The sequence below is a fragment of the Hyperoodon ampullatus genome, assembly GCF_949752795.1.
Source record: "Hyperoodon ampullatus genome assembly, chromosome: 14".
NCBI lineage: Eukaryota > Metazoa > Chordata > Mammalia > Artiodactyla > Ziphiidae > Hyperoodon > Hyperoodon ampullatus.
The window spans coordinates 67,847,869-67,908,816 of record NC_136927.1 but is presented as its reverse complement, the minus strand read 5'-3'; the positions used below and the strand labels follow the sequence as shown (position 1 = coordinate 67,908,816).

Genomic DNA, 60,948 nt, shown 5'->3' with positions numbered 1-60,948 from the left:
ATAATTAGCTTCATTTGTTTTACTTTGCTTCTGATTTTTAAGGCTTGTGCTTTTATCTCGATTGAAATTGGTTTGTTTCATAATTGTGTATAACATATACATGATTACAGAGCCAAATATAGAAAGCATGCACTGTTAATTTAAAATCATAGTCATAGGAGAAAGAAGGAAATTGCAAAGCTCTTCTAGCCAATACAGACAACTTAAAAACAGCTGTACCTTCATTTTTAAAAACAGGGCTGTCAAATAAAATGTTATTACTAGGGAAACATATAATTAAGCAAGGCTGTCAATCTTTCTTACAATTTAAAAAATTTTTATAGATATCAATTTTTTTAGGATTTTTTAAAAACAGTACATGGTTACATTTCTCTAAAACCCAAGTGACTTAAAAGAATCCTTTGTTACATTTAACATTTGCAACCAAATTCGGAACAGGATGAGAGCCCATATTTTATCAGAACAGGCTCTTTGGGCCAGTTTTCTACGGCTCTCAGGAGACTGTTTTTCCAAGCTGGCAGGGGAAGAGGGAACATCTTTCTTATCTGAGATACTCTTCACTAGGAATTGTCAATAAGGAGGACCTGCAGTCTCAAGGCCAAGCCCTGGAATCCCATTAAATAGCAGGAAGTGAAAAGAGCAAACTCAAACTCAGAATATGTGAAAGAAAAAGGCAATGAGAAGTTATAAGATTCTGCCTCCAGAATTCACAAAGAGCTAAAACCAAGTTATTTCAGGTTCCCAAGATACACCTCTGCTCTTTCTTCATCCAACCAGATTTTTCTGGAAACTTTTAAAAATGTGGTCCTTCTCCAAAATCAGCCCCAATTCAGAAAAGGACCTTTGGGAAATTTTGCATCTGTGTCATCATTGATGCTCCCCAGAAAGCTGCTAGGTGGTACCAAAGAATCTGTTCCATAACCCATGCCTTGGCACACACAGAGGGGATGCTAGGATTAACTGGGTGTAGGTGGTAGGTTCCCAAATTTCCCAGTGTATCTCAGTAATCTTGTAAGAGATTTCTACTGTCAGATCCAGAATGTGGGAAAAGCTGCCAAGAAAAGGGGAAGATCATCCTCCCCCGCACCCCGCCTGTTTTAGCGTTTGGGCGTACCTTCTCACAATGGCTAAAGGACTATGACAAAAGCTGACAGGATCGCTATCAACAAAAGGATTAGTTCATACTCTTGGAATGCCCTTTACTATGAATAATGATCAGGGCAGGATACTGCTGGACTATAAAGCCTTCCAGGTTTAAAACAATGATGAAATCCAATCCAAATTACTGCTGAAGTGTCCCAAGCTGGGGAATGATCCAGCACGTAAAGAGGAGCTTTACCTCCCTCCACCATTAAAAGTAAAGAGTTTCCAGAAGTCTGTCCAGGCTGGGGAATGCCCATCAATCCGACTCCCAGGCAATCCCCAGATGGTTGTCCCGGATGGGAAAGGTCTGGCATGATAAGGTAAAGCCCACCCTCAGTCAGATGTTTATCAAAACGTTATGCAGGCTGGAGAGTGCCAAGCAGCTGAATTCATCCCCCAGTTCTTGCTGTCCAGGTCGAGGAATGGCTGTCAGGAGAATCCCACTGCATTTCCTCTGGAACAGCTAGGCACCAGCCAGAGGGGAAGCCCCCTCCCCCATCCTGTTCCGCATTCCTGAGAAGAATGTGCAGACTGAGATTAGTGGCCAAGGAAATGTCCTCCTCCTGTCCCCACTTTCCTGTCCCAGGAAGAGCTGACGAGGAGGTAAACGTAAAAGACCATCTTTTTAGATTTCTCCAAGACTATTGACTAAATAAAACAATATTAACAATGTAATGTGGAACATAAGTAATAGTAAGTAATATAAGTAATAGTAATAAGAACATAATAGTAAAATATAAGTAGAACATAAGTAATAGTAAAACACATGATACCAAAGGCAAATTCCCAAAGCGGCAAAAGGAGTTATACATGGTAACATTCTTACATTGTATGTGAAGTGTTACAGATTAATTCATGGCAGACTGTAACAAATTAAGGATGTAGACTGTAATCTTTGGAACAACTACCAAAAAAATAATATAGAGAGGCACAATTAGATAGAGATGAAATGGAATACTGAGAAATTACACGTGGTTAAATGATGTGCCTTGGTCAATGAAAGTTGAGTAGGTGTGACATGTGTTACTTCTGGGTGGAAGCATTTCGGAGCTGGTACTTGACTCTGGATGTTCTCTTTTCTTGCTTTGTGTTGAGATGGCAGGATCCAAAGATGGTGTGCAGTGACTGTGAGCAACAATTCCCCCCAACCTACACACACGCTGACATTCACTGAACACACAACATAGGAAATAAACCTTGTGTTAAGCCTCTGAGATTTTTGATATTTGATGGATACACTTGCATTCCTGGAATAAAATCTATTTGGTCACCATATAGTATTTTTTTAAATGTGCTGGTAGATTCTGTTTGTAAATAATTTACTTGTGTTTACTTCATTGATATCTTTAAGTGAGATTGGGCTATGATTTTGTGTGTGTGTGGAACGGGGGGGGCGGGGGTGGTGGTAATCTATCAGATTTTGATAACAATGTTATACTCACTACATAAAAATAATTTAGATGGTTTCTTCTGTTTCCTGCATTCTGAAAAAGTTTAAGGAACATTGGAAATATCTAGTCTTTAAAGGTTAATAGAATTCTGTGAACTTAATTGGACTTGGATTTTTCTTTCAGGGGGTAGCTCTGGGGTACCTTTCTTTAGTTCATCTATGGAAATAGGTCTGTTTGGACTTTATGTATCTCTATTAGGACCAATTACATTTTTCTAAAAAATTAACTATCTCACCTAGATTTTCAAATGTATTTGCTGAGACTTTTTTTCCTATTTTGATAATTGTTTCTTTTTTATTTTGTGTATTTGTGCTTTCTCTATTCTTTCTAGTAGTTTTAAAATTTTGTTGGTCTTTTCCTAGTAGGTTTTCTAGTAGTTCTTAAACTGTGTTGAATTAAAAAAAAAATAACAGCTGATTTATTTTACCATTTTTGTTTTTAAATTATTCAGTTTCTTTTATCAACTTTCTGGTTTTAGACATCTCTGTTAGAGTTGGATGCCATTTAATTTTTCTTTATTGTGTAAGTCATCTTGTCTTTTTTTTCCTGGAGGCCAGAGGATTTCTTTTTTTACCAGCACTTAGAGTTTGACATAATAATTTTGCTAGGATTTTTCTTAGAGTTAACACTTCTGAGTCAGTTTTCCCAACCATACACATGGTATGTCTTTACAGTATTTACATTCAGGGAGTTTTCCTTTCAGAGGGAGGAAAGTTTTATTGAATTACCATTTTATTTATTTTAATTTATTTAATTTATTTTTGGCTGCGTTGGGTCTTTGTTGCTGCACGCGGGCTTTCTCTAGTTGTGGCGAAGAAGGGGCTGCTTTTCGTTGCGGTGCACGGGCTTCTCATTCCGGTGGCTTCTCTTTTTGCGGATCACGGGCTCTAGGTGCACAGGCTTCGGTAGTTGTGGCAGGCGGGCTCAGTAGTTGTGGCTCACGGGCTTAGGTGCTCTACAGCATGTGGGATCTTCCTGGACCAGGGATCGAACCTGTGTCCCCTGCATTGGAAGGTGGAATCTTAACCACTGCGCCACCAGGAAAGTCCCTGAATTACCATTTTAAATGTTAATTTTGTTCCTCTTCAATACAGGTCAATATAGTTGAATTTTCTTCTTCGACTATATTGTTTGATTCGATTTCCATTGCTTCTTTTCCTTACCTATAACTTTCTCTAATTTTCTTTTTTTCCTTTCTTTTCAGTTGGATATCTTCACCCTTGTGCATCTTGAATTTAGGTTTATGAGATAATTTTTCCTTTTTATTCAGTTTCTTTGCTGAGTCCTTCCAGTTCCCGTTTCACATCTACCTCTGCTCAAGGTTTTTCATTTGCTTTGTGACTTCATTTGCATTGGCTTGTCTAATTTTTTTTAAGATTTTTTTGATGTGGACCATTTTTAAAGTTTTTATTGAATTTATTACAATATTGCCTCTTTTCTTTGTTTTGGTTTTTATGGCCGTGAGGCATGTGGGATCTTAGCTCCCTGACCAGGGATCAAACCCACGTCCCCTGCATTGGAAGGCAAAGCCTTAACCACTGAACCACCAAGGAATTCCCTGGCTTGTCTAACTTTAATTCATGCTGGAATGCTGCATTACAGTTTTCTTTTGCCTGTAGTGGCTATTTCTTTTTTTCTTTCTTTTTTTTTTTTTGGTTCTATCTGCTAAAAAGTTTTGGTCTTTTCTTACTGTATCCCCATAAGAGTGCTGCAGTTTTATTAATGTTCATATTTGGGCATGTTAAATTTACTTAAACGGCTATCAGCAGGAGGATGCAGACCAGGAGAGGGGCAGGGAGAGGGTTTGGGTTTCCTCGAGGGCTCCCCCTCCTGGTGCTATAGGGAGAGACAAATTCTTTACTACTTGGTACCATTTTGTGGTCAGCCTTCCTCTGATCCAAACTTGCCTTATTAAGTCTCGAATTGCCAGCCCCGTCTGTGCTTCCCTTCACGCCACCTCTGGCTTCCACAGTGCCTCCCTCACCCCCAGAAGGGATACATTTCCAAGACTGTCTGCTCTGGTCCTGTGTACTTTCCAAGCCCCTCCCTTTCTTCTCCATCATTGCCAGGGCTAACCGGGGAATAAACCTTTGTTGTTATCCAGATTCTGATAGTGTTAGGACTCCTCCCTCTTATGGGCAACTTATTTGCTTCTTTATGGCTTAACAACTTCCCATCCATACTCAGATTCATTCCCAGACTCAACCTGGCCATCTCTGTTAGTTTCCCAGGGAGGCCATAACAAATTATCACAAGCTTGGTACCTAAAACAACAGAGACTTATTCTCTCACAGTTCTGGATACCAGATCAGGTGTCATCGGGCCACACTCTATAAAGGCTCTAGGGAAGAAGCCATCCTCACCTCTCCCAGCTTCTAGTGGCTTCTGGTATTCTTTGACTTGTGACGGCGTAACTCCCATCTCTGCCTCTGTCTCCACATGGCCTTTGTCCCTTTGTTGTCAAATCTCCCTCTCCTTCCTCTTATAAGGACACCATTCATTGGTTCTGGGGCCCACCCTATATCCAGGATATCGTTATCAAGATCCTTAACTTAATTACATTTGCAAAGAGTCTATTTCCAAATAAGCTCACATTCACAGGCTTAGGGCCTGGACATATCATTTGGGGGAAAAGGGGACACAATTCAAACGACTACATACATCACCCTGACTTTCCCTATAGCACAGACTCATCTTGTACTCATGGTGACTTTGGTCAACGAAAATGTGGGAGATGTCTCCTGAGTCACCAGGACGATTGGATTCCACGGGGCTCCCTGGGCCCGAAAGGAAAAGGAGCAGATGGGCGAGGGGCAGAGAGAAGAGGGCCTGGGCCACGGTGGGTGCTCAGAAACAGAAGCTGAATTGGAGAAGAGAGGACTTTGTGGAAGCAAGGGAACAGAAGGGAAAACACCAGAGTCTGTCTGTGTGACTTCCCAGGGCTCAGCTGTCTTAGTCGAGTTCTGATGCTCACCTGGCCTCCCTGACCTTGGCTGCTCTCCAAGGTGAGGCTCCTAGCCACCAAGCAGAGGAGTGACAAGAGGACAGAGGTTTGCTGGGCAAGGGGAAATCCTGGGACTGCCCTGGTTGCCAAGGGCTGCAGGAGGCTGAATGAGGGGAAGCAATGGAAAGAATGAAGTGGGGGGAAGGGGAAGGCTCAAGTCCCAGAAATCCCCAAGTTACCAGAATGCACTTGAGGGAATTATTTGCCTGTTTTTCCTATTGGGTTTTATCCAGCAGCCTCTGCATATGCCTGCTTCTATAGGAATGACCCACAGGGGTTTGAGGGCCAGAGGGGCCAGCAGAGAGGCCAGAAGGAGGAGGTAAACCTGTTGCTAGAAGATGAAAGGATGTGGCTTCCAGCTCAGGGTCCTCCCTTCCTCCTGAGCATAGCCACTCCGAAGACCATCAACCCCCATCCCAGCCTTTCAGTGAGCCCAGTCCTTGGGAGGGCCCTAGGGAGAGGCTAGGAGTCCAGATACAGCTGCCTAGCCTAACGTTCTCCTTTGCTCTGCCAAGGTACTGGACTTAGCCCAGAGGCTAGAAGTACCAGACCCACCCCATTCCTGGATCTCATCTTCATCACAGCTCCTAAATAATGATCTCCCAAAAGCCAGGCACTCTTTGTCAATTTCACTTTATGATTCTGTCGATTTGTGCTTTATACACTTTGAGGCTATTTTATCAGGGGCATATAGGTTAGGTTCAGGCTCGTTCTTTTTGCGAATTGTTTATTACTAAGTAAAGTTTCTCTTTCTAATAATACTTTTTGCTCTAAAGACTATTTTCCTGATGTTACTATTGCTATAGCAGATAAGTTGCTCAGTGTTCATTTGCCTGGTTTACCTTCCATCCCTTTACCTTTTATCTTTTTTTTTTTTAACTTTTTTTTTTTTTTTGCGGTATACAGGCCTCTCACTGTTGTGGCCTCTCCCATCGCGGAGCACAGGCTCCGGACGTGCAGGCCCAGCGGCCACGGCCCACAGGCCCAGCCGCTCCGCGGCATGTGGGATCCTCCCAGACCGGGGCACGAACCCGTGTCCCCTGCATCGGCAGGCAGACCCTCAACCACTGCGCCACCAGGGAAGCCCTACCTTTTATCTTTGTATCAAGTTTTCAAAGCACCTTTTGCAAACAGCTTACAACTATATGTGTATTTTAAAACCAATCTATTTCTTTTGTTTCTCTTTTGATAGGCCCATTTACTTTATGAGTAATACTTGAACTCATTTATACCATTTTATTTTGTACTTCTTATTAACTAGGCTACCTCTTCTCCCCACCCCACCCACTCCCAAACTTTCCTTCTACTACTGGATTTGGCTTTCCCTAATGTTTATATTTACATGCTCTATTTCTAGTCTCTCTGAGGTTACCCTTGCTGCATTAGTATTATTTATTCAGGGAGTTTATCCCAGGTTCCTCATTTCATGAGGGCCCAGGCTACGTATCTGATCCCTGGTTAGGCATTTCAAAACTTGTAGTCCCTACCTGCCCTTAGGGCTTATTTCTCAAATAATCCCTGAAACCTCAGGCTTGCCTCAGTGCCAACTTTTGGTTATCAATCTGGCTATGATTTTTTATATTCATTTCTGATTTCCAAGGTTTTCTGTGATATCTATGATTCCAAGTTCAGCATTACAACTTTTTAAGTTCTACTTTATCCCCACTTTTTGCATAGCTTTGTAGCAGGTGCAAGGGGGTCTTTCTGAGTGAGCTTTGTCTGCCACTTCCCTGAAATCCTTAGGTGATTTCATTATCTCATTTAATTTTACTACAGGAAAAAAGGAATTATTCCCATTTCCTAAATGAGGGGATAATTATGTCACACTGTTCTCTTTGTTTCATATTATTTAAAAAATTTTCCTCCTTAACAAATCCCCAATTAACAAGAAGTTAATGGGTTTTATTTTTAACCTACACTTTTAGTTAGAATAATGCTAGCTGCTGTAATAGATTAGGCCAAAGCTCTCAGTGGCTTAACACAGTAAGGTTACTTCTCACGTACTGAAGAATCTGCAGGGTCTCTGCTCCAAGCAGTCATTTAAGGATTCGGCTCCCTCCATCTTGTGGCCTCGTGCTCCTCTTGGGCCTTAGACGGCTCTCTATTCAGCCAGACGATGTGGAAAGAGAGGCTCTTGTGGGAGGTTCATGGAAGCCAGCCCTGGAAATGGTGTATATCTCTTCTGTCCATATCCTACTAGCCGTAAGTCAAGTGGCTACCTGAGATCTTAGCTGGGGAGAGAGGCCCTAATTGCCCTAGGTGGCCACCCAACCTTCAGGGATGCTCTGACTCAAACCCAGAGCCGGGCTGACCCCCCATGCCAGACTCTCCCTCCCCTGGGCTATCTCTCCCTCCCACAACCCAGACAGAAGCCCGAAGCTGGGCTATGGGAATCTATTCCTTCACGGCTGCCCTCAGATCACTCAGCTACAGTCACACCCACCTTCTCCCCACGAACAGTCCTGGCAGGGTCACAGGGAAGACTTGAGATGTCTCAATGAGTAGGGCTCCCCAGCTAAGGGGAAGCCCTCAGTGTGGACCCCTGATTTGTTCCTCTCAACAGAGTGGACGAGTTAGTCTCAAATCGTCTTTGTTCACAGATTTAGTCATTCACTTATCTACAAAACCAGTTGTTCATTCATTCAAAATCCTGTGAGCCACAGCACCCTGCAGGCCCAGCACTGGGCTGTGGATACTCCAAGCTGAATGAAACCCTCTTCCTGCTCTTGGGGAACGCTTTACAGTCTATAAGAGACCATCTGGGGGCAGAGAAAAAGCTCTCGGTACCGTGATGAGTGCTGCTGGTGGTCTGCGTGAGGAAGGGCCGAGAGGTGTCGGCAGAGGCCACGGCAAGCTCAGTGTGAGGGCTTCGAGATAAAGCAGGAGAGCTCAAGGTCCAGCCTCACCGCAGCCCCAAACCTCCTCAGTTCTAGGCTATGGGCACCCCGACTAGGCCCGGCTTCACACTTGTTGTTGGACTACGCTGCAGCCCAGCTTACCTGGCCACCCATGGTCCTTCCTCACTAAGGCTGGACTTCCAGGGCAATCCTTCCACCTCACCACTGCTGTTCCAGCTGTTTAAAATGTTGACTGTGGGAGAAAGACCCCTGTCTCCCCAGGCCTACGGCAGTCAGCACAACTCCTCTTCCCAGAAACGTGATATGGAAACCTCTCCCAGGAGGCGGGGCCTGCCTTCTTCATATCTGTCCTTTCTCAGCAGCTCCCGTTTGCTCTCACCATCTCACCCGGCCTCAGGCGCAGCTGTGGACGGCCTGGGGCTCCCCGGCAGGGCCCTGGGGGGCCCTGAGTCGGCCTGGATCTTGTGCTTCCTCCTCCACCACCACTGGCCCTTCCCAGTCTTCAGTTTCGAAGCCCTGGAGAGCTGGAGATGCTGGTGACCATCTTTGGTGAACTGCAGCAGCAGACTGGTTCTGAAGTGGCCTCCTCAGAGGGCTGGGCCAGACATCCCCTGGGATTTAAACGTACGGATTCTGTGACAAGGACGCTGGCAGCTCTGGAGCCTTCTGGGCTCAAGCACTGGGTGTGTTTGAGGGTTAAAATTCTCACCAAGCAATCTCCGTATAAGAGAGGGGTTATCTGTCTGTGTACAATGAGGCGGCAAAGGTCCAGGGAATGTGAGGTTGTGGCTAAACTGAAAAGGCTCCACAGCTCACCTTTTCCAGTCTGTTTCTCTCTTCGGAAAGAGCTGAAAAGTTAAGCAGCCAACACAGTCACAGGAAGAGAAGTTTTAAGAACTGTAGGAAGGCCTCACATCGTGGAAAAGTTTCCAGCAAAGAAAGTACGAAGAGTCGGGCCACTAGCCCCACACCTGCCCATTCAGAAGTGGGCACCGGGCAGGCCCTAACGGAGTGACTTCGTACTATCCGGCTCCCCTCTTTGGGCCCCCTTTTCCTTATTTCTAAGCAGAAACAGAAGAAGGAGGGAAATATTTCTAGCCCCTGAGAGTTCGTGGTTGATTGTTCTTAGGATACAAATGTTACCTTTTTACCTGTATGTGAAAGAACTCCACCTGCTGGGCATTCACACAATCTTGGAATAAGTTTAGAAGACTATCTACACTGACAATATAAAATTTAAAGGATTTTTTTTAAAAAACAAGAAAGGCTTTAAAATGTGGTAAGGAAGCCTGTGCAGACTGTACACCTCCGTCCCCCATCCTGTCTTCATTCACTGCTGGGGGATGTAAAGGCCACGGCTCATCCATGGCTCAGCAAAGACAGCAGGCCACCTAAAGTCCCTTCACCGCCAACGCCCCCAAAAGAACACAGCTGCAGAGGGTAACTCCCAGTGGCGCTAAGCTGTTCTCCCCAGGAGAAATCCATCTTGCAGCCAAATGTTCCCAGCAGACTCGGGCTGGACACAGCTGGCAGAGTCACCGTCCTGTCACACTGGCCGACGTGGCCCAAGGTCCCTGGAGGGGCCCGTCTGCTACGCCTGCTCGCCGGCCCCGCCTCCGCTGGCCCCCGAGCCCTTGCCGGATGCCTGGGCTTCTGTGGAGCGCGAAGCCTGCTTGGGCAGGCGGATGGGGACATACACGTTGGAAGCACAGTGCTCCTTGAGGTAGCCTCCTCCCTTCTCTTCATATTCCTTCCTGGTGATCCAGACGTCCTCGTTGTCCAGGTGGTCCAAGGCCCAGTCGCGAGCACCATACCAGGCATCCAGCACAGGGTTCGAGGCCAGCTGAACCTGAAACATGAGCAGAGCAGTCACTGGACGGGCATCTCCCATCAGGGTCCGAGGACTGAATGTTCAGCAAGGCCAGCTACAGCCCCTACATTTTATCCCCAGAAATACACACGCAGGAGGGCCGCCTTTAATTCCAAGACGGGGCAGGACTACCTCTGCACCCTCCAAGGAGAGCTGAGTGAAATGCTCCAGACTCTTCAAGAAATCACGCAAACACGCAGAGCCCACCGGACACGACCTCACCGGATACGTGGTTATGAGCTACTTTACCAACGTCAGACCTGCCACTCTGGGTGGGAGAGGGACCAGCTGCCCTGCCTCCTGCCCCGTGCTGTAGACCACAAGCCGTCAGGTGGAGAGACCTGGAGGGAAGGCCTTCCTGGACCTGATCCCCTCTCTGCCAGCAGAGGGAAGCAGAGGCTGATGCGAGGTGGCTCTGGCCACGAGGGCAAAGGAGCCTCAGGAGAAATGAGAGCAGAGAGGCTGACCTGGGCTCTCCATGATGCTGCCAGCGCTCGGTTTCCACGGCTTATTAGGGGAGCAAGGCCGGGGTCAGCAGCCCTGTGAGTGCCCCTCAACTAGGCTGAGCTGAGCACTGGGTGGACCGCTTTCCAACTCAGACCGGGCCTCCTCTTCTCTGGAGTCGCCTGTCTGACCTCCCACCTCCCGCTTCCCTGCCCCACCCATAGAAGTCCCAGGATGGAATGGTGGTTTTGGAACTTTCTGAAGTAAAGGGCAGGTGGAATCAGCACAGATGGAGGAGGATGAGGTGAGACTTGCGAGAAGGGACCATCAACAAAATCAGGGTCACAAAAGCCCCGACCGCTCTGGCTTAGAAAGTGTAGGTGACAGAAGGAGTGTAAGGCGCTCACTCTGCTCCTTGCACCGGGGAAGTGCTCACTGTGATAAATCATGAGGACTACGTGTTGAATCCTGTGCGTCCTTCGAGAGAACTGTGGAACCTGGAGTGTTCTGAGGGACCCTCAGCACAGCAGCTGATGTCTGTTTATCACACGCAGGCTCTGTGCTGAGCACCTGACAGGCAAGGCGCTCTGAATGCTGGTAACAGACACCAGGACGAAGCCCTTCGTACTGCGGAGAAAACCGAGGCCTGGCAGAATTCAGCGACGGCGGGGCCGGAGTCAGGACCGAAGCCCAGAGACCACACCCTGAACGCACAACACATCGTGCGGCACAGGGGGCCACAGCCAAGCCCCCAGCAGGACACGGAAGCTCTGCACCGCGTGTGCCCTGCACACTCCCCTCCCCAACCCCTCTTCACAGCCATGAGCCCCAGCCACACCCAGCTGCTCACCACTCAACAAGTTCGCGGCCCCCGAGCCCTTGCTCCTGCTAGGCCCTGTCCGGAGTGCTCCCTCCACCCCACAGCCCTCCACACTCTCTACCTGGCAAACACCTCCTCATCCTCAGAAGACTCACCTCCAAGAAGCCTTCCCTAGGTGCCTACGTCTGCATGCCCCTCACGCTGTGGGTTACCCCGGCCTATTCATCTGACTGCTGCCCCCTCGGACAGCAAGCTCCTTGGGGCCAGGGCATCTGGTGTCTAGGACATCTCAGCATCCCAAGGTGCCTGGTCCGCAACAGGAGCTCAGACCATGTTTCTTGGTGATCGGGAATTTGGTAGATAAATTGTGGGGCATCCACACCATACAGTCATTTTTTAAAGTATTTTAGAAGAATAATGACATGGGAGAAAATGTTCACGACAGGTTAAGAAATTCAGGTTACAAAGTAGTATACACTCAAATGTGCAGAAAATATGTGAAAGAAAGAAAAACCTCCCCAGCCAGTCTCCTAAAGAATGCCTTGTTCTCAACGTACACTCTTGTACTCTCTGAATTTTTACTATATGCAGGCCTTCCTTTGTCAATTAAAACAAAGAAATACGTAAAATACGATTTCCATTCTGCTTTAAAAATTAAACATAGGGCTTCCCTGCTGGCTCAGTGGTTAAGAATCTGCCTGCCAATGCAGGGGACACGGTTTCGATCCCTGGTCCGGGAAGATCCCACATGTCGCGGAGCAACTAAGCCCATCGCCACAACTACTGAAGCCCGTGCGCCTAGAGCCCGTGCTCCACAACAAGAGAAGCCACCGCAATGAGAAGCCCACTCACCGCAACGAAGAGCAACCCCCGCTCACCACAACTAGAGAAAGCCCGCAAACAGCAACGAAGACCCAGCGCAGCCAAAATTAAATAAATAAATACATAAATAAAAGTAAAAAATAAATAAATAAATAAACATAGGGCTTCCCTGGTGGCGCAGTGGTTGAGAGTCCGCCTGCCGATGCAGGGGATACGGGTTCGTGCCCCAGTCCGGGAAGATCCCACATGCCACGAAGCAGCTGGGCCTGTGAGCCATGGCCGCTGAGCCTGCGTGTCCGGAGCCTGTGCTCCGCAACGGGAGAGGCCGCAACAGTGAGAGGCCCGCGTACCGCAAAAAAAAAAAAAAAAACATAGATTGAAGACCAGAAGGAAAGCCACAAACGTGTTAATAGTGGCTATCTCTGGATGATGGGATTATCAAGTAATTTTTCTCATTTACACTTTACTACTTTTGTAACCAGAAAACAAATAAGGCTATTTTCGAAACAGCTGGTTACACGGATAATTGGTACCTGAAAGGAAGACTGAAAGGGTCTCATCTCCAACAGCTCCTTCTCGATTCTGACCTTCATCCCAGGATACATCATGTTCCCACCAGTGAGGAAAACGTTCTGAACCAGCAACTCCTGAACATCCTTTGGGTACCTGGGGACAAGACGATTCCTCTGCCCTAGTCCCTCCAACTTGAATATTGGAAGAGAATATGGATGTGGAAATGCAAGCTCTCAGTACAAAACAGAAAATGTCTACACAAAAAGTTAAAAAAAAAGCCTTCCATTTTTCATTTGTGTCTTTACAGAATGCCAAATAGCTAGCCAAAACCTTAATCTGAATGGTCAATCCATTTCCTTAGCATGATTAAAATATTATGTCTTTCTAATACACGTTTTTCTAAAAAATTGACTTTATTGAGGATTACTTTAAATACATTTGGATGAAGTCTGACAAATTTATATACCCATCAACAGCAGTAACCATTACACAGTAACCATCACCACAACCAAGATACAGAACATTTCTATCACCCCCAGAAGTTCTGCCTCTCCTTTTGAGGACCCATCTCTCCACCTGTGGTTTTTTTTTTTTTTAACTACTAGTTTTATCTTATTTGTGTTTGCTCACTTTCCCACCCACTGCTAGACAAAACTGAAAGCCACTCAAACTAAGTAGCTGCAATGGCTTTTCTTCCTTGCTAGGTGTAAGTTTCCACCCTGTTTTAACCAATAGCAACCAGAGTACCACAAAATCGTGTTCCCTACCTGTCCAACTTGTATTAGGAAAACTCACACTGCAGGAAAATACCTGTATAAACGGGTGTGGGGGAGGCATGTTCTTGTAGAAATGCAAACTCTTAAATAAATAAAATGCAAGGTGGGGAAAAAAACTAAGTTCTGCACGTTTTTAGGGTGATTTAGAATCACTAGTCTGCAATAATGTGAAGATTTATAGGAAAGCCAATGCACATATATCACGTTGCCCAAATTTTTGAAAGAAACTCTTAAAGCTCCTCAAATCAAGCATTTACGCGTTGAGCATTTACACGTTCAGAAATGAATTAGAGAGCCCTAACTCGGTGCCACGCTTGGTGAGAGAGAAAGAATACCATCTGAGTGCAGCAAGTCAATGAAAAGGAGATGCCCGGCCAACAAATCCACTGTTCAATTCAAAATTCAAGGAAATGGTTCAGGAAAATAGAAGTAACAGAAAGAAGTGTCAGTCTCACCTGTCCAGAATGTACTGGAGGGTCTCGGCTATGCCAGCCTGCTCCTCTCCGATGAGAGACGGCTGGAAGATAATTTCTGGAGCTCGAATTCTTTCTGTCCCAACAAACAGCTGATGATATGCTGCCAAGTTAAACACGGGCTTTAAAAACCCAAGGTTTAGAAGATATTTTTAGGCCATGAGAACAAACATCCCAGTTGCCAGTTTCTTCTAACTGCATTTCTTAGTCCAACATAGCTTCTGTCCTTTGTGACAGAATAACCTCTCCCCAACTCTCTTGATTTGATCATTCAATTTTCTACCTTCTTCAACCTCTGGATTATAAACCGCTACACATCTGCTTCATGAAATGGTCCCTGAGATGCAGGGAAAGAGACTTGGTGAAGAGCAGCTGAGAAAGGCTGGTACTGGAAGACCAAGTGCCTGGCTCAGTCCCCAGTGCCCACAGAGCCGAGAAGGCCTTCTCCCAGGTGTGTCTCAGCCTCACGCCAGTCTACCTGGCTGCCATTGTAATGACAGAAAGATAGACCCAAACGAGGATGAAGCATTATGACACTGGCTTAAATGTAAATAAAATCATTAAAAGCTGGTCTTCGGGTCTAAAGTCCCCAGTTAGTTGCCCAAATGCTTCCACCGAGGAGACTGTTTCTCACAGATTCATGGAGCTTAGTGCTGGAACCCCAAACAATCACCAAGGCGGGGAGAAAAAACCCTGACTCTGGAAGTTTTCGGTACTGGGACTCTCCCTTCTAGAAAATACAACTGGTATTTTGGGGAAAAGTATTCCTAAAGAAGCAGACTAAACCTGACTGGTCATTTATGTTAAGCTTCAAAGCATAAGCAAGGTGGAGGCTACGGGAGGCCAACCTGGACCGTGGCCACCGGCTTCTCCACTTCGGGCGTTTCCTCCGAAAACAAGGGCTCGAAATCGTTGATGTTTTCCACGTCTTCCAGAGATGGTTCGAGCTGCCCCAGGTCAGGGGTCTGAGAAGAGAAGAAACACAAGTGGACAGAACCTGTAATTCAGCGAGCCTTAGTTCTCTGAGTTCACTGTCACCAAAAAGAACTGGGATCTTGCCTAATGTCCTAAAAGTACATCCACACATAAAAACTATGAAAAAGTTTCTCAACTGTTAAAAAAAGGAACACATGTGAACACAAGATTAAAAGACTAAAAAGCCAGGGATGAGCTTCGCTCTTATCCCCTACCCTTCCCACTGAGACAAGCCTCATCAACTCCCACCTTCTCTGAAGGCTTCTGAGGGGCAGCTCCAGCCTGGCGCCCCGGGGAGGACTGGCTGCCTGCACCTGTCACACCACCACACACAGAGCTCTCGGGGAGAGGGCGTGAGAGCTGGTGTCCTACAAAGCAGCTTGGACTACGGGCAAAATCAAGTCAATCTCTCAATAATTAATAAACATATGTGCCAACACTAACAGGCTTAGCAATCAGTCCCCTTGAGGGCAGGCCCACTGGGCTGGGGATGTGACTAAAGGCTCCAAGGCGGCCCAATGCCTCCCATCTGTGGAGGCCTGCAGAACAGGCTTTCCTCTTCCATGACAATGACCCTGGGCGGGGCCTAGACATGCCAGCACGGTTCCCAATTGAGGGTTTAGGACACCTTTAATTTTGACCTGAACAAATGAAAAATGAAGTTGGGAGGGTGGGGGGATAGTTCTGGATGATGTCCTCGGGCATCTGTCACCTTCCCACATGAAAGGCAGATCAGTTGTACCTTCCGGACTCAAAGGGGAGAAGTTTCAGGAAGGAACTCTGTTGCATTCCCTGGAAGGAGGCTCTAACAGTGACAGCTATTGTAGAAAGGACTATCTGATGAGACGGCGTCCTGGGAGGGTTCGAGCAGATTCAACACCAACCGCCAAGGTTGCCTGAGAGGAGAGCCCTCCTCACTCTCAGAATATATGACGAACGTAAATTACCGACACAATTCAGAGTACTTAACTACACTTCCCTAGAACCTACTCATATCAGCTGCAAAGGTAAAATGCAAAATCACTTTTTTTTTTTTTTTTGCGGTATGTGGGCCTCTCACTGTTGTGGCCTCTCCCGCTGCGGAGCACAGGCTCCGGACGCGCAGGCTCAGCGGCCATGGCTCACAGGCCAAGCCACTCCGCGGCATGTGGAATTTTCCCGGACCGGGGCACGAACCCATGTCCCCCGCATTAGCAGGCAGACTCTCAACCACTGCGCCACCAGGGAAGCCCAAACGCAAAGTCACTCTTAAATAAGGCAAAGCCCCTTGACATAAGCTCTCCGGCTCCTCCCTCCCGGGAGCTCCCTCCTGGAAGTCAGCGGCCGCGCTGAGAAGCCCCAAGCGCGCGGGGAGGCCGCATGTGGGTGCTCAGGTCTGTGGAGTCCAGCCTCTGAGTCATCCCAGCCCAGATGCCAGGGAAGTGAAAAAACCCTCCAGAGAGTTCAGTTCCCAATTGTCCAAGTCCTCCCAGCTGAGGTCCCAGAGTCCCCTGCTCCACTCTGTCTGAACTCCTGATGCATCACATTCGTGAGCACAATAACACGGTTGTTGCCTCACACTGCTAAGTGTGGAGTGTTTTCTGTGTAGCAGCAGATACGTGAAACAGGCTTCTGGTGAGGCAGGAACAGAAAGAGCCCCAGACCTACCAGGCCAGCCCTCTGTCACAGGTCAGCAGGTGTCTTAAACCTCTCATACACTCTTCCCTTCGGCTCCACCCACCCCCTCAGCAGTGGCCTTCCCCAGGCATTCTTCTCTTCCCACTCCCTGTGTGAGTCTAGGTCCTTCCACAGCTGGGTCCTGGACAGTCCTGCCTGGTGTCCCAAAGAGACTCCAGAGATGGGGGGCTCAGAACCCAGCTCATCGTCGCCCTAAGCTCGGTCCCCAGCGCCACCTCCCCCTGCTGCCTTTCAACCCAGCCTCAGTGACCGGAGACAATCTAGACCCGGACTGCTCGGGTCTCTCAGCTGCGCCGCTCCTAGCTGTGCAACCTTGGGCACGTTTCTTTCCTCGCCTCAATGACAGTTTCCTTATTCATAAAATGGGAATGAAGACGGTACTCACAGAATTGTGAAAATCAATCAAGATGATACTTGCACAAGTGCCCAGCACAGGGTCTGGCACATGTTCTGTTATCATCAGCAACTGCCACTCCTGAACGACACCAGGATCTTTGGCTCCGACCTTGGAAGTGTGTCCTCCTCCACCTTCCACCCCAACAGCCACTGACAAACTTCAGGCCACTGACAAAAATCAGCTCTCTTCTGGATGACTACACACATTTTAATCCTGTCTTCCCACCTCCAGCCTTGCCTCTCCCTAAAGCCATCATCCTAACTGCGCCAGTTATTTTCCTAAAATAAAATCTCATCGGATTATTGCCTTGCTCGGCACACTTTGAAGGCTCTGTCTGAAGGATAATATCCGGGCCGATGGATAAAGACCTTAATAGGCGGCCATGGCCTCCCTTCCAGCTTCATCCCCCCCCGCCCCCCGCTCTCTGTGCCCGATGTGCCCTGCTCCCCGCACGTGTGCTTCTTCCCGTCTAAAATGTCCTTCCTTCCTCGTTTGCTATCTGCTGAAATCAAATAATCTTCCAGGGCCCAGATCAAACACCGCAATCCTTTCTCAAAACTGCTTCTGGGGCCTCCCTGGTGGCGCAGTGGTTGAGAGTCCGCCTGCTGATGCAGGGGATACGGGTTCGTGCCCCGGTCTGGGAGGATCCCATATGCCGCGGAGCGGCTGGGCCCGTGAGCCGTGGCCGCTGAGCCTGCGCGTCCGGAGCCTGTGCTCCGCAACGGGAGAGGCCACGACGGTGAGAGGCCCGCGTACCGAAAAAAAAAAAAAAAAAAAACTGCTTCTGTATTCCCACACACATCTACCACCACACTTGATAAGTTTTATTACAGCCTGAGTACGGTTCTGTAGCCCTATTTTTTGAGGTACCAAGGAGGACAGGGATTGCGTCTTAGTCACCTCTGTACCCCTAGTCCCTGGCAACCCTCTCAAATTTCTCTAGAATAAAGAGGATTGCAGAATGTCTGGGCTTCAAAAGGCTTCTTCAGGGCTTCCCTGGTGGCGCAGTGGTTGAGAGTCCGCCTGCCGATGCAGGGGACGTGGGTTCGTGCCCCGGTCCGGGAAGATCCCACATGCCGCGGAGCGACTGGGCCCGTGAGCCATGGCCGCTGAGCCTGCGCATCCGGAGCCTGTGCTCCGCAATGCGAGAGGCCACAGCAGCGAGAGGCCTGTGTACCGCCAAAAAAAAAAGGCTTCTTCAGCTGTGACAAAACTATCATTATCCACCTTCATATCTAGCTATATTCAAAAGCATCTCGCCTTAAAAATAAGATAACTTCTAGCTTCACTAAAAATGATAAAAAGATATTTTCCTTATCCCAATTCATATGATTCACAGAGAGGAACAAAGCTGGTAATTTCAATGCCGACAATACACATCTAAGACAGAACGTATTTCTCTACCATGGCTGGTTTCTCTCCCCCTAGGGTTTGCCAGGGTCTCCACGTTTACTGGGTGGCATGCGGGAACGTAAATACGACTGTTCTCTTGGAACTGAACAGAGCAACAGTTTGCCAAAGTCCCTCAGAGAAGATGCAGCATGGTACCCTGAACAGCCTGGAGCAGCATAAAAACAAGCAAAGGGCCGCTCTGATCTTGGCTCGTCAGGCCAGAGCACTTTCTGTATTTGGCCCATTGTCTTTTCCAACAAACAAGGGTGCTCGCAAGCTGTGCTCCCGCCTCCCATCCCCTTACGCTGCGCTCGTAGCGATGCAAAATCAGCATCTTTTAGTTTAAATACTTCATTAGGAGGTATTTTAAAGTATATTAAAAGTATTTAAAATTTTTAAAGTGTTTAAAATATTTTAAAAGTATATTAAAAGTATTCAACTGATTCACTGTTATAAAGCAGAAACTAACACACCATTGTAAAGCAATTGTACTCCAATAAAGATGCAAAAAAAAAGAAAAAAAAAAGTATTCAAAAGGAAGCCTACTCCTTTACAACATCCTGTCGAATACCTGCAGAATACCGAGGGCTGGCATGGATTGGTCTGTAGGAAAAGATGGATTTTATTTTTATTTATTTATGTTTTTGGCCATGCCACGCATCATCTGGGATCTTAGTTCCCCAACCAGGGAACGAACCAATGCCTCTTGCATTGGAAGCACGGCGTCTTAACCACTGGACCGCCAGCGAAGTCCCGAAAAAATGGATTTTAGAAAACACTGGAAGTTAAAAAATGTAGCTGTATTAATCCAGTGCAGCCATTACTGCTCAGATTGCATTTCAATATGAACTGTGGTCCACATAAATCTGTTCTCTCCATTCTAAAAGAATTATATTGTTGGAAAATATAACAAATACTTTTTGAAAGGTAGAACTGGCTGGCCAGTGTCGAGGCCAAATTTATTCCATGAATGTTACTGTAATCGATCTAATCTCTAACAATCACCCTGACCATTAAACCTTTGGGGACAGATCGATTCATCAAATTTGTTGTACGTAGGGAAACCTTTTAAAGTACAACATGTCAAAATCACCCCAAGCCCAGAGAAATTTGAATATGCACCCTTAGAGCACAGAACAAAGTAGGGACTTAATAAGTATCTGCTGAATGAATAAACAGAGTGATTGAATCAGGGCATGTAACAAATGCAGAAAAATGAAAAAAGAAAAGGAAAAACTGGTTCCCCGACTGTTTGGGAATCACATCTTCACAGCTGCTTGTTTTTTTCTTTTTAAATCTGAACTCCCCCACGTGCATGTGGCTTAGTGGTCCATCTCTGATATAAAGATGCTGACATCCTGTGGACATGTTGATAAGCATGATAAAACTGAGTACAGATGAAGAAACAACAAAGGCAATGTGGATCTGGATCCTAGGAAACAACAGCTCAAATCTGAAACACAGACCTGAAAAGGAGCAAACTAGAAAAGGCACATTAGTTCTCTAAAAGCTGATCTGGGATGCTGTGCGAGAATAAGATGGTGGTCAAGGCACTTCTACCCCGGATCTCAGTGATCCGGTACGCTGTGCCGAGGAAGCCTGACTCAGGATCTGCTTCATCAGTCACGCATGCTCATGGCCAGTCACTATCCTCACGTGGCCTACAGCCTGTGGCCTACAGCCTGTCGGAGAGGTGGGGAAGGTGAGGCTGAGAGCAGAAACCGAGAGTCAGCCTCCAGCTGAGACACAGTCACTGCAAAGCAGGCTGCCTGCCGAGCCAAGGACGGGCCTGAGGTCCCTGGTAAGCACCACACTACACCCAGCAGCGAACTGGAGTTTTTCACAAGACTGTTTCTTTCTAAAAGCATAGGTAAAGTTGATTTAAAAACAAAAATCAACAGTTGGACTGGCTAATCTTGCCCCACAAGTGTCATAAGGCAATGAACAAGTTCCTTTGTTTTAGCACTCTAGAGATGACAGATTCAGCAACAATGTGTCCACTTATTAATACTTTCGTCCAGTTCTAGAGACAGGAGAGCCAACCAGTGACTTGGGGCCGAGGTGTGACCTGCAGGCAGCCCCTTCACCATGCGGGGCCCAGTGCTACGGTATGAATTACCCAGAATCCTATCTCAGCCCCGCCACCTGCCCTTTTGGCCACATCAACACTAACAGCCCACTGGCAGGGAAACAAAAAGGAGAGAGAAGATCAAAGAGTTAGTGTTTAGTAACTAACAAAAGGCTGATCTTAAATCAACCCACAAATATCTTATTGAGCATGTCTATTAGCGGCTGTAAAAAATTCCTAAACTATACATGAAGCACGATCCCTGTCCTTAGGGAGCATGGCGATGGAAAGGAGGTGAATGAAAGAGCAACCATGATATATTTAATAGAAGATGAGAAGACAGTTAAGGGGGCATATGACTATAACTGCCCAGGAACCATCAGAGGGGCAGGTTCAGGTTCAAGATGGGCCACACGATAGGCGTGTGTATGTTCTTCCTACTCTACTCGCACACATCCCCTTCCCGGGGGCCAGAGCTCTACCGGCTGAAACCCCTTGGGTCAGAACTTCAGTTGGTACAAGGTCAGTGCCATCCCTGCCCCCACCCGTGTCCCCGTAGATATCACACACCACGCTGCTCTCTTTCCCCCGAGTCTGGTCACAACCCCTTTGATGTCAGCCTTCTCTGGACACTCCTCCCGCCCTCAGAAAGGGCTGTTCTCTCTACACCAGCGGTCCCCAACCTTTCTGGCACCAGGGACCGGTTTCATGGAAGACAATTTTTCCGCGGACGGTGGGGGATGGTTCCAGTGGTAACGCGAGCTACGGGGAGCGGCAGATGAAGCTTCACACTCTCGCCCACCGCTCACCTCCTGCTCTGCGGCCCGGGGCTTGGGGACCCCTGCTCTACAACCACCCCGCGGGACCTCCCTCCTGAGGCCCACAGTACCTCTGGCTTGCTGTCCACCACGTCCACCTCGAGGCTGACTTCTGCTTGAAGGATCTTCTGCTTCGCCTGCTCCACTGCGGCACTGAGCTTCTGTATGTAGGACTGCAGCTCTTCCGGGGAGTCCATGTTCAGCTCTATCAGGGCCTTGTGAAACTGATCCATCTGACCATCCTCTAGGAGCTCCTGCAAGCCGAGCAGTCACAATCCATCCTCAAAGATGTGCATCGGGGCAATCACGCACGGGAAGGGGACGTGGAACTTAGAAACTGGACAGAGAACGATGGTGGGAGAGGGCTCCCCGAGCCCCCTGGGCCTGCCCCCACCATGGAACCCCCAACCCCGCCACCAAAGCTTCGCAACGAAGCCACCTCTGGGCCCCCACGCATCACCAGCTCAGCACCACCGGAGCAGGCAAAACTCATCTATGGGGACAGACGTCAGAAATGTTAGCTTCCTGGTGAGAAGAGATGCAAAAGTTACTAAGAGGAGGCTGAGGGAGGCTTCTGGGCTGCTGGTAATGCTCGATTTCTTGACCTGGATACATCATGTGTTTCAGTGGTGAAAATTCATTGAGCTGGACACTTAAGATTTGTGCGCTTTGCATCATGTGTGCTACACTTAAACCAAAAGTTAAAAATCAAACAAAGGGGACCACAAGGATAAAATAAATCAATGAGGCCAGGCCCACAGCTCTCAGGTCCTGCTGCTACACCGTCCTCTACACGCACGATCTCTACATGGATGACCCCCACTCAGACCCTTTCTTGACCCCAGGTCAAAAAGACGCACGATGCATTTTATGGAGCAAGGCTGAGGTCCCGCCCTGGGGGGTACGCTGTCACCTGCACGTAGAGCAGCCGGTCCAGCCGCTCCTGATCCAGCTGCAGCTTCTCCTCCCGCCGCCGCGCGTTGAGCTCCTGCAGCCGCCGCAGTTGCTGCTGCCGCCTCTCCTGTTTCTCCTCGGAGGTCAGGGTGCTGCCCAGGAGCTTGGTGGAGAACGGGAGCTGCATCTTGTGGACATGGTTCTCATAGTAATCGGGGCACCGCCATTTCTGCAATTCTTCAACAGAATGATTTTGGAAGTTAGGAAACGGAAACACTATTAGCACTGAGATTAGAAAGTCGGCACCAGGGTTCCAGGTGCGGGTAAGATGGAGGAAGCACACTCCATCCCATCTCTGAAGCCACCCAATTGGCGAAATGCAGCTATAAGACCTGGACACGATGCCAACACACCTGCTCTGAGCGAATTGCTAAATAAAGTTCTTCAGACAGAAAGGATACCATCTAGAGCACCAGAAATGAAGGGAAAGCAACAGAAATGATGAAAATCTGATTAAACATAGTAGATTAACCTCCTCTTGAGCTCCTTAAAATACAATGACAATTGGAAGTAAAAACCATGACGACGTCTGATGGGTTTCCAATGTATGTAGATGCGACACAGAAGACAAGTCCGACATAAAGGAGGAAGGATAAAGGGGCCTCTGGGGACTTCCCTGGTGGCGCAGTGGTTAAGAATCCGCCTGCCAGTGCAGGGGACATGGGTTTGAGCCCTGGTCCGGGAAGATCCCACATGCCGCAGAGCAACTGAGCCCATGCGCCACAACAACTGAGCCTGTGCTCTGGAGCCCGCGAGCCACAACTACTGAGCCTGCGCACCACAACTACTGAAGCCCGCGCACCTAGAGCCCGTGCTCCGCAACAAGAGAAGCCATCGCAATGAGAAGCCCGTGCACCGCAATGAAGATTAGCCCCCGCTCGCCACAACTAGAGAAAGCCTGCAAGCAGCAACGAAGACCCAACACAGCCAAAAATAAATAAAATAAACAAATTTTAAAAAAGGGGGGGCCTCTGGAGTGCTGACACCTCCACGTTCCACTTGAACTGGTAAAACAGAGATTCTAAGAAGACTGTGAAAAGCGTGTATACTGTCATCTCTAGAGCTACAGCTAAAAAAAACCTACACAACAAATATACAGTGAAAAACACAGTAGACAAATTAAAATGGAATACCAAAAAAATTTTCAAACGTTCAAGTAACCCAAAGAAGGCAAGAGAGAGCAATAAGAACAACAAAGAGAAGGAATAACAGAAAACAAAAAAATCAAATGGTAGGGGCTTCCCTGGTGGCGCAGTGGTTGAGAGTCCGCCTGCCGATGCAGGGGACACGGGTTCATGTCCCGGTCCGGGAAGATCCTACATGCCATGGAGCGGCTGAGCCCGTGAGCCATGGCCACTGAGCCCGCGCATCCGGAGCCTGTGCTCCGCAATGGGAGAGGCCACAACAGTGAGAGGCCCGCGTACCACCAAAAAAAAAAAAAAAAAAAAAAAAATCAAACGGTGGACCTAAACCCAAACGTAAGAAGAATTAAATTAATTGAAAATGGTCTTAACATATTGATTAAAAGATAGAGACTGACAGAAGGGATTTTTTTTTTTTAAAAAAAGGACCCAACTATTAAGAAACTTACTTTGAATATAATGATACAGGTAGATTAAAAGGCCAGAAAGACACACTAATCAAAAGAAAGTTGGAGTGGCTATGTTAATGTCCAAGCAGACTTCAAAGCAAAGAAAATTTGCTTTGATAAAAGGATAAAAAGGGACACTATGTAATGGTCAAAGATCAACCGCCAAGAAGACGTAAGAATCCTAAATGTTTACCTAACAAAAGAGCTTCAGACACTTGAAAGCAAAAACTGACAGAACTGAGAGGAGAAATGGGAAAATTCACAATTATCCCTGGAGATTTCAACACCCTTAATAATCAATATGGTTTGATGGAAAATGAAGAGGGGTATAGAACTGAACAACACCATCAACCAATAGAACCTAAATGGCATCACAGAATACTCCACCCAACAGCAGCAGGATACACATTCTTTTCAAGTGTATATGGAATATTCGCCAAAACAGATCGTGCCTGGCTCCTAAAACAAATCTTCACAAGTTTAACTGATACCAGACAACATAAGTTCTTTGACCATAATGAAATTAAACTAGAAATCAACCACAGAAAGATAACAAGGAAGTCTCCAAGCACTTGGATATAAAATAATATATTTCTAAATAATCAATGGTTCCAAATAAAAAAGGCTTAGAGAAATTGGAAAATATGTGAACTTAGTAAAAAAGAAAACATAACATACCAAAATCTGTGAAATGTAGATAAAGCACTGCTGAGAGGGAAATTCAAGCTTTAAATGCCTATATTAAAAAGAAGTTATCATAATAATCTAAGCTTCTACCTTAAGAAACTAGAAAAAAAGAGCAAAAGAAACCTAAAGCAAAAAAGAAGACACCAATGCAATCACCTAAATAGTCCTACTTCTATTAAAGAAACTGAATTCATTCAGAAAAAGAAATCCCCAGGCTCAAATGGTTCTACTGGAGAATTCTATCAAACATTTAAAGAAAAAAATAATATCAATTATTTACACAGTCTTCCAGAAAGTAGACGAGAACACTTTCTAGCTCATTTAATAAGACCATTATTGCCATGATACCAAAACAAGACAAAGACAGTACAAGAAAAGTATAGATTAATATTCCTCATGAGTATACACAAAAACCTTATAAAATTTACCAAATTGAATCCAGCAATATATTAAAAAATAATATACATGAATAAGTGGGGTTTATCCCCCCAAATCAAGGCTAGTTCAATATTTGAAAAGCAATCATGATACTCTCCTATATGAACAGTCCAAAGCACCAACACCATAGGATCATATCAGATGCAGAAAAAGCATTTCACAAAATTCAAAATCCATTCATGATAAAAATGATCAGCAAAACTAGGCACAGAAAGGAATTTCCTCAATTTGATAAAGGATATCTGTAAAAAAAACCTAGAGGTTAAAAAAAAAAAAACTAGAGGTAACATCATATAATTAATAGGGAAAGACTAAAGGCTTTCCCCACCACAAGATCAGCGATTAGGAACAAGGCAAAAATGTCCACTCTTACCACTCCTAAAGAAACAAAGGCAAACAGATTGGAAAGGAAGAAATAAAAATGTCCCTATTCCCAGATGACATGTCTACCTAGAAATTCCCAAGGAATCTACAAAAAACTAGAACTAGTAAATCTCACAAGGTCACAGGATACAAGGTAAACACGTAAAAATTAATTGCATTTCTATACAATAGCAATTGAAAACTGAAATGAAAAAAACAAGGAAAGAAATAATTAGGCATAAATCTAATAAAACACGTACAGGTCTATACACTGAAAATTATAAAATGCTGATGAAAGAAATCAATAAAGACCTAGAGAAATGGAAAGACATACTATGTTCATGGATTAGAAGCCTCAACATAGTAAAAAAAAAAAATGTCAATTCTCCCCAATCTGGATTTAACATTATATCTGAATCTACATTTAGAATGTTGTTGTTTTATATACAAACTGATCTACAGATTTAATGTTCTTTCAATCACAATCTCAACAGAACTTTTTTGTAGATATGGACAAACTGATCCTAATATGTATATGGAAAGGCAAAGGAACCAGAGTAGCCAAAACGATGTTGAAAAAGAACCTACATATGCAAGTTATCGATTAATTGAAAAGGTCTGTTAGGAAAACAAATACCAAAAAGGAAAGGGAATGCTAAAAAGTACCAAGAGTAAAAAAGTGAGCGAAAGAGTCACCCTGGGAACAATTTAAGGAACACCCCAAAGGTAGACAACATTCGAAAGCTGCAAGCAAACATCCTCTTTGTACCTTCCACGTAATCCTCAGCGATGTAGCTGTGCTCGTGCAGGATCTCCTCCATGCGGCTGAGAGTGATGGCTGCCAGGTGCCCAGGATACTTCAGCTGCAGGAGACGCTGGAGGTAGCCAGCTGCTTGGCTTCCTCCCAGGTTGATGCGTTTGCAGTTTTTAGCATCCAACCTACAACCAAGGGATGGAAACAGCACTGAAATTTTTGGCAATGTGGAGGAGAGAATATGGAGCATGTGCACTAGGGCGGAGGATAGTTTGATGTAGACTAATAAGGAAGCAACTGACCAGCTGGGGGAAATAAAACCTAACAGTTGGAAGGAACTTTAAAGTTGCCTTAGTGCAATCTCTTACCCAATGCAGGCATTCCTAGAGCACATCCAAACAGACACATGAACATCTAACTTCTGGCAAGCAACTCGGAAGGACTCATCTGCTCTGGGAAGGGCCTAGAAATATGCATTTTCCCCAGGAATATGCATTTTGACAAGCTTCCCAAGTCCCTCTAGTGTAGGCCAGAGTTTGAGTACCCCTCCCCTAGACACTCCACTTCTACTTATGCAAACACATTAAGTAATCACATACACATTGGCTTACTGTAATCTCCTAAGAGAACCAGGTCCCTCTGACATGAAGGGAAGGGGAGGAGAACCAGAGTACCTTTATTTTCTCAATGTGACAAAGTTAGGGGAGCCGAGCACTAGGAACTTGCTGTGTACTAAAATGTCACTGCTATACCACACCTCACCAGCAGATGCCAGCATAGAACATGAAATGCCCCAATCTGATCATTTCTTAGCCTTTGGGTAAAATCACTTTCTCTCAATATAACATAACATAAAAGAACAATATTATTTTTAATTTCTGCATATTCTGGTTACTTAAGATAGAAAACTCTATAGTAGGAGTGTTTGGTAATGTCTAAGAATTACTTTTTTCTTCATAAATTTTTGTAAGAACTTCAAGAGAAATTCCTACTATAGGGCTCAATAAATTCAACAGCATTTATTTTCACTTAAATATTCAGACTGTTTTACAAAGTGCCATCACCTACATTATCTCGTTTCATTCTCAAGGTAACCCTGAGAAATCGGTTTTTCCCAAGTTTATATGTTAGGAAACTAAGTGAAGAAGTTAAGTACCTCATCCTCAGCAGAGCTGCAAACCCAGGCTTTCAATTCCAAAGCCAGGCCTTCTCTCACTACTTACACACCCTCTCTATCTCTATGCAAAGAGAAACCTTCTCAGGAAAGCATGATGCTGGCCTAGTCTCTCTCTCTCTCTTTTTTTAATTTTTAATTTTTTATTGAAGTATAGTTAATTTACAGTGTTTCCGGTGTACAGCAAAGTGATTCAGTTATATACACATTCTTGTTCAGTTTCTTTTCCATTATAGATTATTACAAGATATTGAATTCTGTGTGTATATAGTAAATCCTTGTTGTTTATCTGTTTTATATATAGTAGTGTGCATCTGTTAATCCCAAATTCTCAATTTATCCCTCCCTCCCCAGCCTAGTCTCTTTAACAGACAACGAAAACCCAGATATAAAACGAGAAGATTTTAAACATGACAGAAACTACCCTCACCTTTTATAGAACTTGAAAACATCTACTAAGTACCTATTATGTACCAGGTACAGTAGTTAAAAAGAAATGTCTAAATAATTGTCATAAAATAGCTTTAAGTAAAAAAATAAAAAATCTCTTATTAAAAAGTGACTCCAGAACACGACAGTCTAAATTCAATCTATTTAAATAATTTACTCAGAACATTTTTATTGAGCACCTACTACCTACAGGTACGGTGTTAGCCATCTCACCATTAAGTCAGAACCATAAAGTTCTAGAATTATGGATTTGGACCATCTACCCCAACTCGATCCAGGAGGTCACAAAGGATGGATGATGAAGTGACATCTATACTCACACAGTGAGGAAGGTCAGAACTAAGCCCAGAGGCCAGTTCATGGTCCTGTCCTTGCTCTTTCCACTCCACCTTTAAATCAGGCGCCCAATAAACGTTTCCTGAATGCTTCTCAAAACAGCGCCCAAATGCCATAAGTGCAACTCACCTCCCTTCTAAGATGGGTAAAATATGTGTACACTGGTATCCAGATGAAATGATGAGCCCACTGGAAATCAAGTTCTTTGGCTTATTGTGGTAGAAGCTGAAGAGGCTGTCTATTCCATAGGCAACCGTAGGAATCCCATAGCACTCAAAGAGAAGCTCGGACATCATCTGTCGTGAATACAGTGGGTTGCACACGGCTTCTGTCAAAACTATGGGATGATCGACACAGCCCTACTTGGAAAGAAAAGAGTAAATTGGTAGGTGCTAAGAGAATACTCCTTTTAAAGCCTAAAAAGAAACAGAAATCCTTATTGCAAGGGCTCAGCTGGCTTTTGGTCTCCAATCATAAAACTATATCAGAAGCAACTGTAAAACACCCATCTCTCCTGGAAGTTGCTTTAGAAAATATGAAAGTAGGGTCAGCTTAAGTCAAGCCCCATCCAAACTGTCAGCCAATCATCTGGCTCTATCTTCAAAATATCTCCAGAATCCAACTGCTTCTTACCACATCCTCAACTCCTCCCTCATCTAAGTCACCATCATCCCTCACCTCCTAACTGCAACAGCCTTCTAACTGGTCTCCCTGCTTCTAACCTATGACCCCGGCCAGTCCATTCTCCATACAGCAGCTATGGTGATCCTTTTGGAACATAAGTCACGTCCCTCTTTTTTTTTTTTTTTTTTTTGCGGTATTTGGGCCTCTCACTGTTGTGGCCTCTGGAGATGATTGAGGGAACGATCCTTGTGAATATTAGAGGGAATAGTATTCTGGAGAGAGGGCACAGCCAGTAAAAAGGCCCTGAGGCGGGAGTGTGCCCTAATCCTAACTGAGGGCAGCCAGAGTGAGGGGGAGGGTAGTCAGTGCAAGAGGAAGTCGGAGAGGTAATGAGGGGACAAGTCACACACCTTATAGGCTTTTACACTGAGTGAAATGGGGAGCCGTTGCAGGGTGTTGAACAAAAGAGGGACGTGAGGGCTTCCCTGGTGGCGCAGTGGTTGAGAGTCCGCCTGCCGATGCAGGGGACACGGGTTCGCGCCCCGGTCTGGAAGGATCCCACATGCCGCGGAGCGGCTGGGCCCGTGAGCCATGGCCGCTGAGCCTGCGCGTCCGGAGCCTGTGCTCCGCACTCCCGCCTCAGGGCCTTTTTACTGGCTGTGCCCTCTCTCCAGAATACTATTCCCTCTAATATTCACAAGGATCGTTCCCTCAATCATCTCCTTTAGTCCTTGCTCAAACAACACCTTCTTCCCGAGTCCTCCCCCTAACCATCTTATTGAAAACATGCAACCCTCTCCTGTCCTTCTATCATGCCACAAAATATACTACTTAATTCTATCGTTTATTGTTTGTTTTTTCATACTAGAGCGACTTTCCACACCCGCTCCATAAGCACAGGAGATTTCGTGTCACGTTCACGGACGTATTTCAAACACCTAGAAAAGTGCCTGACACAGAGTAGATGCTCAATACATATCTGATAATAAATTAATGTATTAACAAACGAGCCCGAATATGTGCTCCAAGAGAAAAGGGCGTTGTTTTTGCTCACTGCCATACCCCAAGCGCCTAGCACAGGACTTAACACACGTTAGGCGCCTAATATTTGATCGACTGACTAAATCAATGACTAAATGACAATCAGAACTACTGGAGTGACTATTATCCCTCGGAGAGCGGAGTGAGCGGGGACACGACCTCACCCCTCCCCTCAAGCCTAACCCCACCCCGCCCTTCACCTGTGAGGAGACACCCAGATGCTGGAAGCTGTAGTCAAGCAGCAGCTCCTGCAGCTCCAGGTTCACTGGCACGTTGCGGTCGAAGGGCGATCGCAGCATCCAGCGCAGCGGCTCCAGGCTGCCCAGCGCGTTGCCTACCTGCGGGCCCGCCCCGCCCCGAGCCCCGCCCCGCCCGCGGGCGCACACGGCGCGGAACTGCAGCCGGGGCTCGGGGCCCGGGTCCGGCCCGGGGCACGCCCAGCCTGCGCGGGCCTGAAACGACCCGTTGTCCAGCACCAGAGGCACCGGCAATGGCCCGTGCGCCACCGGACCGGCCTCCAGCACCTGATCCGGCGCGGCGCGGGCATCACGGAATGGGAACACATTCGTAGGCTGCCCTGCTGCACTGGCCGCCGCCATCTTGGAGCGCGCGCACTGGCCCCGCCCCTCGCCGCAGCGTCCGCCCAAATGGCGCGAAGCCCCGCCCCCGACGCAGCGCCCGCCCAGATCGCGCGAGACTCCGCCCCCGCGCATCACAGCGGGTTCGCCAAGCCTCCTCTCCTCTCTAAGCCCCGCCAGCCTTTTCACCTAACTCGCCCTTGGTGGCCCAGGCCGCCTTCGGGATCGCTAGGCCCCGCCCTCCCTGGCTGTGGCTTAACCTCGCCCCCAACATACGACCTGGCCACGCCCCTTCGCTGTAGCCGGGACTCTGGGCCAGCAAGCCCCGCCCCGAGTGCGTAACGCCAAGGGCGCAGCACCTTCCTGGCCTCCAGAACTGAGCTCCGCGGGGCTCCCTTTTCCGCTTAGCCACGCCCTATTTGCCGGGGATCATCTTCAAGCGCCCTTGGCTCTGCCCCCACATGATTACGTCGCCTTTAGCCTTGCTGTCAAGGAAACAAACTCGGGGGTACCGACCGCTCAATTTCTTGACCGAGGAGCTCGCTACTCAGGCGTGTTCACTTTGTGAAAATTAATCAAACCGTCCTCTTTACGATTTGTGCACTTTTCTGCACGTGTGTTATATTTTATAATACAATATAAAGTTTTAAAATAGATTTATTTATTAAGACCTACAGACTGTACCCTCTCACAGACCTCAAACGCTGAGAAAAGGACTGCTAATTGTTACCTACTATGTGCATATTCTCTTTCTTCTTTTTTGTGGTATAATTCCCCTGCATGGTCATCTAGCTTGTTGTGATCATGTGACTCAGTTCTGGCCAATGAGGGTGGGAGTGGAGGTAATGTGACCGGGACCCCCCACCCCCTTAGTTTTTGCTCTAAAAGGACTGGGCACGCTCTCCCCTGCCCTGTTTCCCCCTTTCCACCAGCCAAGGGGATTGCAAGAATTAGAGCAGCTGCCTTGACTCTACCCTCCCAGCTCTGGAACACTTTGTGAGATAAAAGCAAGTTAATTATAAAAGGTGGTTGTAAATAAACATCCTTAGCAAGAGATGAGACCCCCAAACGTTCTCAAGAACCTCTAGGAGCACTTCTAGGCCAAATAGGGAGCCAGTTGGTGGCAAAATCAAATTAAAGGTGTTGCCTTTCAACACAAGCCATTTTCTCAGACATCTGAAGGAATCCATCATTAAACTGAGAAAGTGAGGAGGAGCAGAACAGAGTAAAAATAAGTGAATGTAAGTTTAAGAACTACATCTAAGCATACTAATACGGAAAAATCTCCAAGATATATATTTAAGAGAAATAAGGCAGTGCAGTTTATAGGAACTCCCTTTTAGAAAGGGGGTGGGGAGAAAATATATATGGGTTTTTTTGTATTTTCATGCAGATGGACAAGAAACTAAGAAAAGAGTTTGCCTGTAAAGGAAAGGGACAACGTGAGTGTGTCAGGTGTGGGAGACTTTTTCACTGCATACTTTTTCATATAATTTTTATTTTTTAACCTTGTGAAAGTATTACCTTTTGGGGGGGGGAAAAGCACTATGTATAGGCGATGTAGATTGGATTATTGTTCCCAGTTCTTCACTCCTCTATAATAGGATTATAGAGGAGTGAACATCCATACCATCTGCCATGTAACTTTGTTGGGCTTCTCTCACCGTAGACATTGATATTGGGCTTGGCCATGGGACTCACTTTTAGCCAGTGGACTGTTAGCCAGATATGATCTGAGCAGAGGCTTCAAATGTGCTTGTGTGGCTTAGACTGCGCTTTTACTCTCCTGCTGTTAGTCATGAGAAGAACATGCCCTGAGTCTAAAGAGGATGAGAGGCACATGGAGAAAACCCAACACAAAGTGAAATGGCTGAAAACAACAGAAATGTATTCTCTCACGGTCCTGGATGCTAGAAGTCCAAAATGAAGGTATCAGCAAGCCCGTGCTCTTTCTGAAAGCTCCAGGGGAGAATCAGTTCCTTGCCTTGCTCTCAGCTTCTGGTATTGCTGGCAGTCTTTGGCTTGTAGACCCAACCCCGCACTCTCTTCCTGCATTGTCATGTGGTGTTCTCCTTGTGTGTCTCTCTCTGTGTGTATCTCTTTTCCTCTTCTGATAAAGATACCAGTCATAGGGGGCTTCCCTGGTGGCGCAGTGGTTAAGAGTCCACCTGCCGATGCAGGGGACATGGGTTCGTGCCCTGGCCTGGGAAAATCCCACATGCCACGGAGCGGCTAGGCCCGTGAGCCACGGCCGCTGAGCCTGCGCGTCCGGAGCCTGTGCTCCGCAATGGGAGAGGCCACAACAGTGAGAGGCCCGCGTTCAGCAAAAAAAAAAAAAAAAAAGATACCAGTCATATTGGATTAAGGACCCACCCTACTTCAGTATGACCTCATCCTAACTAATTACATCTGTACCTCTGCAACAATCTTATTTCCAGATAAGATCACATTCACAGGTACAAGACATTAGGACATCAACATATCTTTTTTAGGGGCACGACTGAACTTACAGGGTCAACACTAAGTTTTGAGGGAATTGTATTGTCAAGAAACCACAAGCCTGGACTCCAAAATTCTATATATATATGAATTGTAAGGTAACCCTAGGATCCCAAACCTGCACCAGGAGGAAGCCGAGTGTGAAAGCTGTGCCACCCCAAGGAGGGGATACTCTCTGATATCCCCAGGAGGTTCATGGATATGAAAGAACTTCTCAGAGGGCAAAGCCAAGAGCACTGAGAACAGTGGACCATGGAGTTCCCCCAGGAAAGGAGAGGCAGAGAGAGCTCTAACCCAGAAGTTACTCCACTGCCAGGGAAGGAAATCCATAAATTCCTGACCAACACATTTTGATCATTGCTATCAACCTATGACTGCTGTGTGGGGAGCTTTCAAAAGTGCTAATGCCTGGGTCCCACCCCTAGAAATTCTGCTTTCATCCTATGTGGTGAGACCTGGGCATGGGGAGCTTTCTAATCTCCCCAGATGATGGTAGAAGGAAGCAAAATTTGAGAATCAGTGCTTCAGGGCCTTGCACCTCCAAGTGTGGATTGCAGCCCAGCGGCCTCACCATCACCTAGGAGCTTGTTAGAAATGCAAAACCTCCAGCTCCACCCAAGATCCAGTGAATCAGGAACCTGAATTTTAAGAAGATCCCCAAATGATTCACGTGCATATTAAAATTTGAGAAGCATGGGTCTGGACCTCTTACCAGCTCTGACTTTTATGTGAGAAGGAAATACAACTTCTGTTTTGCTTAAGGCACTCTCATGTTGGTCTCTGAACTCACACACACACACACAGACACACACACGCACCACTACATATACACACTGCACATTTAGGTGATCAGACAATGCATATGCTCTTATTCCTGAGGGAGTCTGCACAGCAGGACTCAGATGATAGAGCCATTAGAAAACTGGTCCAAGGAAATATTTGCTTCCCAGTCTGCCTGATGCTTGGCCAGGAGGGTGTGATGGGAACGGGCATCAAATTTGGCTGTTGAAGCTCAATATCAAAAAAACAAACAACCCAATCAAAAAATGGGCAGAAGGTCTAAAAAGACATTTCTCCAAAGAAGAAATACAGGTTGCAAACAAACACATGAAAAGATGCTCAACATCACTAATCATTAGAGAAATGCAAATCAAAATTACAATGAGGTATCACCTCACACCAGTCAGAATGACCATCATCAGAAAGTCTACAAACAGTAAATTCTGGAGAGGCTGTGGAGAAAAAGGAATCCTCCTACAGTGTTGGTGGGAATGTAAATTGGTGCAGCCACGATGGAGAACGGTATGGAGGTTCCTTAAAAATAGAGCTACCATATGATCCTGCCATCCCACTTTTGGACATATTTCTGGAGAAAAACATAATTTGAAAAGATACACGCACCCCAATGTTCACTGAAGCACTATTTACAATAGTCAAGACATGGAAGCTACCTAAGTGTCCATCGACAGATGAATGGATAAAGATGTGTTTTGTATATATGTATATATATATATATATATATATATATATATATATATATATATAGTCCCCCAACCCCTTAACCCCTGGATGTCCAGTGCGGACGTAGCAGTCCAGCCAGCCTGCCCTTCCTTGACCGAAGCCTGTCTCTGGCCCTGCGTTTGAGATCCCTGCTCCCCACTAATAGAAAGGCCTGGATCCTCTCCACTACCTGACTGGTGCCCAGTGGAGTCTGGTTGACTCCCTCCTTCCCTCCAAGGCCCCTAAGTGGGGAACATATTAGTCCCTGGAGTAGGGTTTGTCATTTAACAAAACATGTCCTATGATATAGCATCCTTCTATGTTGCGGGGGGGAACCCCATCGAAATGTCACTTGAAATATGGAGGGCCCGAAAGTAAAGCACTAGAGATAAGCCATCAGTATCAACTGGGCGGGGAGGTGAGAGTGCGGGGTGGCAGGGAGGGAAGAAGCATTTAGAAATCTAAAGGTGGAGAACCTTCTCTCACCGCTGGGGAGCGAGGCACGGCTGGCTCGGGACAGGGTGGCGGCTTCCTCCGGGATCTTGGTGGTTCCCAAAGCACAGAAGTGGGTAAGGGTCCGAAGGGCGTGGAGCCAGGATTCGTCGTAAGAACCGAGGGAACTGAGGGAAACCTGGTTGGGGGGGGAGGGGAAGGGGCGGGTCCTGAGGTGGATTCCCTCCCTCCTCAATTCCTTCGCTGAATGACCTTGCCGGCCCTATCTGCCTCCCTCGAATTCAGATCGCGAACTCACAGCGGACCCGAGGAGAGCTCAGGAGTTCTTTTCATCTTCTAGCCATGCACTTTGATGTTGGGGGGTAGAGGTGGGAGATGCAGAGATGGGTCGCATCTTCTCCTGCTGTCTATTTCTCCCGTCGGCCTGAATGCAAGTCTGGGGATGGGTGTATTGCCCACGAGGTGGCAGGGTTTCCCTTGGGGCACCTAGGAGCTTGGCTCTCCCGCCCCTGCCTTTCTGGGCCCGCGCAGGGTGACGGGTGGGGGACCCGGGCTCCAGGGAGCTGAGCACAAAGCCGGGAGCTACGACGCAGTGCAGCGGCTCCAGGCGAGTCCGCGGAGATGGCAGCCGCTGTCCGGGGCCTGCCTGGTGTCTCATTTGTCCTTTTAGAGACGGGAAGGACGGAGCTGGTGCAGTGTGACGCTCCCTCCTTCCCTTCCACTGCAGAAGTCAGGGCTTTTTCTGAAGGCTACAGACCGAGCTCCTACTCAGATCGTACCCGAGGGTGGGTGGACCTGCGGAGGAGCAGCGAAGGCGGGGCAAGGGCGGTGAACGGTCAGTTCTCCCGGCCTGGGAGGCATCAGAGAGCGTAGAGGAACGGGAAACTGAGAATCCTCTGGTCAGATCTGGATCCTGACTCGCGACAGTAGTGACAAAGGGGCATCAGGTGGATGACAGCGGACATCTCAAATGGCCCGTTCAAATCGTCAGAGCCGCAGGCGGCCGAGGGGACCGAACTTTATCCCCCTTGCGCTTCCACACTTGTTGGATGGCTGCAGAAGCAGGCGGTGCGAGGTCACCTCTGTCGCAGGCACGCGCTCAGGGATGCTCTGCACACACAGGCAAGCACACGCATTCATCAAAGCTCTCACAAGACACAGATACAGCCTCCCACCCCCAACCCCGCACATCTTCGTGTAGGCGCTCTCCCTCACACAAGCACTCACTGACCCACGCCGTGGCAGCGGGCAGGGAGAAATGGCCACTGTGCATAGGCATCCTCCCCGTTCTTTCCTGCGCGCCCATTGCACCTGGAGAAATCGTTCCAAATGAGGCCTCTGCCTTGGTGGGAGAGATCAAGAACCTCCCACCGTGGCTTCTCTCCCAGTGAGAATGGCCTAGCCTTCCTGAGCTCCCAGATTCCATCTGGAGAGTCTGACCTTGATCCATTCCAATGTACCCAGGACTGGCACCCCTGGAAGCAACAGGAGGGCCGCCCTTGCAGTAGGATCTGCATAAAAAAGGACAGGGTCCTCTGGGTAATTTAAGCAAACACATTCTCAAACGGGCTGCTCAAGAAAAGGGGAGGCTGGGACATAAACGGCTCTGCCTGGTGAATCTAAACAGCCAGATCTCTTCACTGTGGCTGTGTAAACCCCACCTTGGACTTGAGGGGGTTTCTCCAGGGTGAGAGATGCCTGGGATGCTAGGTTGGCAAACCCTGGGAAATACACAACGGCCCTGCTGACTTCCTTTGTAGCTCTCTTCACAGCCGGCAGTCATACTGTGGATTTCAGAGTTCCAATCTATTGCCTGTCTCTCCTCTGCTAGACTGTAAGCTCCAGGAGGGCAGGGCTGAGTTTCCTGGCAGCCAGCACGGTCCCAGCCCTGGTGGGCTGTCTATAAATATTTGTTGAACAACTCTGTAGGGCTTTTGTACATAAGCAAAACTTTTTCTTCCTTCTTTATTTTAGGATTGGAGTTCGAGAGCGTCCACCAAATTCTCAGGTGGATCCAACCCCCGGGGAAAGATCTGGGGGGGAGGAAAGCCTAGTCCTGGCGGCTGGAGAGCCAAGGCCACACCGAAACCGTGGGCGCACCACCACGTGCTCCTTTGCCTGATTCCCCCAGGTACTCAGAAAGCTTCCCCTTGGTGCTGAGCACCCCTCACGCTCCCCGGAGCTCTCCAGGGACTCTTTAACTACAGCTGCTTCCCCATCCCCACTTGCTTCACGGGGCGGGCCAGAGCCGTTTCCCTCGCCACCCAGCGCCAGGATTCCCGCGGGTACGAAAATGCAGAACTGAGACAGGGCCGCGAGCGCCTTTGTTTCTTCTTTATTTGCGGATATAATTATGCACCGCACTCTAAATTAGAGATAGATTTTTTTTCTGATATACATTTCATCTTATTCACCACGAGCACACCACACGCACAGCAGAACAGTTCCACAACCTGATAAATTGCACAAGATGAGTTTGGATTCCTGAAAACCAACCGGCAGGCAAGCCGGCCCTGCCGGGGCTTCTCGCTTCCCCGCTTCGGCAAAGGAACTCTCCCACCCGAAACAGATTTCCCGGCCAGCCTTTCCCGCTGAAGGGTTGAAATGTCTCCGGAGTGGGTATCGTTCTTGCTGGAAACGGCTAGACTCTGCAGATTCCAAGCACTGATGGCTGTGAAACGTGCCCGCGAGGTCAAGTTTCTGCGCCTGCGAGTTGGGTCCCCTCTCCCTCCCTTCCCACCCCGCCTCGGTGACAGGGACCAAAGTGTCGGGGCCCCTCCTGGAAGGACAGAAAACCCTGCCCACAGCTGCGCCACTGCCTCCCCCGAAACCAGGGTGTTGTGGAAAAGAAAGGACAACAGAAATGCAGACGCAATGGATTGTGGATCCCTATCCCCTCCCACCCCCAACCCCCAAAATCAGAAACGGGGAGCCAGAGATGTTTAAAGCTTGGCTTCCCAAGCGCGGCAGCAGGGCGCACGGGTTTGTTGGGGGAAGGGTGGGTGGGGAGGCGGGGAGAGCGCGGGAGGGCGGCCGGGGCTGGCCCTCGCGCCCTAGTCCTCCGCGTTGGTTCGGTAGGCCTCAATGAGGCCCTCCAGCGAGTGCACGAAGCCGGACACGCTGCAGATGCCGCCGATGACGAAGATGGCGACGTCGAAGAAGACCTGGTGCCACAGCAGCTTGCGCCAGAGCAGGCGCAGGTGGAAGAGGCTGGGCAGCAGGAAGCAGAGGCCGGCGCCCGTGAGGCTGCCGGTGAGGCCCATAAGCAGCGCAAAGTGCGGCACGTAGATGGCCATGAGCAGCGTGAAGACGACCAGCGCGCAGCGCAGCGTCAGGCCCCACGACTTGAGGCGCCCGTCGCCGCCGTAGCAGGCGGGAAAGAAGGCGCGGCTGCCTTCCTGGAAGAGCGACTTCTCCAGCACCTCGACAGCAGCGAAGAAGGGCAACGGGTAGGACAGCAGGGCCTTGGCCACCAGGAAGACGTTGACCACGGCGCGGATGGAACCGGGCAGGTTATCCGTGATGACCTCCTTGGTCTCATCGGCCCAGGTGAGGTAGGCGACGAGCGCGAAGAGGCCTTTGAGCACGCAGGCGGCGATGTGCGTCCAGTTCATCATGCAGTGGAACTCGCTGGGCTGCTGCATGTTGCCCTCCAGCGAAGGCAGGAAGATCTGCGACGTGTAGCTGAACACGATGATGCCAATGGAGATGGGAAACTTCTTGACGTCGATATAGAACTTGACCTTCTCCCAGGCCCAGTCGCGCGCCCTCGATAAGCAGTAGGCAATGACCAGAATGTTGATGACGAAGTGGGCCAAAGTGCACAGCAGGCTGAACTTGGACACGGCCTTGAGGTTCTTAAGGAAGGCGCAGGGCAGCAGCGCCGCCGTGGCGATGATGGACCAGGACTTCTGCGACACGGGCAGCCCTGGGAAGCTGTTGTACATGAGGTTGCCGCTCACCACCACGTACAGGATGCAAGTCATCACCAGCTCGATGATCTGCGCCACGTTCACTACGCGGCCGCCCAGCGTGGGGAAGCGCGGAGCGCAGCAAGCGTTGGCGATGGCCACATACGAGTCCCGCACGCGTACCACCTCGCCGTCCTCGTTCTCCTCGTACAGGCATGCGATGAGGATCTTGCCAGTGTAGCAGCACACCACGGCGGCGAAGATGATGAGGAACAATCCCAGGTAGCCGCCGTGCAGGATGGCGTAGGGCAGGCCCAGCACGAACATGCCCTGCGGAACGAAAAGGCAACCAGACCCGGGAGCTCAGTGGATACTGTATCGGAAGACGGGGTCTGGGGGAGTGACTTAAGGGTGTAGCCAGAAGGGGGCGCTAAGTGCGAACTGGGCCTAAGCCACTGGGAGGAGAGGGTAAGGATAGGCTGGAGTGGAGGTGTAGAGTGGTCTACTGGGGAGCCTGGGTATGGAGTCAGAGGTGGAGAGGCGGGTGTTTAAGGACGGAACTGAGAAGGAGAGGTGTGCTTAATGGCTGGGAGGTAGGGAGGGGGCTGAGTAAGGGGTCAAGCCGCAAAGAGGGAAGGGGTACGAGGAGATACCTGGGGGTGGTTCGGAAAAAGATGAGAAGGGGCTGGAGGGGGTTGACCAGTAAAGGACGAGGAGAAAGGTAGAGCTGGGCCTGAGCCACTAGGAAAAGGGGATGCAGAGTCTAAGGTGGGGTGGGAATGGGGTGCAAGGAAGCCAATGAGGGGAACGCAGATGCCTAAGGGCCGAACTGGAGAGGGAAACCGTTGAAAGCGGCAGCGGGAGAGAAAGGAGACGGGGTAGGGAGGAAGGGGGGCTGAGCGTGGGGCAAGCGGCAGGGAGGCAAGACCAGTGGGAACGTGGGGTTTGCTGGCGAAGGGCTTTGGGTGGGGTGAGGCCAGAGGCGTGGGGACGGGGAGACAGGGTTGGGCAGTCTTAGGGCCAGGCCGAAACTGGGGCGGAGAGACCGATCCCTAAGGAAGGGGACTAAGTGGTAGAGGCGAGCAGGATTAGGGGCCTACGGGGAAAGCGCAAGCACTTTGTGAACGGCGAACCCAAGCGGGAGTCAATAACCAGAACCTGGGGAACGGGCGGGCAGGGCTGTGGAAGAAGGGTTTAGAATCCACACAGGGAAGCAAAGCTAACGAAATCCAGGGTTCCCGAGGCTTGCAGGCCTCCAGCCTTCCACCCTGGCCTCCATCAAGGCCTACGGAACGGGGTCTTTAAAGATGCCCCAGGTGAAGGCGGGGGCGGCAACCGAACCTGGTGCGTGCCCCCGGTCCCTGGTTGCGCTTGGCCGTCCGGCCCGGCCCTGGAGCGGAAGGCGCCTCGGGTCGGGTCACTTACTGAGCAGGGCCCCGAGGAGCCCCGTGGAGCCCGGGTCCCAAGACAACCCCATCTCGGCCTCCAGCTCCCGGGAAACCCACGTTCTGCGCCCCAACGACCTGTGCGCTCCGGGGACGCCAAGGGTGGGAGATGATGGGAGGCAAGCCGCAGGACCCGGGGACGCGTGGGGCGGAGGCCCTCTCTGTCCCTCGGGCTGCGGCCTGCTCGCCTCCTCCAGCTCCCGGGGTCGTTGTGCAGGTTCCAAACCCGCTCCCGGTGGAGTCCGGCGCCGCCTGGTGGGGACTGAGGGTTGAGAGCAGGGGTGACGGGATGGCGGGCCTGGAGACCAGAGGCGGTTCAGAGCATCTGGAGGCGGCTTCGCCAGGGTCACACGCGGAGAAGCTTTTTGCGGTGTAGCCGGGATTTCGAGAGAGAAGGGTATCTGTGCGCAGGTAGCGCTGAGGTACCAGGGACCATATTGTGCTTTTGTGGTCATACGTATGTGTGTGTGTGTGTGTGCATGTTTGTGTATACCTGTTTGTCCCCGACCGGGCTGCACCTGAGAGAGTGGGTGGATCCTGTATGCATGAGTTTGTGCATGTGTGCGTGTGTTATGTTCAGACGGCTTTATGTGTGTGCCCTTGGTATGTACAGGTATGTGTTTCTGTGTGGGGGAGGTGTAGGGGTGTATGAAGGTGCATTTGAGGATAATTCTGTGGTCTATATATAGATGTATGTCGTGTGCACCTGTGACCGGCGTTTCTTCCGGGGAGGGGGGCTGTGGGCATGTGTGCCTGCTTATGTGCATGCGCGCTGTCTATGCGTGTGTGTCTTGTGTGTCGGGGGGTGGGGAGACTCCCAGCTCAGCTCTTTCTCCCTCTCCTTTTCTGCCGAAAATGCAGCTGTGAATCCATTCCGGAGTCCCAGGCCATACTGTTCCCTCCAATCCTGATTTTCTTTCTCCCTCACCCCTCCCCACCTCCCCTCCTCCTGTTTCCCTCGCTTCAGGCAGGGTCTCCGGGAAAGCGTCTCTAACCGAACCTCAGCCTAGCGGTCCGGCGGCCGGAAATGCGGGAGGGGGCCGGATGGGGGGTGGAGAGACACCTCCTGGGGTCGTAGATCCCCGCGCAGGGCTGGAAGGGATGGGGGCAGGCGAGATTCCTGGTACAGGAAGGGGTCTTGAGGCTGAGATCTCCAGGGGACTCTACTGCGAGTAGAGCCTGGTGCGCAGATCTGGGGGGGGGGCGGGGCGGGGAGAGAGGCAGAGCTTGGAATCCCGCGCTCACCTGGATAGCGTTGGTCACGTTCCAGCCCGCCTCCCACGCCGTGATCTTGGGCTTGTCGTGGCCCCCGAACTCGCCACCAGCTCCCAGGGCCTGGTCCTTGGAGCCCGAGGGCGGCAGGGGCGCGCCGCCGCCTCGCTGGTAATGGATGTCTCCCTCGACGGGCGGTTCGGCGCCCTCGTCCCCGCAGGGCTCGCCCTCGGTTTTCAGGATGTCCATCTGCAGGCCCTGACGGTGCTCAAAGTCGAGGTCGTCGCAGTGCGCGAAGCCCACCGCCTCCTCGTCGGTGGCCGCCTGAAAACCCATCCTGGCGAACATGCCGCTCACCTTGGCCTGGGACTTGTTGGACACGGACGTGGCCACGTTGGACAGCTTGCTGCGGAGCAGGGTGGCCATGGCGGCAGCGGGGCCCGAGAAAAGGACAGAAGGGGCTGGGGACGCGGGGGACGCACGGCAAGGCGGTGAGGGCCACGGGGGCGCGAGACCGCTATCTTCGCTCGCTTTCCCCGCGGCGCGCCGAGGCGCTCTGGCTCATGACCCCCTCGGCTGACGTCTGAGGCTCGCTCAAGGCCGACCCGGCGGGCGGGCAGCGGGGCTGGCGGAGCGGCGGTGGCGATTGCACTGCGGAGCTGCCGCGGGGCGCGGGCTGGGCTGCGGAGGGCGGCGGTGGCGGCGGCGGCGTCAGAGCATCTACGCGAAGCTGGCGCGGCGCCCCCAACCGCGCGCAGCCCAAAGCGCTCCCGCCCCTCGCAATCAGGCGGGGGCGAAGGGGCTGGGGAGGGAGAAACTCCGGGAGGTAGGAGGAGTGAGGAGAGGGCAAGGAGAAGAGAAAGGGGGCACCAAGGGACTCCGGAGAACCGAGATGGGGACAGGAGAAGGGCGCCCACGGAAGGGAGCAGGAGGGAGGGCGCGAAGGAGGGGTGTGGAGGGCGGGGTGGGGGCCGGAGTGCTGCATTTCTGGAGGAGGTGCTAAACTCCGATCATGGCCCTTCCCACCTCGCCGCCGCAGGGAGGGAGGGGGCCCGAGCGGGCAGATCCTCTTGGTCCCCTGTCCCTGGCTACCCCCTCCAGAGTTCGCGAGCCTTTCAGCCCCAGATCCTCTGGCCAAGGACTGGTCTAGACGCCCAGAAAGGCAGCAGGACAGTTACCTGTCTCCGGCGGCCCAGGCCGTCTGGGCATCGCTCTGTCTCCCTGGTACCCATCACCAGCACTTCAACCTGGCCGCGAGCCCCCCCTTGAAGGCAGAAGTGTCCGGCAGAAGTGGAGGAACGCTCTCAAGAAGGCTCAGCCCCGGCCTCGGTCACTGGGGCTGTCTCCTCCCGTCCAGGGACGCCGAGATGGAAGTGATTCTGCGGGTTGTCCGCCACCAACCGTTCTCCAAACGTGTGCATAATAAGGGCGAGAGGTTGGCTGTTCGCTTTCTCTTCGTTTGGGGGTCTGGAAGGAGGAAGGACTGAAGGCACCTGTCAACAGCCTCGAGGCGGGTCTGCGAGTGCCCGCGCCGCGGAAGGGCGCAGCTGGTGCCTGGCACAGAGGAAGGAAAGGGTCGCGGCGGGCCCAGGGTGGGGAGGCGCGCTGTGCGCTCCGGCCCTGCTAGCCCGGCGGCTGCCGGGGGCTGTGCAAACCTAGACTGTTTCTGTTGAGTGGGTTGCGTGTAGCTCGAGAGCAGGAGAAAGACCCAGAGACAAAGACCGACACTGTACCAGGTATTGCTACGGGCTGGAGCTGAGCGGACTCCGAGGCTGAGATTTGGTAACCATGTTTATTCTGTAAGTGCGTAGTTTTGCGCGCATTTGAGCCTGTGTGTGCGCAGAGCTTGTGTGCTGGATTGCATGTGTATATGTATTCCTGAATGGGTTGCTTGCGGTTTTGCCTGTAGGAGTCCTTTTGTAGTTGTGTCTCCGTGCGGGTCCCGGCTCGGTGTGTTCCCAGCTGGGCTCCTGCCCCGGGCTCTTAGGCACTAAACAGCAACGTCAGCGACCTGGCCGTCCCAGCCTAGGTGCAGGAGGACTAGTGGCTGTGACTGGGGACGGGATGGGGAGAATCTGAAGGAAACGAAAAGAAAGGGGCTCCCAGTGACCCCCTTCCCAAGACCCAGTCTCTCTGAGAGCCCCAGCCTCCTCCTCCCCTGCTGTATTTCTAGATTAGCTCAGGTCAGCGCACAAGTAGGACGGCCTGAGGGCTTTGACCATTGCGTTGGAGCTGCCACGAGAAGACAGGCTTCCCCTCTACCTCCTACCCCTCCCTGCCCACACCCCCAGCGCCTCACGGTCTCTGAGAATCTCCTCTCTGGATACGGAGCCTCCATCACATTGGGCAGAGATGCTAGTAATCGCTCCCAGGTACCCCCTTAAATTCCCCCAAGAGCCTGCCTGGCAGAAAACAGAAACCCTCTACCCTAGCGTGAAGCATTTCCCACCACCACTATGACAAGAAAACCTCTCCAGAGAACCTTCTCCCAGACACGGACCCTCCAAATCATGATAGGACTCAGAACAAAGACAGGACAGAGGTCCTTCCCCCAAACACAGAAATTCACTCCTCCAAAGAGGCTTTGAAAAAAACAAAACAAAACAAAATAACTGATCTCCCATCCCACAGATTTGCCCTAGAGACACACCCTCCCCACCACAAACCCCAGATGCTATGGAGAGAGAGCCTTTTCCCTACAGATTTCTATAGGCCAAGATCTCTATCTCCTAATCCTCATGCCTCCCCTTCTATTCTTGGTGAAATTCTTTAGTTGCACAGGAGATAATCTGGGCAGAGACAAGAGTTCCCTAGGGCTCCCTTCTACCCGGTAGATACCCAGACCTGAATATGGTCATTGATGCCTTCTTTGACAAGTGAATCAATAACACATATGTATCGGTTGGTCATTGCCAATTCGTGTGTGGATTTTATGAGGGTCCGGGGTGCTTATCCTGTCTTTCCTTTTCCCTACTGATGTTCACTGTTGTAGGACCCAAGGTGGGCTGTGAAGTTCTTGTAGTATTGAGAAATGAGGTCATTCATTCACTCATTTATTCATTCATTCAGCAAAATTTCTCAAAGCTTATTCTGTGTGTGACTCTCTTTTGCCTGAAGATGACACAAGCACGGTCCCTGTTTCTGCTTCTCACCCCAATTCTTGGGACCGCGGGTGGGGACCCCAGAGAACACTCAGGCCAATCACCCTCTCTGCAATACTTAAACCTCCCTAAAACATCCCAACAGAGCCTCACTTTCATTCTCATTATACAGAGAAGCAAACCCAGGCCCAGCGGGAAGGTGTCCTGCGCAAGGTCATGCAGAGTCCAGGGTAGAGCTGGGCTAGGACGAAGGAACCCTGATGCTCTTCCAGTGTGCCTTCCCCTCCATGACCTCATCTTGGAAAATCCTGCCCCGTCATGTACTAGCTGTGTGACATTGGGTGACTCACTTAACATGTCCCAGCTTCCATTTCCCTCATCACTAAAATGTGAAAATAACAACAGACTCCCGGAGTTCTTGAGGGGATTCAACGAGATTGTGTATATAAAATTCTTAGCATGTGCTAAGGGTCCCAATACATGGTAGCAATTATTTTATTATTATTGTTGTTATCGCTAGAACCCAATGGCCATTTTTCATTGTTTGGGGGAAAGTGAGTGTACGAGAAAAAGCCTGTGACTGGGCCTGAGAGTCGAAGTGAGTTGAATGCACACCCTCTGGCTTTGCCACACCTCCCTGTCCTCACCCCTTCCAGTCCTGGACTGACCTGAAGGGAAAAGAATGAAGGGTAGGAGGAGTGCAGAGGGCAGGGGGCCTGGCAGGCAGCCCCAGGAGACGACCAGGACAACCTATCTGTCTGGTATGAAGCTGGGCTGTGCTCTAGTGAAGCCATCAACTTCTGAATTCTCATACTTGCTCCTCTAGGGGCACCCTCAGGAGAGGAATTTGCAGCTGCTTGGCCCCCTGAGTTGAAACACAACATGCGCATACACACATCCACTCACACACAGATAATGACAAGCCAGTTGACAGATGCACAAAGAAATGAGGACCAACACACAGATTCAAGTACATCAGCAGATTCACACAGCTTAACAGAGCAACACACATAGGTCAGAGACAGGCCAGCACATACACACACTGACAGACACCCAGACACAGAAACACACAGATTCACAATGAGACCAATCATCAGGCACCCACAAAAGCAATACCCCTACGTGATCACGAAAGGGAAAAGAGGAGAGAACAAAGAGAGGAAAGGGGCAGAGGAGACATAAAAAGGAACATGCTAGAAGAGGCAGCAGGGAGACAGTGCAGGATGTGCTAGAGACAGCAGCCGGCGGGGGGGCACAAAACAGACAGAGTTGCCACAGCCTTCCACTTGGCCGATGTCAGAACCCAGATCTGTGACTAAGATAATGTGGACGGCGGGTGAGGCAGCAGGAGCTGCCCCTGCTGCCTGTCCTGGGTGTGGGGATGGGGGTTCTCCTCCCAGGGCCACACAAAGTCCCACCCCCTTGGGGGACCTGGGCTGCTTGAGAGGGAGTAGTGAAGGACTCCCAGGACTCCTGCCAAGTCCCATGAAGCTAAACCTGTATTCTGGATTGGTCCTGCCACCCGGACCAGGGTTGGGGGGCAGTGGGTGTCCCTCTTCCAAATGAGATTATTCTATTTTTGATGCCTTCAGTAGCCAAAGGGTTAAACACCCGGCTAGCAGAGATGGAGGACACTTTGGGGGAATAAATAGGGTTAAATAGGACTGGGCTTATCTCCCAGAGCAGGCAGTACCATGGGGGTGGGGCATGGAGCCCTTGAATTAATGGCCTGGAAAGCCAACATCATGAGCATCGTTTCGGGGCTGAATGATCACAGACAGACCCCCCCTCCTCTTCCTTTTCCAGAGCATATTCTGCCCGTGAGCCTTTTCCTGCTATGGGGACAGGCGCTGGCTCTATAAATCACCCCTCCCCCATCAAGCTAGTGCATTGGCTTGAGAAAGTCATGCCCATCTTGCCTCAAACCAGAACCCAATTTCCTGATGCTGAGTCCATGGGCACAAGGGGGGAGAGGGGGCAGCAATCCATGCCCGGAACAAAGACCCTGATTCTTCTCCCGTTGGTGAGACAAATCAGGGGGCACCATGGATGGTGAAGATGCTGCCTCTGCTAGCTCAGGGTGAAACATATTAAAATATATTAATGACCTTGTAAATATTAGCAGTTTTTCTTGCTGAAATAGAGAGCATGCCATCTCTGGAGGCATGCAGGCAAAGGCTGGATGTCCTCTCAGAGATCATGTGGAGTCCGGCCTCAGGGCAAGGGAGGCTGGATTTCACAGTTCTGGGCTTCTAGGTTCATGCCTTTGTGTGCATGGCTCTGAGAAGAGACCAGGGAGCGGGGGACAATGGGGACCCAGGCCTGGCCCTTGGCAGCCTGTGAAACCAGAGGAAGCTGCCTGGAACTGAAGCAAGAGCCCTGCACTGAACCCTTAGACCAAGGGTTCCTGCCTTTATGAGAACACAGCCTCCTATTACACTGGGAAGCAGGGAGAATGACTACCTCATTCCCCACTGGGTCCCTAGCACACAGTGGACACTGAATAAACATTTGTGGGTTGGATTAAATCCATATCACAAAACCATTTCCCCCCATGAACTTTTAGTATAATTGGTTGAGGAAATACACATAGGCAATGGCCAAAATTTAGCTCTGAATTCTGAGTTCTGTAGCTCTTCTAAACTGATTCATCTTTAATGCTCACATTACCTTCGACATAGTAGGAAGCCAGTCATACATACATGTGTGAGATGTGATTTTTATTCATAGAGGGCTTGGGGTACACACCCAGATTCAAAGACTCCTTGCAAGACCTCTCAGCAACCCTTAGGAATCTGTGGGTCGCCAGTTATAACTGGGAGAGAGAGCTGTGGTGGAGGCTCTGACTCCAGTGAGCCCTGCTGCAAGGCCCCTGAACTCCAGGAGTGCAAAGGTGCTGTGGGTCTGACCTCCTGGACCTTTAAACCTGTTGGTGCAGAGCTAACCTTTATTGAGTGCTCTTTGTGTGCCAGGCATTGGTGAAAGCACTCTGGGGATTGCCTCCTTAAATTCCCACAATCCTTAGGTTAGGCTACTGTCACCTTCAGAGGCTGCAGGCAGGGACTGGGGGAGATGGTGCTGGATGGGCACAAGCAGGGAAAAGGGGAAGGTTGGAAGGATTATGCAAGGTGAGAGATGTTAGATTTGGAGGGCCAGGGGAACTGGAGGTGATCCTTGCTTAGAAGGGTTAAGGGCTAGCTTCTGCTGGTCAAAAGAGCCTCACCCAGATAGCCTACCTTCCTGAGTGATATGGATCAAATTGTGTCCACTCAAAATTCACTATGTTGAAGCCCTTACCCCCAATGTGACTATTTGGAGATAGACCCTCTATGGAAGTAACTAAGGTTAAATGAGGTCGTAAGGGAGGGGCCCTGATCCAATAGGATTAGTGTCCTTATAAGAGGCACCAGATCTTGCTTGCTGTCTCCGCCACGTGAGTACACAGTGAGAAGGTGGCCATCTATAGACCAGGAAGAGAGTCCTCACCAGAAATCAACCCTGCCACATCTTAATCTGGGACTTCTAGCGTCCAGTACTGTGAGAAAATAAATGCCTGTTGTGTAAGCCACCCAGTCTGTTGTATTTTGTTATGTTGCTCAGGCTAAGACACTGAGTGATCTGCCAGCCCCGGACCAGCACTACCTCAGTGGCCTAAGATTTTTCTAGGTCACAACCTCTTTGAACATCTAATGAGGCTGAAGATCCTCCTTCCACAAACACACACAAAATGTCACACAGAGTTTCAAATCCTCTGTTGTCCACTCATGATAACTCTATGGCTTCCAGTCTAAGGGCTAACTCTAGAAGTTTCTTTCTCTTCCAATTCTGCTGAGAGCTGGAGTCAGGTGAGATGTCAATCAGGTGAGATATCAACATTAATATTTAACAAATGCTTATTCTATGCCAGGTTCTAGGGTAAGTGCTTTGTCTGTGTTCTCTCACTATTGCCTTAGAGCATCTCTCTGAGCTTGCGTTGGTTTCATGTCCATTACAGATGAGGACACTGGCATACAGAGAAGTTAAGTAACTTGTCCAAGATCTCACAGCTAGGAAGTGGAGGATCCAGGATTCAAACCCAGGATCAGAGCTGACCTTATAACCTCCACACTCTAGGTGAGTCTGCCAGGAAGAGCTTAGGCCTTGGACTCCAGGGAGGGGCTGAAGTCCAGATCTGGCTCCCATTGGCGAGACAGATCTCTATGTCTGCTCTTGGGCATTCTTCCTGCACTGAGAGGTATATATGTCTACTCTGGTCACCCTCATCTTCCTCCCGACCACGCAGGCAACTCCTCTGGGACAGGAGGTGGGAAGGCACAGGGGCAGGCATACGGTAGGTGCTCAGAAGAGCTTGTGGATTTCACTAAAGTCTGAGTGGCCTTTGAGGGTCAGGCCCTGTATCCTGGGCTTTCCAGCCTCAAGAGCACATGGCTCTTCCCCATGGGATGGCTTAGCCTAGCACAGCTGATAAAGGCTCCTGGGACATTGACTGTTTCTTAACTTGGGGTGTATGAACTCTCGCCCAGAACTGGTTAATTTTATGTTGTATCATTTTATATCTAAAGTATCTACCAGCAAATTCTAGATCCCCTGGATGACCAAATAATGCTTTAATTGTTGTGGGCCTTATGACAAAAGAACAGAGGGGGGCTAAATGCTAAAGCATACAACACAATACTCAATGTGCAAGTGGCGATTTCATTTCAGCGACACATCATCCATCACATTAAATTAATCGTGTCATTTTGAAATTTCTGATTTTGTAGCTTTGTTTGTATCATGTGGGTACATTGTGTTTGCTTTTCCAGTTGTATAAAGCTAAAAGGATATGGATTTATACTTAGCTTTATGTTTGTACATATTTCAGTAAAATCATAATAAAGATAATTTGTCAGTTGTAGGGAGGGGGCTGTGATTTTTTCCCGTTTGAAAAGGGGCTCGTGTATTAGTCAAGTGTGAGAAGCACACGTTTAATTCATTCTGACCAAGTAGAAAATAAGCTTCACACATTGGTGCCCCCCCACACACAGCCCCTGCCACCTGCATGGGTCCCCATCCTCCGTCCGGCTCCCCCACTGCTGCCTTGGAGGGGAAATATGACAGCGTAATGAACAGTTGTACGACGTGCTATAAAAAGGCAATTAAGGGAACTATTGGACTGGGACAAGCCAGTGTGACCTGGTTAATAGCTCTGAGCAGAGCTGGGCTGTGGGGAGGGGGAGGGGAAAGGGGGAAGGGGGCTTGCAGCTTTACAGTGAGGGGCTGAGCTGATCCACCACCCACTGCCTGCTAGGTACTGAGGGCACCCGGGCTGGCCTCACGACTAACGGGTCCAGGGACAGCCTGAGGGGGATGTTCGTTCAGAGCTCGGCTCCAGAATCTACTCTGCCACTCCTGGTTGAGTGACCCGGGCTGGTGACTCAGGGTCTCTTAGTTTTAGTTTACTCATCTGTTAAATGGGAATAAAAATGATTGTCCTAGACTGATGTCCCGGCAGTGGGAGGAAGGAGTGGGTCATTCATTATTTAACTGGTCAGTGCTCGGAGCTGCCTAGGGAGTCCAAAGGAAGATGTGGAAGAGGCTTTTACTTTGTGTTTAAGTAGGATCTTCGATACAACACAGTCCGTGTGTGTGTGTATGTATGTGTGTGTGTGTGTGTGTGTGTGTGTGTGTTGTGAACAGCTCACCCAGGCTCTCCACCCTACACAGGATGTGAGTTCTTTGATTGGATCTCCTGGAGTCACCCATGTGGTCATGCGTCGTGCGGTCACCCCTCCCCTTTGGACCCTCTCTCATCTCCTCGGTCCCTCAATCTCTGTACTCCCCACATGCCCCTATTTATAACCATCTTTGGCATATACCAACCTTTAGGATGGAGACAGAAACACTTCCTGCCCCATCCAAGCATATGCTTGACCCTACTTCACTGTGTTGGTGGAAGGATTAATGAGACAGCACGTGAAAAGTAGATAGCGGAGCACCTGGCACATAGTACGTGCTCAATAAAAGCAAGCTATTCTCATAAATCAACTATATTTCAATAAGAATTAAAAAGAAAAGCTTATCTAAAAAAAGCGAGCTATTCTTGTGGTCACAATAAGAAAAGCTCTGGGTTTATATTTAACACCTAGTGCAGTGCCTGACACATAGTAGGTGCTGAATAAATGTTTGTCGACTGAATTAATGAATGAAACCCCACTTGGTCCCATTATCTACTATCTATGATTGTACACTAACCCCTCTCTGAGCCTCAGTTACTCATTAGTCAAATAGGGATGTGATGCTGCCCCCTGGTCAGAGAGACGCCTTGCAAACTGTAAAGTCCTGCCCACTGTTGGAACTGGTTCTATTCACCTCCGCACCCACCCCCACTCATCTGTGCCTGGCACCTGGATTTCTGAGAGCCCGGGGGCTCAGCCCCCCAGCACGCGCATTTATCCTAAAATAGGAAACAAGCACACACATTGGCCGCACGGCCCCCTCCCCTGCCCACAGCCTCAGATGGAAGTGAAGCTGACAGCCAGCCAGCGACAAAGGAGCAATCAGGAATCATTATGGCTTATTTAGGGTGGGCTTGGTGATTGGCTGAGAAGCCCCGGCTCGCTCCTCACTCAAGAGGAAGAGAGTCTGAGCAAGGCAGCTGGAAACCAGTCCCTCGGCTCCTTCTCTCCAGCGCCCAGCCCCAAGGGGGGCTGTGAGAGGCAGGTGGGTCTCAGAAAGAGACCCTGTCCTCCAGGGAGGTGGTGGCACTCCAGGCCTATGCACCGACGTCCCCAGCCACTGAAGGCTAATGTGTGGGCCTGATGCTGACTTGGTAGAGTTCTGAAGCCAAGTCTGGCCATCTCTATCATCCAACTGCACTCACAATGAAGTGCAAACTCCCTCCCCTGCCCTCGCAGCTTATAAGACCCCGTGTGTGTCCTGACGCCCCGCCTGCCTCAACAGCTTCCTGTCCAGGAGTAAAACTGGATCTTTGTTTTCAGAGAGCGACCTTCTTCCTACCCCCACTCCCACTTACTCTCATTTCTGTGGCTGAGAACCCACACTGAGAGGCAGGCAGGGCCACCTTCAAATAGAATTTCCACCACTTTGTAACTGTGTGGTCAGAAGACCCACTCCACCTAACAGAACCTCAGTATCCTCATCTGTCAATGAGGATAATCAGATCTCCCTCCCAGGGTGGCAGAGAGGATTACATTAAAGGAGATAAAGCAGCTAAAATATCTCACATGGGGACTTCCCCGGTGGTCCAGTGGTAAAGAATCCACCTTACCATGCAGGGAACGCTGGTTTGATCCCTGGTCTAGGAACTATGATCCCACATGCTGCAGGGAAACTAAGCCTGTGCGTGCCACACCTACTGAGCTCGTGCGCCTCAAGTAGAGAGCCTGCGTGCAGCAACTACAGAGCCCACATGCTCTGGAACCTGCACGCCACAACTAGAGAGAAACGCGCGCACCGCAACTAAGACCCAACACAGCCAAAAATAAAAATAAATAAATAAATAAAAATAAAATACCTCACATGTAATACACCCTTCATGAATATTAGCTTGTATTATTATGCATTCTTAGGTCACTGCTTAGATGTCACCTCCTCCAGGAAGCCATCTTCGATTCCCCAAGTCTGGGGTTTGCCCCTCCTAAGTATCCCGACCACCCTCTGTGCTTTGCCCTGCCCTGTGGCAGGTACAGACAGGTGTGGCCTGAGTCTTACTCGTCCTTGTACTCTGGAGCTCAGCACAGAGCCTGCCACGGAGGAGGCTCTCCATGGGCCTCTGGACAAACCGCTGTCCTGACAGCCAGGACCAGGTGGGGATGCCAAGAACCCCTGACCCCCAAGCCCTGAGCCAGGGGGAGGTGGGGCTGAGTCCGCAAGCCGCCAGTCTATGCTTCAGTGGGACCTGTCTCCTCATCCCAGCCCCTGGACCAATATCCAGACTGTACTCCCTGCTGGGATGCCTTTCACCCTCCTCTTGGCCTCCAAAGCCTGTCTTGCCCAAGGGACTTTCCAGGACCACTGACCACAAAGTACTGCATAGAAAATAGAATTTGCCTGTCTGCCCCACACAGATGGATTGCCTCTCAGGGTATGTATTTGAGCTAGGTCTGTGCTCTTTTAATAACAGTAATAGCAGCTACCACTTATTGAAGACTTACTTTTTCCATCTAATGTGCTAAATGTATTATCTCATTAAATGTAGCATCTCATTAAATGTAGCATCTCATTTATCCTCAACCTCAGCCACTAGCTTAGTCTAAAGGGGCAGTACTGGAAAGATGCTGGGGTCTCAGATAATTATGGGAGGACAGGAAGCAGCATGGCCTCAGGGGATCTGGGACCAGGGACCTCCCCCCAACACCCCCGTTCCTTACTTCTGTTTCCTTAACATGTCACCTTTGTTTTCCTCTGCCGCAAACTGACTGTTTCCATGTCGAGGGAACATGACTGCCAATAGCTCCCAAGCCTCCCATGTCATAGCTGTCATCACCAGAGGGAGACTAGCTGTCTGCCAGCTCAAGTCGAGTGTCTGCCCTGCTGGTAGGGTTGTTGCAAGGATTAAATGAGATCATGTGCATTAAAGTCTCGTGCCTTGTAGTAAATGGTGGCTGTGATTAATATTGTTGCTGTTGTTATTATTATTACCAGCTTTGATCATATTCAGCTTAGGAGGATGTGACACTCATAGGCGGGGATGTGAGGTTGGAACCCATGAGATTTGGGTCTGTTCATCCTTGGAACAGACCCTGTTCTGAAAAGGGCACTTGCTCACACCAGAGACCATGCCCCAGACGCAGCCTGTCGCCTCCCCAGGGGGATGACCAGGCCCTAGGGCAGGGCTCAAAGGCCGGGGCTCTCTTCAAGCCCGCTGGAGGTCTCCCTCTGATCTTGATCCTGGCAGCTGCAGACCAAAACTGGGGCTGTCCTCTTAGGGACTCACGGCCTGGGCTATTTTGTCTGTTAAATGAAGGTCACCGAAAGGCAAGGAGACCTCCTCCATGCAAAGATGTAAAAGCCAAATGAATGCGCTCACCAAAGGGCCTCCTCTAGAGGGTGCCCCTCAATGTCAGAAATTCACAGGCCATAGGCCTGCTTGAGACAGGAGGTCCTCTCTGTGGGGTCTCTGGGTCTAGATCCCACAGACAGGGAGAAATCCTTGTACCTGAACAGCACCCAAGGCGCTCGGAGTGGGGCCAGTCAGATCCAGCCCTGGCCTCCTCTCTCTGACTCCAGAATCAACTCTGCCCTCAGGTGCAGGTGCTGCAGGCTATCCCCCATCCCACCCTCCCACCCTCCCTTCCCCCCACCAACATCCCACCACCACTCTGTTCTCCCAGCTGGGCATTCAATGTTCAATGCTGAGTAAAAGCATTGGTGTAGCCTCCATATTGGGCTATTATAAATGTAACCCTGATTTCAGGGGATCCTCCCTGACCCTGGAGATCGGAGGGGGTGCCCATCTGATTCCATGGCTGACAGAAGTCTCTCTCCAAGATATTGGATCTTTCGATGTTTCTCAGCAGGGGGGTCTGCGGGGAGGGGCAATGAGGCAAGGGCGACGAGGTTTCCTTCTTTTTGCTCCTCGGCCCCTTGTATTTAGGCTCTTCTCCTCTTCCCCTCTCTCCCCCTCCTCCAGGATGGCCTCTGATTCCCCCCAAGGGTTCTTTCCTGCCATCCGTAGCTACTACCATCATGTTGGGTGCAGAGGCTACAACAAGAGAGATGTGGAATTTAGGGAAACAGTTCTGGAAAGCTCAGGGCTCCTGGGAATTCACCTAATGCTTTCTGGTCCAAGATCAATAGGTGAGGAGATCTCCAAGCCCTTAATTAAGCTAAGTCCCTGAGAAGATGAGCTGTAACTAGATATTAACTAAGCATTCTTTTCTCTCCAAACAAGGGGGTGACTTATCCAGCGTTTTCTTGGAGCAGATATTTCCTCTTTCTGTTGTTTTTCTCTCCTTTCTTGATTTACTTTTTGTTTTACATGGTTGCAAAAATATATATATATATAATGTATATAATGAAAAGTCTCCCTCTGACTTCTATTTCCCATCCACCTACCTTCTGATTCTCCCCAGCCCCTGTTACTGGCTTCTTTCCATTTGCCTATACAACAAATATAAATATACAAACAAGTACAAATATATATTCTTATTGTCCTTTTCCTTTTTTAGTCACACAAAAGGTGGCACGTTCTACACCCTGTTATGCTTTTTGGGTTAATTTTTTGCCTAATTTATCTTTGGAGGTCTTTCACATCAGAGTATAGAAATCACTCAGCATTCTAAAGGAGCTGAGAATAGCATTCTCTAATTATTTTTCCTTCCTTCTTTTCTTTATATTCTACCGCTTTCCCCAAATAGATATGCCATTCATTCATTCATCCGTTTATTCAGCGTTCACCAATCGCCTGCTCTGTGCAGGGTGCTGGGGCAGCAGAAATGAATTAGCCCAGGCCCCCTTCCTCAGGGCTCAGAAGCTGGTGGGAGCCAAGTCACCCCCAGCAAGCTGTGAGTGGGGAGGGGGCAGTCCCGGTTTTACTCTAAGTCGTGAGTGACTTGTCTTTTGCAGGCCTCTGGTCTGGACTGGGTTTTTCTCTTTCTTACCTTTACTAAATCTCTAGCAGGGGTGTGAGTGTCTGAGTTTTAAATTTATTTATTTATTTATTTTTGGCTGCGTTGGGTCTTCACTGCTGCACGTGGGCTTTCTCTAGTTGCAGTGAGCGGGGGCTACTCTTTGTTGTGGTGCTTGGGCTTCTCATTGCGGTGGCTTCTCTTGTTGCGGAGCACGGGATCTAGGCGTGCAGGCTTCAGTAGTTGTGGCGTGCAGGCTTCGCAGCGCAGGCTCAGTAGTTGTGGCACACGGGCTTAGCTGCTCCGCGGCATGTGGGATCTTCCCGGACCAGGGATCGAACCCGTGTCCCCTGCATTGGCAGGCAGATTCTTAACCACTGCACCACCAGGGAAGTCCCTGCCTGAGTGTTAGAAAAGCAAATTCATCAGCAGCATTTACATGGCTCCTCTGGAAACAAACAAAAATTCCCATAATGTTCTTAACACAAAGCACAGAAAATAATACCCGACAGTGGTGTTGGCAGGTGAGGGATACAGAAGGCAGAGTGGTGAAGATTCAGAATGTGCCTGAAATTTTGTGAATGAACAGTTCCTTAGTTCCTTGTGGTGTTTGTCATGTGCCTGGGGTGCAAATAGTATATATTATGATCCACTTTATGCCTCTGGTGCATTTACTATTTTAAAGTTATTATAGAACAAGGATATAATAGCAGCTACCTTCTAAAGTCACATGGCTGCCATTTATTAAATGCTTCACATGGCACACTGTCCTAGCAACACTGTGAGGTGAATATAACCATCATTGCCGCATCATAGATGAGGAAACTGAGGAACAGAGAAGTTAAGTAATTTCCCTGGCCCGAATGAGTAGTAAGGGACATAAGTGGGTCTGTACTCCAACCACTACATTATCCCATTCCCTGAGAGCCCATTTCACTTCTCTGGGCCTCACCTTTTCTCATCTGTAAAATGGGGATAAAAAATTACATCAAAGGACTGACCTGAGGATTTTAAGGGATCATGTCTGTAAAGTATGTAGGACACTCTCCAACACACTGCCGTGAATATCACCTAAGATGAATGCCTACGGTACTCCTATACTCAGGCTGCCAGGAAGGGCTTACTTCTGAGCAGGGCCCTGAGAAGATGGTATTGCAGCCAAGAGTCAGAGAAAGGTGAGGGATGAGGTGCCCAATGAAGCTCATTGATTTAATAAACTCACCTCTGCATCTCAGCCCCCTTCCCAGGGTCCCCTGGAGCTCATCCTCTGCTGAGAGGGCCAGGGTCCCTCTGGGCAGGGAAGTCTGTTTTGGTCCCATTTCCATTACACACTTGGCTGAGCAGAGGGGGAGGGGAGCCAGCGGCTGCCAGGCAGTAATTAATTGCCTATTTGGACTCCTGCTGTCACCTAGATGGAGGATACAGGACAGCTCCTGCCTGGGCCTGGGCCTGGGCCTGGGCCTGATGGCTGGGAGGGGAGTGTCCCTCCATATCTTGCCTCCACTGTCCCCTCTGAATCCATGCCCAGGCCATTTGGGGAGGAACCATGGCAGAATAAAGGCACCTTCTGTCCACTTTGACAAAAAGACCTTGTGGTTCTGGCCAGCGATACTTGAGACCACTGCAGGGTGCCCTGTCTTGGGTACTTTCTCGAAGGCATTAAGGGTCACTTTGCTTTAGCTTCTAAGAAGCGGCTCTTGTGAAGGGAAGAGCATCCAAGACCCAGAGTTTTAGGACCCTGTGTTCTCATCCTGGCTTTTCCATCCACTGGCTGTGTGACTTTGGACAAGGCACTTGCCATCTCTGAGCAACCACTTTCCTCCTCTGGAAAAAGGAGTGGGGGAGGAGACAATCATACTCCTGTGGACTTGTGCTTTTTTCTGCCTCCAGCATCTATTCTCTTGGAGAATCACCTGCCCTGCCCCCATTTCATAATAATCCTCCTTGGTGCCTATGGTATGGGTGGGGTCAGCGCTGCAAGTCCCAGGGACAGAGATGTGACCCAGGGGATTTACTTCCAGCACGTTTGAGAAAAAATCCTCTTCCTTACAACCTAAAGAAGGCTGAATAATACAATTACCTATCCTTGAGGGTTATAGGGGTAAACTGTGGAAGTAATGTAGTCGATAGTACTTTGCAAGCCTCAAGGCACAAGGTGCATCTGCGAATAAAATCATTATCATCACCATTGTCAACATCATCACCATCATTGTCATCAACATCATCATTATCATTGCTATCACTTGGGCCCGAAGACCTTTGCTAGAATGAAGTGGGTTTCCTAATCATTTGGCAGTGGCTGGCAGGAGGCTCACTGGATCTCAGTGGGAAGGATTATCTGATCAATTAGTGTTGTCTGCCCTGAGTGTAGCAGGGGATAGTGCTAGGTGTTGGTCATTCTTTATTCACCTCTCCTGGGTTGGAGATGAACACTCAAGGTTAAGTGACATTTCTGGTATTATAAGCAAAAGCAGGTCCTCAAGCTAGAGACCAGACAGGGGCCCATAGGATACAGGGGTGAGTTCACCCAGTCAAAGCCAGAGCTTATTTATGGGAGGCCTTCCTGCACCAAAAGTTTGGAGATTGGTTTGCACATTAGAAGGGAATTAAAGGAGTGGTCCTAGGCAGAAGAAGCGGCCAGAAGCTCAAAGTGGACAAGGGGAGGTATGTAGGCTGGGGGTGTGCAGTTGAGCCCCCTCTGGCCTGGGTGCTACTCTGCCTACCAGACCACTGCTGGTTGGTGGATGTCTCATCCTCCATCCTCATATTGGAGTTTGTGTTTGGGTCAAGACTTATGGACTAAACATTCTGCCTCTAAGAAGAGCTCTGATGAGAACACCCAAGGGAAAGGCTACAGCTGGAGGCTTCCCCTCTGCAACCCTGCAGCTAAGACTCCCATCACCCCTCAGCCTCATCACCTCCAGGGTTTTCATGACCCAGGTCCTCAACACAAATTCCTGAACTGGCTTGTCCTGAGCCCCCCATGGCTGGGTCTTGGAGGATCCTGAGTCTTTACAAATCAAGCACCGTCAGGTCTGAGCAAAAAGTCCACTCCTGGCCACTGCTCTGGTGGGAAAAGTGGCAGAGGTTTTCTAATTGATTTGTCTCATGGTAATTATCTTTTTTTTTTTTTTTTTTTTTTTGCTGTACATGGGCCTCTCACCATCGTGGCCTCTCCCGTTGCGGAGCACAGGCTCCAGACGCGCAGGCTCAGCGGCCATGGCTCACTGGCCCAGCCGCTCCGCGGCATGTGGAATCCTCCCGGACCAGGGCACGAACCCGTGTCCCCTGCATCGGCAGGCGGACTCTCAACCACTGCGCCACCAGGGAAGCCCTCATGGTAATTATCTTTACAATGCTCTGACTGTATATCAGGCATAAGCAAAGTACTTCCTGCTCATTACTTCAATGGACTCTCCCAGCAGCCCTGCAAAGCAGGTATTAATACTTCCATTTTACAAAGGAGAAAGCCAACACTTAGAGAGTTGAAGTGCTTTGCCCAAGGTCACAGAGCTAATATGTGGCAAATCTGAGTTTCCACCCCAGGGCTGTCAAACCCCACTTTTCTAAGGAGCACAGGGGCAGTGCCAGCCTCACCTCGCTCCCATGCATGTGCCTCAGTTCTCATCCCCCAGTGTCTGAATGTCCAGCCACCCCTCTCTGTACTGGGCACATGCTGAGGTGGCAATTGGGGGCATGCTGGGCCACTTCTTGTCCACTGACCTGGGAAAGCTCCAGGCAAGGTCTAGGAACAGGGAATGTCAAGTGTGGAGGGAGTTAGGGAGCAGAGAAAACAAATTGGAAAGATAGAGCTGCAAGGCGGGATGTGATCACATTGTGTTCTAAATATCAGGAATCGGGAAGCCATTGACCGTGACCTGCAACAAGGTCATAGAGCGGGGCTCACCTTAGGTAGCTTAGCTGTAGAGTAATGTGAGGGAGAGGTCCCCCGAAGAAACAGTCTCGTGACCAGAAGAACAAGGTGGGAAAAGGGATGTCCTAGCTTAAGGGTGCTCTCAGAAGCGTTCCGGAAAGAGGTGACACCCGGATTGAGCCCTGCGGGCCTAGAAGGAGTTGTCCAGGTAAAGAGGGCGTGGGGAGGGCAATATAACAAGACTCAGAGGTGGCAACAGATGCATTTGGGAAATTGCATGTATTTCATTGTCTGGAGCAGGGGACACACAAGGAAAGGACACAGGGCCTTCAATACATAAGGGCGGGTCAAGCAGCTTAAGCTGGTGAAGAAGAGGAGGGATTGGGGAGCTGACCTGGTACAGAGCCAGACACCTCCAGTCAGAGGGGACTGATGGGCTGGGGCTCAGGGCCCCACGGGTCCACCCCGGGGTGAGGATGACAGCAGGGAGGGGCAATGTTGTGACCCCACCACATGGGGTGGGCCAGAGCTGGGGGCCAAAGGAAGCAGCCCCTAGGGAAAGAGGGGACCTGGAGAGGGCTGGGCTGATGGGCTCGTGGGCAAGGATCCAGGCCCAGTAACGTCCTGGAGGGCAGATGCCAGAGGGAAGCACGGGGGACTGAGGGCATACCTAACACGGCCCAAGGGGAGAGGGCTGCGGAAGACTTCCTGGAGAAGAAGAGATCCAAGAGTTTTGCAAGATTAAAAGTTGAGGGCTGGGGCTTCCCTGCTGGCGCAGTGGTTGAGAGTCCGCCTGCCGATGCGGGGGACACGGGTTCGTGCCCCGGTCCGGGAAGATCCCACATGCCGCGGAGCGGCTGGGCCCGTGAGCCATGGCCGCTGAGCCTGCGCGTCCGGAGCCTGTGCTCCGCAACGGGAGAGGCCACAGCAGTGAGAGGCCCGCGTACCGCAAAAAAAAAAAAAGTTGAGGGCTCTCTGGTACAAGTTTACCAACTTGTAAACTGGAGCACTCTCGGGGCGAGGCTGTGGCTCAGTGGGTAGGTGTGAACAATTCAGGAAGTAGATATAATACCTTTCCATCGTGGTCAGAATTATCCTCTTGCCCGGGGGAGGGGGACTGACTACAGCCGCTGGGACCTGGGGTTGACACCAGCGGTTGGGCAGGGTGGCTTTGAGGAGGAAAGGAGACCAGGGAAGGAGCTGCCCTCCATGCTGGAGACTGTCCCGTCCCCAAAACCAGTCTGCTTTCATGGAACTTGTGATCTAATGGGGGAGCCAGACGTTTGGTCGGAAAATCAAACAAATAGCCCTGGGCTGTGGTGTGCGATGAAAGAGAGATTCTGGAGCTGTAACAGCCGTTGTGAAGGGGATGTAAGTCATTCTAGGAATTAGGAGGTGAAGACAGTGCTCCCCGGAAGAAGAGCTGACACTGCCTCATGGAAGTGGAGTACAAGGAATCATGCTCACCCTTAGAGCTCAGCCCATGATGTTAGCTTTTCCAGAAAGCCTTCGCTGGCCTCCTTGGGCAGAGACACATGCTTCCCTCCCCACGCTCCCCCTGTCCTGTATTACTTAGGACATCACTGACACTTAGGTGTCCACCAGCCCCAACAGACTGGGCCCTTCCAAGGCTGTGATTCTGACCCATTTGCCTCTGTCTGCCTCTCCATCCCCAGCTCCTGACACTGGCAGAGAGTTGATGCCACTAAGTGTAGGTGTCACAGCCCCATTAGAGGTTGGGGCGGGGGATGCATTTGCCATCACTATTGTCTTAGTCCGGGTTCCCCCCAAAGCGAGAACTTGGGTGCAAGTGGTTTAGCTGTGAGGTGATCCTAGGAAATGCATGAGGGAACAGGAAGGGAGAAAGCCAAGGAAGGAAAGGTGTACTGAC

At 49.6% G+C, this 60,948-nt stretch overlaps 2 protein-coding genes across 2 annotated transcripts; both read right to left on the bottom strand.

Annotated features, from left to right (window-relative positions):
* Positions 1 to 9,700: 9,700 nt before the first annotated feature.
* Positions 9,701 to 30,527, bottom strand: ACTR5 (actin related protein 5). Its single transcript, XM_079719425.1, has 9 exons — positions 30,114 to 30,527; positions 28,378 to 28,607; positions 26,304 to 26,473; positions 22,415 to 22,632; positions 21,573 to 21,755; positions 15,023 to 15,139; positions 14,157 to 14,296; positions 12,946 to 13,078; positions 9,701 to 10,305 (listed from the first exon to the last, which is right to left on the bottom strand). The coding sequence occupies exons 1-9, from the start codon at positions 30,510 to 30,512 to the stop codon at positions 10,048 to 10,050; spliced, it is 1,848 nt and encodes a 615-aa protein (XP_079575551.1). The 5' UTR covers positions 30,513 to 30,527; the 3' UTR covers positions 9,701 to 10,047.
* Positions 30,528 to 37,996: 7,469 nt separating this feature from the next.
* SLC32A1 (solute carrier family 32 member 1) lies at positions 37,997 to 41,937 on the bottom strand (the record flags this gene model as incomplete). The annotated part of the gene is made up of 2 exons (XM_079719225.1): positions 37,997 to 39,184; positions 41,545 to 41,937. 2 exons carry the CDS (start codon positions 41,935 to 41,937, stop codon positions 37,997 to 37,999), a joined length of 1,581 nt encoding a protein of 526 aa, XP_079575351.1.
* Between the last annotated feature and the right edge of the window lie 19,011 nt (positions 41,938 to 60,948).

What these genes read in the sequence shown, in the direction of transcription:
- ACTR5 (XM_079719425.1), bottom strand. Translation starts at nt 30,512, where the DNA reads ATGGCGGCGGCCAGTGCAGCAGGGCAGCCTACGAATGTGTTCCCATTC. An exon ending in ATCTGGGTGTCTCCTCACAG is followed by an intron (nt 28,608 to 30,113) that starts GTGAAGGGCGGG and finishes CTTTCCAAGTAG; the next exon opens with GGCTGTGTCGATCATCCCAT. An exon ending in TGGTGGACAGCAAGCCAGAG is followed by an intron (nt 15,140 to 21,572) that starts GTACTGTGGGCC and finishes TTCTCTTCTCAG; the next exon opens with ACCCCTGACCTGGGGCAGCT.